Source organism: Anguilla anguilla, chromosome 12 (genome assembly GCF_013347855.1).
Source record: "Anguilla anguilla isolate fAngAng1 chromosome 12, fAngAng1.pri, whole genome shotgun sequence".
Lineage (NCBI taxonomy): Eukaryota > Metazoa > Chordata > Actinopteri > Anguilliformes > Anguillidae > Anguilla > Anguilla anguilla.
The window spans coordinates 42,180,688-42,242,593 of record NC_049212.1 but is presented as its reverse complement, the minus strand read 5'-3'; the positions used below and the strand labels follow the sequence as shown (position 1 = coordinate 42,242,593).

Below are 61,906 nucleotides of genomic sequence, written 5' to 3'. Positions count from 1 at the left end.
AGAGGGAGGGAGACTGAGAGCTGAGTTGAGTCTCTGTAAGGGAGGCCCAGCTCAGAAGCAGGTGTGGAAGCAAACCTGAATCTCCTCGGCAACAATCACACTAGAGTCACGTACACAGAAGCGCGCACACACACACACACACACACACACACACACACACACACACAGACACACAGACACACACACACACAGACACTCACACACACGCACACTCACACTCTCTCACACACACACACACACACACACACACAGACAGACACACACACACACACTCACGCACACTCACACTCACAATCACACTCTCTCTCACACACACACACACAGACACACACACACACACACACACACTCACGCACACGCACACGCTCTCACACACACACACACACACACACACGTGGTAAGAGGGCTTGGCTGTATAAACAAAAGTTACATTTTTTTAAGTGGAGTTCCGGTGCCCCTCTGATTAAGTGAGACCTGTATTTCTCATTCCTGGACATTGTTAATGAGGTCCAACCCAGTGGGAGTGAAGCATTGTGGGAGGTGAAGTTTCCTAAGGCAGGTTTTACAGACTGAATGGTCTGCGTAGCTGACGGCAAGTCTTGATGTCTTAAATCTGCAATCGGAACATGCAGAGATTTTTTTAAAAATTGCACACACATTTACACAGCATCCGCAGCAGATGTGGTGGGAAGATGTCCCTTAAAATATGTAAATATTATTTAAGCCCTTATTCAAAGCTGCATGTAGGCGGCCTGTAGGTAAATTCTGTGGTTTCAGCTCAGGGTGTGTAGGACCCTGGTACTGGTTTAGGGTCATGTTTTCGATCCCTGTTCTTGCCCGAATAACCTATTTTAAGTGACCATCAGTCCACATCGCCCCTAAAACAGTAAGGTTTGCTTATGGGATTTTTTAAACTGACGTCACCTGAGGTTCACAGTTTGGACAACGAGTCGTTTTTGCAGTGTTTGCAGGAGAGAAGCACAGCAGACCGTAGCCTTAAACCCCCAACACACACACACACACACACACAAAGCTGCAAACATCAACCATTCTTACCTGATCACCTTGGCAACACTGTGTGGGGGAATTGCACCTGTTGCCAGCAGGTAGCCAGGTAAGCAGGTGTGAATGCTAGGCGGTGTTTAGCGTCGCTGCACCGCAGAGCGGCTGGGGACGCACCTGCCGGAAAACAGGTCAGCGGTGCCTTTGAAAAAGCGATGATCAAACGACTCAAAAGGCTTCCTGTCCTTTAACGGCAAACGGCATTGTTTTATTCCTATGTTTCCTAAAGCGAAACTTTAATAGGAAAAGAAAGCCAATTAAATTTAAATGCCGAATGGAATTTTAAGAGAGATTCTAAATCTGTTCAGTCAAGCCCCTGCCAAAATATTTATTTGCTGAACTGGAACTGGACCGTGGACATGTAAAGCCGCTGCTATGCATTTCTCCTATTAGCTACTTTATCACTTATCCATCATGAAAGTTTAAAAAAAAGATTTTATTAAGCATTTTTGATTTGGCTTTCGCTTTAAACGGGACGTGAAACCTAACCAGTCACGTACAATGAGCTTCCCAGCTCGGTGGTTAAGAAGGCCCTGGCTCTCGGTTCCTTTAGTACTTTAAGCGGCGAAGGTCTCGTTTAAGGAACGCGATCTTCGCTCGCTCGGGCTGGGCAGTATACGCTCGTATTGTGTTTCAGCATCCTGGAAATAAAAGCGAGGTGCTGGTGTCGGGTTCCAGGTGACAAAACATGTAACTTTATCATCCTTCAAAATCCATAACCCTGTTTCTCTGTGAGTGAGTGCAAACATGGAACAACTTTGCCGCGTCTTTACATTTGCTATACGAGACGGACGGTTGGCTGCGCGTGGAAAAAACCCCGTTCCTTTGTAGCCTAATAAGCTCGCGTATGCTATAGTTCTGTTTATTTAGATAATGTCAACGTGTTGTTATTATTGAACCCATGTATTTGTGTGGCGCTACATAACCTTACATAACCTAGCCTGTACATACATGAATTTACCTTTTTTAAAAGCTGCACCCAGTACCAGTAAACAGCATCACGCAGTTTGGAGAAACGGTAGGTCCGGAGATGTGTCGGTACTTTGGGCCAGCTGGCCTTATCGCGCAACTGCGCGCGAGCGGACGAGGCCATAGAGAAAAGAAAGACCGCCAGTCCTATGTCTATCCGAGCGGTTGCTATAACACCCTATACGTGAATAACTCTGCATCGGGTAGGCTACTTTAGGAACAATGCCAACGCTGAATGAACCTGCGACAGCCCCTGTGATTGATTTTTGTTGTTGTTGTTATTGTAGTAGGCTATGCAGCCCCTTTTATCTCTTAACAAGCGCCCCGGGCGCTAATTCTAGTGTGGCGCTCACTAAACCGGTTCGTTTGTTACCGTTAGACTTCTGACAAGAATAGGCCTGGTTCTCTTTTTTTTTCCAGAGAACTTAAGAATCAATCCGCAACGTAAATCGTTATGTTTGTCTGTGTACTAAGAGTCATTGTTCTCAGAAAACAATGATAAATAGTTCTCATGTCCCTCCGTCGTATCCCAAGAAGATTAGTGTGCTAGGAGACCATGAAATACCGTTGAACTTGTTCAGTAGCTTTGTCGCACACTATGCCTTTTGTACTCGACAAATGTACTCGAACTGTGATGTGATCGTATTTCCCGTTTGAATTGTAAAGAATTGTACGTGCACTCGCACAAATTAGCCCCCAGCCTAGACAAATAAGCAAGATTCATGCATGCGACTGAATGCGCGTGCTTCATTTAAAAGCCCTGCGTCTCTTTAGACTGATGCACTTTCTGTTATACTGAGATTGAGGGAAAAAATTGACACTTTTTTTTTTGTTGTAAAAAGCTTCTTTATTTCAAAAGCCAAAAATTGGTGGTGCGACCAATAAAAAGCACAATTCATACACAGGGAAGACATCCATAGTGAAGGTAAAGCTACCGGGACAACGCTCAGTGGTTTTCAAATCAGTCTGCCAGAGTTTTCTGGTTTGCTGGGCTACGTTAATTTTCATAAGTATCCCTTCAGCCAAACCTTTAGAGCAATACATATATGGCAACACGAGAAAATGGTGAACACAGCATAAATAAATGCAAACAGTTTGGTAATTGGCATTGTAACCAGCCAAGCTTTACCAGAGTATATATAAAAAAATAAAAAAAAATAAACAAAGATCAAGTAAGGATAACACAATTTCCATGAACCCCATGCCCTAACTCAAGAACAATAATATTAGTGTTTAAAAAAAGCAGAAGTAGTAAAATCCAAACGGTGATGTAGTAGCGTATGCAGTGATCGGTATTGCTAGTCACTGGTTGTTTTCTCTTCACAGTTGGCTTGCCAGTTGTAGATAGAAATCTATTCACTCTGGATAATTTCAGTGCACTGCAGAATTACACCACTCGCCCCTCTTGTGAAAAAGGGGGGTGACTTAGACACTCTTCCCTCTTGTGAAAGAGGGGGCAGATGTAGAGACTTGTCCCTCTTGTGAAAACGGGGGGGGGGGGGGGGGGGGGGGGGGTTAGGGTTAGGGTTAGGGTTTGGGGGGGAGGCGCAGAACAGCTGCTTATCAAGCGTAGTGGACGGGGCCCTAAGCACAGAGTCAATATTTGTTGGCGTGCAGCAGGGCGGGTCGGGTTTCCTGGAGCAGTAGCATTCCGACCGGTAGCAGAATGACGCAGCGTCTTGCATACAGTGAGGTATGCTGAAGTGCCAGTCAATGCTAACATTAAATGAAAAAAAAAACGAATACACTGATGTGTGGTGAATGTCACTGTTCAAATGTACTGTATAAGTGCTAAATCTGATATCCTCCTCTTTATTGGCTCTTAATTATTGATATTTATTATAGACGAGATGTAACCTCCTCCCCCCGTCCCCCCCCCCCCATCCCCCCCGTCCCAATATATATTCACTTATTTATAGTGAGGGGGCAGGATAATCCACTAATTAGTTTTTTCAGGACTTGTATTCTTCAGGATGCCAGCAGTCAGGTGCCATTGCAAAAAATGTAGGCTGTGAGCTTCAAAAACCGAAATCCGTGGAAGTGTTCTGGAGTGAGAGTGAAGTCTCCTCACTGCCAGCAGCCAATGAGAGACGACCGAAAGGCTGTTTCCCCAGGAGTCTGAACGTCCCGGGAGCGATCGATGGGGGGACGGCGGTATTTTGGCGGAAGGAGTCGACGGTCTCCTTTTGGACAGATCCCATCATGCAAACCACAGAATGATCTGCAGTCATGCTGGACACAAGTCCTTCCTGACAGCTTGTGAACATCAAGCAACATCAAGCGATGATTTGAATTGATGATTGATAAACAGCAAACAAGTAAGTAGAGTGACATCACTGTGATCTCTAATGCGATTGGCTGTGACGTCCTCAAAAAAATTCTGTGTCCCCCCCCCCCTTTCTTCTTAAGCTTATCAGTATTTCTGTTGATGTAGAACCCCCCCCCCCCCCCCCCCGGGGAATCCACCCGAGGAACCCCCCCTCCTAGGGACACGCCCCCGTTAGTTCATGAGGGCCACCGTGCTCTCCTCCTGCCCCCCACACAGCCCCGAGAAGAACTCCAGCGCCAGGCGCACGTGGATGGGCACGAAGACGTAGGACGTGTAGATCACCATGGCGACCATGGTGAAGAAGACCGTGTTGAAGATGGACTGCTCCCACGGCTCCAGGACGTAGATCCCCGTGATGAGCAGGTACTGGTAGTACAGCCAGCACAGGTACTCCTTCAGGTTCTTCACATCCATTCCGGAACTTTCTGTCACACTGGTGGCGGGAGTCGCACGCACGCGCGCACACACACACACACACAGACACACACACATACACACACACACACAGAACTGAGTCAACGCAGAATCTAAACAGTGTGTAATGGTGCCAAGTGAACATGCTGTCCTAAGTCTCCTGGCTGGTGGTGCAGCTTCCAAACTCTAATTCATGTTTTGGAAGTGATATTGATATTGATTTTAGTGCTTCACAGAGAGGTGAAATTAAACTCAAGGTAAGTCCTTGTTTTCACTGAAGGCCTTGCGTTAGCCTCAGGCAGCCTCCAGTAAGACACTCAGCGCCAAAAACAGGAACTTGCCGTGTTTTGGTTGGATGGATAATGGCAAGCGTAAAGGCCTTCAGATTAAACTGGACTTTTATGTCATTTGCAAAGATAAAAAAGCTCAATATATGAGTACTTCAGCCTCACCTCACTAAATTACTGTACATGTTTACAGCTGTGGTGTGCTTTGTGTGTTAATGTGGTGTGCAGTATGTGTTAATGTGGTGTTCAGTATGTGTTGATGTGGTGTGCAGTATGTGTTAATGTGGTGTGCAGTATGTGTTAATGTGGTGTCCATTATGTGTTAATGTGGTGTGCTTTATGTGTTGATGTGGTGTGCGGTATGTGTTGATGTGGTGTGCTTTATGTGTTGATGTGGTGTGCGGTATGTGTTAATGTGGTGTTCGGTATGTGCTAATGTGGTGTTCAGTATGTGTTAATGTGGTGTTCAGTATGTATTAATGTGGTGTTCAGTATGTGTTAATGTGGTGTTCAGTATGTGTTAATGTGGTGTTCAGTATGTGTTAATGTGGTGTGCAGTATGTGTTAATGTGGTGTTCAGTATGTATTAATGTGGTGTTCAGTATGTATTAATGTGGTGTTCAGTATGTATTAATGTGGTGTTCAGTATGTGTTAATGTGGTGTTCAGTATGTGTTAATATGGTGTCATGGCCAGCTCGTAAGCCATGGCAAAAGGAGGGAGACCACACGTTGAATGTTGCCAAACATTATAGCAAATTAATTTATTAGCGAAATGTAGACATAAACAGAGTGGAGTGGGGTAGTCAGTACTGTCAGTAGTGTGTGCAGATGCATGGATACACCTGAACGTGTACATGTGAGGAGTTAAAGGTGTAAAACAAATACAACAAACCAGACAGTGAAAACATAGCCCACGGCTCCAACACAGGCACATGACAAAGGGAGGACCTCTGGGGGGGTGTGCAGTATGTGTTAATGTGGTGTGCAGTATGTGTTGCTGTGATGCTCAGTTCAGGTCAGGAGAGTGCCAATCATGTCAAACTGAGTAGTTTCAAAGTAAAACGTTTCAAGCAAAAAATAAAAGATACCCAAGAATAAAATTAAAAAAAAAATAAAAACCTGTTTAGAAAGATGTTTATTAATAAATCCTCCTCCAGAGTGCACAGCTATAATTTCCCGAGGGGGTGGGGAGGCGGGCAGTTATACACATACTGCAGGAATGTGGCCCCCCAGGGGCACTCAGACACTTACTGCAGGGCGGAGGGGAGGTGGGGAGGTGGGGGGGGGCAGGCGGACACGCACACACACTTGGTAAATAACGGCCCCTTCTCGTGAGTGTTCTTTGAGAATGAGGAAGGAAACCGAATAACACCAGCATACCGCACTTACGATCCAGCCCTACTGCTGACTGCAGCCCAACACCACCATACCGCACCTACGATCCAGCCCTACTGCTGACTGCAGCCCAACACCACCATACCGCACCTACGATCCAGCCCTACTGCTGACTGCAGCCCAACACCACCATACCGCACTTACGATCCAGCCCTACTGCTGACTGCAGCCCAACACCAGCATACCGCACTTACGATCCACACCTACTGCTGACTGCAGCCCAACACCACCATACCGCACTTACGATCCAGCCCTACTGCTGACTGCAGCCCAACACCACCATACCGCACTTACGATCCAGCCCTACTGCTGACTGCAGCCCAACACCACCATACGATCCACCCCTACTGCTGACTGCAGCCCAACACCAGCATACGATCCACACCTACTGCTGACTGCAGCCCAACACCAGCATACGATCCACCCCTACTGCTGACTGCAGCCCAACACCAGCATACGATCCAGCCCTACTGCTGACTGCAGCCCAACACCACCATACCGCACTTACGATCCACACCTACTGCTGACTGCAGCCCAACACCAGCATACCGCACTTACGATCCACCCCTACTGCTGACTGCAGCCCAACACCAGCATACCACACTTAGGATCCACCCCTACTGCTGACTGCAGCCCAACACCAGCATACCGCACTTAGGATCCAGCCCTACTGCTGACTGCAGCCCAACACCAGCATACCGCACTTAGGATCCACCCCTACTGCTGACTGCAGCCCAACACCACCATATCGCCATGAATTCACTCTGCTTTATAAGAGGGACACACGCATACACATCAACGCACGCACGAACATGCACACACACACACACGCGCATGCACACACACATGCACCCATGTGCACTCACACACTCACACACACACCCACGCTCACACACACATACCCACGCTCACATACACTCACATGCTCACACACACACCCATGATCTCTCACACACACACATACCCACGCTCACATACACTCACATGCTCACACACACACCCACACACATGCACACACCCATGCTCTCTCTCACACACACACACACACGCTCACACACACACACACCTGCAAACACCCACACACCCATGCTCAAACACACACACACACACACTCACACACACACACACACACACATAAAGCTCCCTGCATCTCGGGAGATGCTGGACTGGCTGGGCAAGTGTTGGCCAGAGGACACTATGCAGCACAGAGCGCAGTCCAGCCCTCGCCTTTATTTTCAAACACTTTCCACCACCAAAGAGTCGGTGAGTCAGCAAACTGCCCGCGAAAAGACAGGCTCACCCCACCAGCTCCAAATGCCGCTCACACCGTCCGCTCCAAATGCCGTTCAATCGATTCTAAAGTGAACCTAATTAAGTCGTCTGTACATGTGAATGTAATTTCAGGATATTTCAGAAACGTTCCTTCTGCCATACAAACAATCCCGGACGAGAGCCAAGAGACACTTAAAAATGCTCACGGATTCAACCTCCATCACTATGACTGGTTATGATCGATGGTTTCCGAGCGCAACGGTACTGTCAATCAGTCTGGCACGAGCCTGGCGCTTATGGAGCACCGCTTGGCACAACTGTTTGTGTGGAACTCCTCCACCTAGAGACAAACGGCCGTTTAAAGGTTAATATGCCAGATGGATTTGTGAAAATGATAGCGCAGTGTTTACGATGTTAGCCCACGTTATAAGTATGTTATCAAAACTGTCACCAAACGATAAAAAAGGCTCGTGACCCGTGCGAAGCCGTTAAACCGTGACCGCACCACAACGAAAACATTTCGGTTCACGCAGACGATTTCAGGTGTCATGAATATTAAACACAAGTTCCTGTCACTACAATGTCTTGTTAAAACCACCTCTGGCATGCCGTTTAATCGCATGGCTATAATAGCCTCAAAGCGATTATAGTTCCATAAAACAATTCAAATGATAATGTGAATTTAGTCTGTTTCAGCATCTCGCACCGCTGCGTTTACAATATTTACTATCCCGCCTTCTGATTCGTTTAGCCAAAAATTTAGCACAGCCCGCAGATTTAACTTCAGATGGAGAGCAGCCCTGAGGAGGATGCGCTAATGAGATATTGTAGCGGTGCAAGGATCCCTGCAGTCAAAAGCCAGCGTGGGAAGCCTTTCCGAAGCGGCGGTCGCGATGAAAAGCAGTACTCACCTCGAGAACAGCCAGCGACAGCGCGCGCACTGCGGTGCCGCAGTTATGTTGGTCAAAGTTTATTACGGGACCCTGGAGACAATGGACTGCGTCCCAGTGGCGGCCCGCTGCTTTATGTAAACGAAAAGTAGTCCGACCAGTTCGCTCAACGCCAGGTCATATTCGCTTTCTCCCTTTTCTCGCATTATACCACACCCACCACTCCTGTTTACACTCACCTGTACCACGGACGGATAGTCCAGCGCGAGAGCTAATGGGAACAGCAGGCTGAGCGCAACATTCTGCCGCTATAGCATTATACTGCGCACACAGTATCTAAAACCGTGCATTTATTCAGTCGACACCCGACAAAACACCACTGGCGTTTGCCGCAGAGAAAGAACGCTGACGAATTAGATGCTTTCCAGAAACTTTTGCTCGCTGTAACATCTATCTAGACTTACATCTTCGTGATGCCTTGTCGTGGAACAGGTCGTGACGTCCTGTCCCCTACCCTATATAAACAGACAAAAATGCCTTACTTGTTGAAATACCTCCACGCGAGCTCGGTGGTGACGGGCTGCTCAGCTCATAAGATACCTTACTGAAACGGAGGAAAGCCACAGATTCTCCGTCATCCGTGTGCCGTGCCCAGCAATGGTGTGGAAGACATTAATTGTAACGGCGACCGAAGGTGGATCACATCTTAAAGCAAACACATTATATTTTATTTACAGCAGGACGACTGTTTATTTAGGGATGCCATAAGCTAACTGAATGTGATTGGATACTGCTGGTGAAAAATACGCATGGGAACAGGACGTGTTTAGAACACTGTGGGAAAATAATTATTGCAGTTTTTTTACACGTTTTCATAGATTATGTAGAAATAAAAAGTCGCCCATTCATCTATTGTGTGAATGTCTGTTACGCTATCCCGAAGCTATCGCAGCGTAGCGATGTCATTTAACACTGTGGGTTTGCCGCATTGGGCATTTTGTATGGCTGTGATTGGGTTCCACGTGCGCGTCTCATAATAAGTCTGGTAAAGGTACACACTGGCCTGCCAAAAACCCGTGTGTAAACGTATGACGACCCCGAATTGTTCGTAATGCCCCACGAATTTCGTACAGAACAGGATAGACGAGGGGCAGAGATCGTGATGTCTTTTACAATGTGACGCATGGCGGGATTCGCCCGGGTGTGTAGGCTTTGCAAACGCTGTCGAAGGGCTGTGCGGATGTGCAGCGGTGCAGGTGCCGCGCGACGGCAGTTCCGTTGTATGCGTCAGTATTTCAGCAGTTCGTTACACGGTACACTGGTCAGCAGCTCCAGCGTCAAAAACAGCACCGACGGCTCTGCCAGGCGAGCGGCTTCTGCACGTTGATACTCATGTACACACACACACGCATTCATAACACAGTATTACATTCTCACTCTTTAGAGCATGCTGGTCGAGCAGCACAGCCACACTTGTTTACGGGAATGGCGGTGGTACAGGGCGATCCACTGCGACTGCGCTGACTGCAGCAGCATCATATAATCCATAATGTATGATGCAGATTATTATCGATGGGTATTATAGGTTATTATTTGTAGGAGTACGATGATGAATGTGGTGGTGGTTGGTGTTGCGTTCTCTATCCACTTCAGCTCACGTGTCACGTACAGTATTATGGTATGAAATACCTGCTGTGCATCACCAAGCTGGGTTCTACAGATATAATAATAATAATAATAACAATAATAATAATAATAATGTATGGGTGTATAACCAAATGTCACACAAGTTTGTGTTTCCTTGCATGTTTGGGCCATGCAGGAAAGTCAGCCCATGTGTGTCTTTTTTTATTTTCTTTTTCCACTGGATGAAACTGGTCGAATTACTACATACCTGTATATGTGCTCTAATGTTGTACGGCCTATAAGAATGCAGCACCTATCTGTGGGTGCGTGGCAGTTTAGTACGGCCAATGAGAATTCAGCGCATATCTACTGTAAAACAGAGAATGTTGACGAAAGGGGTTCAGGTTGAATATTACAGCTCGTATGAGCAAATAAATCTGGCCCTGTCTGATAAGGCAAAGGGCGTTTTACCTATTTCTGTGATATCCAGCGATAGCCTGTGATATTCACGTCGATTAGATAGACTGAACGCGTTTGATGTTTGGATACTTGCCAACGACAACACGGAGAGATATAGCCGGGAGGGCTGAGGCACTGACGCTGTTGCTATGGCGCTGTAAGCCCCCCCCCCCCCCCCGTTTCCTTGGGTTTATCTGCGTATCGGTATGTATGTATGTATGTTAGAAAAAAAATGCTGCCCACACACTGCAAAATAAGTAAACGAGTAAATGAACCAAGGGCAAATAGCAGGTATCCTTATTCATCTCATGCTGTTTTCAGTGCGTGTAGGCCTGTGTTTGTCGCCTTTTAATAAGAAGAACAAAGATTTTAAAAAACATTTTTATTAATGTTTGTTGATTATGAATTAGAGTTCAAATGGAATCAATTGCATCATATTTGTATTGCGCTCTTTATTGACATTTGTCACAAAGATGCTTTACAGAGTAACAGAACGAGAGGAGCAAAAACCAGGCCTGAACCCCCAAAAAGCGAGCAGTGAGGTAAAACAACCCCCCACTGGGAAGAAACCTCAGGAGGAACCCGGCTGTAGAGGGATATAATGCAATAAGGGATCTATCATAGGTAATAATCAAATGGGTTGAGTAGGTTGCAGGTGACAGTTAAATTGCAGGCAAAATTGTTGCACACAAAAAATAAAACTTTTTTCTTTTTCAGGTCAGGAAGGATATGAGTCATGCAGTGACCCTTCTGTTCCTCCCCCTGCTGGGGAGGGACCCGTATGACATTAAGGCTAAGCCTAAGTGCACCGTATGACATTAAGGCAAAGCCTAAGTGCACCGTATGACATTAAGGCAAAGCCTAAGTGCACCGTATGACATTAAGGCAAAGCCTAAGCACCACAGGTACTGGAACCTTTTTGTTTTTATATCACAATTCTTTATTTTTAATTACATATAGCTGATATTGATCAGGCTTACCACATTTGCCCGGCTTGTTTGGAAGGCTGAGTCTTGATTCAGTTAAAATATGACACAGTTTAGCCACACGATGGCACTGTAGTGCACACAACAAAATTTTGACACTAGGAAGCCCAGCCCTCTGCCTAATGCCATTTTGGAATAAGATGTGATATGCAGGTCCCTGTAACATTGCCTCTAGGACCCATAATTGCTGCTGTATTGGATTCTGCGTTTCCTTAAAAGCACTTTAAATGTTTATTCTCCTACAAATGTTAACCAGTTCACAGGAAATTCTGTGTGGTGCATCTATGACCAACTGTAGCGTTACCTTTCCGCAAGGGACAGCTTAATGAAGAGCCAATTAACTTTCAGTGGGCATGCTTATCACAAAAATGCCAGTAAATCCATAATGGTTTAACCTAAAACGATGAAATCTGACATCTATATTCACTATCAGAGCAATAATCTGTTTTAGGTACCAGTCCTACCCCAATGTGGTGGTGCTGGAGAGCTCCATATTAATCACAGAATGCTTAAATATCCATAATGGTTTGGCCTCAAGTGACAGAATTTATTAAATGTGTTTTACTTCTCATGAAACCTCCAACCTTATGGTATTTGCCCAACGAACACACATGGGTGCTACTGAATGCTTTTACTAAATAAAAATATTTTAAAATCACTGCCGTGAACGGTCTTTAATTGTCTTTGCATTTCAAACAATTGAGTTTAGTACTTTGACTGCTCAATTCGTAAAAATGATCGAGAGATTAGAGGCCAGGGTAATTTATTGCGCCAGTCTGCCATCTAGTGGTGTGCTAATGTTAGTGCCGTGTGACCACACCAGTCAATTCGATTCAATTCAAAATGCTTTATTGCCATGACTTATTTCAGTACGTGTTGCCAAATCTTTACAAAACACATTACAATGTACATAACGTACAATGCAATGCCAACAATTATTTAAAAAAACACCTAACAAGTACATGCAAATACACAAACTTAAGAACAACATTAATAAAACAACAAATGACAATTCATTATAATTTCTTAATGATTAGGGTCACACCAGTCTCTCACTGCCCCATTCTGAGGGGTTACAGTATGCCCCCACACAGGTGTCCTTTTGCCTCGTGTGACACTGATGGCTCACCTGAGAGGAAAAACAGGGAAGTTCTCTTCAAAGCTGCAAGGTTTCAACGGACTGAATCAAAGGACCACAGGTAAACAAATGATGGCATTTAAAGCAGAGGTAGACAGGGAGAAAGAGAGGAAGAGTGGCACAGAGAGATTTTTATAACATGACATTACACTGTACTTTATGCACATTGTGTGTTTTGTAAAGCTTTTTACTGAAGTAAGTCATGCCAATAAAGTGTTTTTTAATTGAATTGAGAGAGAGAGAGCAATAGAGAAGGGCACTGAGAGTGAGCAGGAGGGGGAGAGAGAGAGAGTGAGGGAGATAGCAAGAGAGAGAGGCACTGAGAGTGAGTGAGAGGGGCGAGAGAGAGAGGGAGGGGGAGAGTGAGGGGGAGAGGCACTGAAAGTGAGTGAGAGGGGGGAGAGAGAGAGGGAGGGGGAGAGTGAGGGGGAGAGGCACTGAGAGTGAGTGAGAGGGGAGAGAGAGAGAGGGAGGGGGAGAGTGAGGGGGGTATAGAGAGAGGGTGAGGGGGAGAGCGAGGGGGGTATAGAGGGAAGGAGACTCAGCAGGGTAAATGGAGAACGAGCATTACAATGCTCACAGGACTGTGTCAGGTTTCGGGGTGTGGGGGTGGGGTTCGCCCTCATGCCGCTTGAGACCTCCTTATCGATGACCCCGGGACGCTTGAGAGGGAACAGGGTGGTCCCGCCTCCCGCTTGCAGCTTCTTTAATGCCACACATCGACCAATCAGCAGCAGCCGCTGTCTTATCGGTGCGCTGATCACCCGAAGCATTTCCTCCCGGAGCAGGGGACCTACCGCACCGGGACGCGGGGCGACTCACCTGCCGAAACCCCTGCAGGTAAATGAGTGACTCTCAGTCTGCTGCTGATGGGACCCGTGGGATTTGGGCTAGAATGCTTTTATGTCTGTTGACCCAAACATTGACACATTTCAACTGAGCAGTTAAAACGTGACTTACAAAGTAATTTTCAAAATTAATGTTACATATAATCCGCTGAGCTGGTGCCTTTTCCTAAACTGTGTAGATCATTATATCATTTGTATGTAATGTGCACGGTTTTACATATAACATAACATAACACAACACAACACAACATAACACAACACAACACAACACAACACAACACAACACAACACAACACAACACAACACAACACAACACAACACAACACAACACAACACAACACAACACAACACAACACAACACAACACAACACAACACAACACAACACAACACAACACAACACAACACAACACAAACAACACAACACAACACAACACAAACAACACAACACAACACAAAACAAACCAACACAACACAAACAACACAACACAACACAACACAACACACACAACACAACACAAAAAACACAACACAACACAACACAACACAACACAACACAACACAACACAACACAACACAACACAACACAACAGAACCAGCTTTCCTATGTATGTATTTCTGTTGTGTTGTGTTGTGTTGTGTTAAATTTAAGTAAGAAACCTCATTGATCTGCTTCTCGTTGTCAGTATACAAATAGCTCCTTATTTCACTCTGGGTCTTGTGTTTTCTTGCTTTCAATGATGGGTAAAGTAGTTCAAGAAATTATGGCTGGGAAATGGAGTCATTATATTCTATAGTACGCTCTTCTGGGAGCAGAGAGAGAGAGAGGGTGAACAGGAGGGAGGGAGGGAGAGAGAGGGAAAGAGAGAAATATGTGCTGCGAGTGTTGTCCATCATTTTCTGTGTGATGCGTTGGAGGTTCAAAGCGCACACTTCATGCTGGACCTTCAGATTGCTGCTCTGCTTCAGATCAGACCTGCAGAGTGCTGCTCTGCTTCAGATCAGACCTTCAGAGTGCTGCTCTGCTTCAGATCAGACCTTCAGACCGCTGCTCTGCTTCAGATCAGACCTTCAGAATGCTGCTCTGCTTCAGATCAGACCTGCAGAGTGCTGCTCTGCTTCAGATCAGACCTTCAGAATGCTGCTCTGCTTCAGATCAGACCTTCAGAATGCTGCTCTGCTTCAGATCAGACCTTCAGAATGCTGCTCTGCTTCAGATCAGACCTGCAGAGTGCTGCTCTGCTTCAGATCAGACCTTCAGAATGCTGCTCTGCTTCAGATCAGACCTGCAGAGTGCTGCTCTGCTTCAGATCAGACCTTCAGAATGCTGCTCTGCTTCAGATCAGACCTTCAGAATGCTGCTCTGCTTCAGATCAGACCTTCAGACCGCTGCTCTGCTTCAGATCAGACCTTCAGAATGCTGCTCTGCTTCAGATCAGACCTTCAGAATGCTGCTCTGCTTCAGATCAGACCTTCAGAGTGCTGCTCTGCTTCAGATCAGACCTTCAGAGTGCTGCTCTGCTTCAGATCAGACCTTCAGACCGCTGCTCTGCTTCAGATGAAACCGCGGCCGCTCGGTGAGGATGGAGTTTCTGCTTCTTTGACCCCGTGCGATTAGGGAGAATTAGGGAGCGCACTTAGGGGATCGAGTGACACCCTTGATTGTTCAGGCGTAGACAAAGCTCCCTCTCTCTTTCTCTCTATCCCTTACGCTCCTTCTCTCTCTCTCCCTTACTCTCCATCATTCCCCTGTTGCTCTGTCCCTCTCATGTCTTCCCGCTTTCCTTTTTTTCTCTCCCCTCTTTCTCTAGACTTGTTTCTCCTTTTTATTTTTGGCTGTTCTTCACTGTGATTGGCTGTTTGACATTTCCAATGTTTCGCAATGCCGGATTAATCTCATCTCTGTTTTCCTTCAGTGGCATAATGCTGCTTCAGATGGAATTCTGTGCGTGCATTCATTCTGGCTGATCTGATAATTTTAGTGAGAAAAAAAAATTAGAAAAAGGTTCCAAACAAATAATATGATGCCTTGAATGTTACCCCTGGATACCTGGAACCTTGCATATTAACACGTTTTTGCATTGCTTGGCATGTTGGGGAGCATGCTGGTGTTGAGTATTTGTCATTGGCTGTGATGAGTAGCTCAGTGTGGAAGGCTGCATGTCATTGGTTGTGATGAGTAGCTCAGTGTAGAAGGCTGAATGTCATTGGCTGTGATGGTATGTTGAGTAGCTGAGTGTGGAAGGCTGGATGTCATTGGCTGTGATGAGTAGCTGAGTGTGGAAGGCTGGATGTCATTGACTGTGATGAGTAGCTCAATGTGTAAGGCTGGATGTCATTGGCTGTGATGAGTAGCTCAGTGTGGAAGGCTGGATATAATTGGCTGTGATGAGTAGCTCAGTGTGGAAGGCTGGATATCATTGGCTGTGATGAGTAGCTCAGTGTGGAAGGCTGGATATCATTGGCTGTGATGAGTAGCCCAGTGTGGAAGGCTGGATGTCATTGGCTGTGATGAGTAGCTCAGTGTGGAAGGCTGGATGTCATTGGCTGAGATGAGTAGCTCAGTGTGGAAGGCTGGATGTCATTGGCTGTGATGAGTAGCTCAGTGTGGAAGGCTGGATGTCATTGGCTGTGATGGTATGTTGAGTAGCTCAGTGGGAGGGCATTTTCTCCTTCTCCGTTGCATGGATTACCTACAGCACACGCTGATTGAGTGATATTTTCATTGCTCTTTAGGCAAAAGCTTTCTTGGATAAAAGCCAAGTAGAGGGCAATGATAGCATCTGAAAAGCATGGTCACTGTAGGGCAGGAAGAGGAGCTTAGAGTTACACCTGGTATACCTGCAGGGTACACCTGCGACAGGGTACACCTGGTATACCTGCAGAGTACACCTGCGACTGGGTACACCTGGTATACCTGCAGGGTATACCTGCTACAGGCTACATCTACACCTGCTCCAGAGTACACCTGCTTCAGTTTATACCTGCTACAGAGTATACCTGCGCCTGGATGTACACAGTATGTAGGAAGCTATGTTGATGTTAATACCATGCTTTTATCAGTCCACACTTTATTGCACACAGTATTGTGTGCAGTTTCACTCTGCAAAAATGATCTATTAGCTCTTGAATATGTACAAAGGATGAATAAATTGGTTCCTGATGAACATTATGTAAGGAAAGACATATAAAGCATGATATTTTCAGGCTGTATGATTTGACATTTCAAACGGAAGTTTCAAATTAATGGAAAAACCTGAATAAATGAGTTGAGAAACATAACAAATGCAGATGCTTCCATAGAGATGTACTGCATGCTACAATTAAGAAATTAACATCCTATCATGTTCTGTGGCATGTATAAAAATGCTGAGCAGGCCCAGTTGACCTCGATTTTGGATCAAGATGGCAAGAGGAAACGATCTAAGTGACTTTGAAAGAGGATTCATTATTGGGGCTTCAGAGCTGCTCAAATTGTGTTTCAATAGGAACAGGGACTAAAGTGACATCTGCATTTAGATCTATGAGAAAGACTTCAGTAAATAGGGTCAGAAATTGTGATTAAAAGTGCACATTGAATGACTGTGATGCCTGTGCATTAGTGCAATATGTAAGGAAAAACAGAAGAGTGACTCTTCCTCTGGTGACTGAGCATCTCACTGCAGGATGTGATCAGACTCTTATCCAGAGTGACTTACACAACTTTTACATAGCATTTCACATTGTATCCATTTATACAGCTGGATATTTACTGAAACAATGCAGATTAAGTACCTTGCTCAAGGGTACAACGGCAGTGTCTTACCCAGGAATCGAACCTATGACCTTTCAGTTACAAGCCCAGTTTCTAACCCACTGTGCTACACTGCTGCCCATGATGAATCATCATAATCATCATAATGAAGATTACTGTGTGATAATAATAATAATAATAATAATAATAGGTGTCCTGGCTAAATCCCAGATCTGGCTCTCACAAACTTGCCACCAAAATCATCCCCTGATTGAATTGGCTAAAAAATGTTCTCTCCCTCTCCACCTTCGCTAATGTGTGGTGAGCGTTCTGGTGCAAAATGGCTCCCGTGCATCACCCAGGTGGGTGCTACACACTGGTGGGGGGTGAGGTGAGTTCCCCCTCATCACTCTAAAGCACTTTGAGCGTTCGGAAAGTCGAAAAAGTGCTATATAAATGCAATTAATGAATGAATAATTTAAAGTGCTTAATGAAGGGCTGTCCATAGGGGATGGAGGTGCAGGTCTTGTGAGAGGATTTTGGGGCGCAGCAGGTGAAACCCCTCCTCTCTGAGGAGGGTTGTCTGCACTCGCTCACCTGTGGCAGGTAGACTGTGGTCTGGCTCCATATCCCAGCATGCATTACACCCTGCTGACCCCCCCGCCCCTCCCCCCCCCTCCTGGGACTGCCTTTAATCCCCCTGCCCAACTGCAGCGTGGGTAAAGCAGGAATTCCTCCCGTATCAGGTGACCGGCCGGTATCGCCCCCCCCTGCCGGGCCCTTTTATGGAGGGGAACAGTCGGGAGGCCGGTGTCCTGTGTCACAAAGGCCCCCAGCACAAGGGGGGTAAAGATACGGGCCCCCTTCCTCCCAAAATCTGCGGCCCGCGCCCCCCCAAACTCCCACCACCAAACATTTGCATTTCCTCGGGTTTATAAAAAGCACCCCTGTGTGCCTGCTGCGCTGTGATTGGCCGGGGCTCTGCTGCAGTGGGGTGATGGGGCAAACTCAGAGGGATGGATCTGGAAGCTTCTGAGCTCTCCAAGGTACCATTTGGGCATGGGTGCATGATCGCTCATGAACTGTTCCTTCACAGGGTAAGTACTGAGAGTCTTCAATCTGTTTAGGGTCTAGTGTTCGGTTGCATTTTCTTTGACTGTATTGAATTTGAGAAGTTGAAAGCTGAGAAATGGCGTTGAGACCGATCCGATTAATTCATCAAGCCTTTCTGGCCAACGTAAGCCCTCTTACACCAGAGACCGACTTTAAAGCCGGGAGGTTTGGACCCATCAAACCGCAAAGAGCTTTCCTCTCTCACTGCGGATGACTTGGAAATTAATGTTTTTTTTTTAAAGCAAACTGCCAGGAAGGATGAATTTAAATTGGGAAGAAAGACTGTTTTTTTCTGGAGTGGTCATCGTGTTTGAGAACCGCCTGTCTCTTGTTCTGAATGTCTGTACGGCACGATCAGCCTTGAGCTTTAGGTGAGGACATCTCAGAGGAGAAGTGTAGAAGTATGAAATAACTCCGTTAAAATCAAATAACTATTTGCCCGAGATATGCAGAGAGAAGTATCTCTGGTAAATATTACTCTTTTGACCATAGAGATTTAGATGGTTTCCTCAATATTTTATAAGTATGTGATAGTATTTCATAGCAGCTTCATAATGTCCGCCCTGCAGTCTTGAAGTTAGAAGGCTTCTGCAGCTCTACACACAGCAGGCATTGGTGAACCTTACTAGTAATGCTTGTTTCATCTATGTGCTCATCTTAGTGTCCTAACTAAACTACAACACCCTCTTGTTTGGATTGGTTTCACAGTTCATTTCCTCTTTGGTTTCTACAGATGCTCAAGTTGTCTTTTAGAGGTATTATAATTATAATTATTATAATTCATACATTTCAGCCCCCACCCTGCCCAACAAAACATTTTTCTTTTTTTGGGGACAGAACTGACATTGGCCAAGTAATTATTTAAAATAATTTTACCCTTTAGACACCTGTAAATCTGTTGCAGATTACTAACAATTTTAAAGGAAACTTATTTCAACCAATATTCAGTACAGTGTTCTTCTTTAAAATGGTTATGATTGTATGTCTTTGACAGCGTGGCGTTTGAGTGACAGCCTCTGGGTGAAGCCTCGCTCTCTCTTCTCTCTGACAGTAAGATGAAGACGGCCTCTCTTCGCCCGGTGCTCCTGGTAGCTGCGGTTTTGGCCGTCCTGTCCATGGCGGCTCAGGTGTCGGCTAAAACCACGCAGAAACCAAAGTACAAGTTCACCAAAAAGCCCGCTGGTCCGCCGGCCCCGCCCCCGCCCGCCGTCACCACGACGCGCCCCGTCACCCAGCCAGCGGACTTCCTGTCCACCACAGAGAGCACCTATCCCAGTGACTTCCTACCAGAGTACCACACAGACAGCACGGCGCCCCCTGGTGCCGGGCATGAGAACTACACCCTGGACTACAACGAGTGCTACTTCAACTTCTGCGAATGCTGCCCCCCAGAGCGGGGCCCCCACGGCCCATCGGGCGACAGAGGACCCCCAGGTAGAGAGAGAGTGAGAGTGACCCCCCCCCCCCCCGGGACCCCTCTGATGGGGATCCCAAAAATTACTCTGTCCATTCCTCCTGTGAACAGATGAAAGCTTTACCCCACAAAGTGTGATGTTAATGAGACCCCTGCAGACTGTGTGTAACAGTGTTGAACCTGACTGAGCCTGGCTGAGCTCCACTGCTGAAGCTGACTGAGCTCTGCTGCTGAACCTGACTGAACTCTGCTACTGAGCCTGACTGAGCCTGACTGAGCACTGCTACTGAGCCTGACTGAGCCTGACTGAGCCTGACTGAGCACTGCTGCTGAACCTGACTGAACCTGACTGAGCTCTGCTGCTGAACCTGACTGAACCTGACTGAGCTCTGCTGCTGAACCTGACTGAGCCTGACTGAGCACTGCTGCTGAGCCTGACTGAGCCTGACTGAGCTCTGCTACTGAACCTGACTGAACCTGACTGAGCTCTGCTGCTGAACCTGACTGAGCCTGACTGAGCACTGCTGCTGAGCCTGACTGAGCCTGACTGAGCTCTGCTACTGAACCTGACTGAACCTGACTGAGCTCTGCTGCTGAACCTGACTGAGCCTGACTGAGCACTGCTGCTGAGCCTGACTGAGCCTGACTGAGCTCTGTTACTGAACCTGACTGAGTGTGTAACAGGTGTGTGCTGGGTGTGTAACAGGTGTGGTGGGTGTGTAACAGGTGTGTGCTGGGTGTGTAACAGGTGTGCTGGGTGTGTAACATGTGTGCTCTGGGTGTGTAACAGGTGTGTGATGGGTGTGTAACAGGTGTGCTCTGTGTAACAGGTGTGTGCTGAGTGTGTAACAGGTGTGCTCTGGGTGTGTAACAGGTGTGTGCTGAGTGTGTAACAGGTGTGCTCTGGGTGTGTAACAGGTGTGTGCTGAGTGTGTAACAGGTGTGTGCTGGGTGTGTAACAGGTGTGTGCTGAGTGTGTAACAGGTGTGTTCTGGGTATGTAACAGGTGTGTTCTGTGTAACAGGTGTGTCCTGGGTGTGTAACAGGTGTGCTCTGTGTAACAGATGTGCGCTGAGTGTGTAACAGGTGTGTGCTGGGTGTGTAACAGGTGTGCTGTGTGTAACATGTGTGTGCTGGGTGTGTAACAGGTGTGCTGTGTGTAACATGTGTGTGCTGGGTGTGTAACAGGTGTGCTGTGTGTAACATGTGTGTGCTGGGTGTGTAACAGGTGTGTGCTGGGTGTGTAATAGGTGTGCTGTGTGTAACAGTTGTGTGCTTGGTGTGTAACAGGTGTGCTGTGTGTAACAGGTGTGTGCTGAGTGTGTAAAAGGTGTGTGCTGGGTGTGTAACAGGTGTGCTCTGGGTGTGTAACAGGTGTGCTGTGTGTAACAGGTGTGTGCTGGGTGTGTAACAGGTGTGCTGTGTGTAACAGGTGTGTGCTGGGTGTGTAACGGGTGTGTGCTCTGTGTAACAGGTGTGCCTGGTGTGAAAGGGGAGATGGGCCCCACAGGGTTCCCTGGAAAACCTGCCCCCGCAGGAGTCCCAGGAGAGAGAGGAGCCAAAGGTGCAAAATCTAACAGCTCATCACCCCAGAGTGCATGAGCGTCACGCAAAGGACTACAGTCTTATGTCATTCAGATGGATACGCAATGATCTTTATCCAATGAACGTGGTTAAATAAATAAATAAATAAATAAATAAATAAAAATTGTTATACCCAAAAACAGCAATGTACATAAGACTATAATCTTATGTACACAAATATTCAAAATATTAATATACTAGTTTTTTTTATTCAGATGGAGGGCAAATCAAATTTATTCAAGCACCAAAGTTTTAAAACATTAATGATGAAAAATATCTGAAACACAGCAAAGTGCTTAAGATGACAGTCTTCTGTACAAAAAGGGAAATGATGTTAAAATTGTCAAATATTTTCTATTCAGAGATAATATTTTCAATAAAATGCAAAAAAATGTCATTTCCGTTTTCTGCTCACATGGCAGATAAAATATCTTTATTATAAAACAACAGTAGAATAAATGAACAAAAATGTGCTTGAAAATGAATATTTTTTTGCTGTAAAGCCTCAAAACAAACAATAGTGTAGTGTAGTGTACAGTGTGGGGTAATGTCCAAAAAAGTAAAAAATGCAGAAATATTGAAAAAGCTTTTTTCCATTCAGATGGATATAAAATCATATTAGATTAAGAACCACAGGGGAAATAAAATAACTGAAATGTGTATGAAGAGATTCATGAATGAAAATATATTTCCGTGGAAAAACAGTAAAATACATAAGCCTATAGTCTTTTGTCCAAAAGGAGAAAATGTTTCAAAAATTTTAAAAAGCTCTTATTCCATTTTTTTGACTATAAATCATATTAGATTCATGATGACAGTGAAGTAAATTAATAGAGAAGACATCTAATGAGATTCATGAATAAAAATATATACTTCAATGGAAAACAATAAAATACATAAGACTATAGTCTATAGTCCAAAAAGTGAAAATAAAGCATTTTTACATTTTTAAACTACAGGTTTTTATTCAAATGGATGAGAAATCATGTTAGTTTAACAACTACAGTGAAGGAAATGAACAGAAATATTTCTGATAAGATTCATGAATAAAAATATATTTCAGTGGAAAACAGTAAAATACATAGACTTTTAGTATAGTCTTTTATTTAAAGTATTATATAGTATTTTATTTAAAAGAAGAAAGATATTCTGAATTTTAAAAAATCATATTTCCATTTATTTGGACTATAAAAAATATTAGGTTAATGACTACCGTGAAATAAACGAATAGAAACATGCCTGATGAGATTCATGAGATTCATGAATACAAGTATATTTCACTGGAAAACAGTGAAACACAGAAGCCTAGAGTGTTTTTCTACATTTTAAAAAATATTTTATTTCAGTATATTTGAAGTTTAAAGTTTTCCATTTTCCATGAAAACACTTTATTGATCATAAAAATCATGAAACACATTATAATTAATTTATTACACCACAGCTGTATTATAAACATGATTTCGAATCCATCAGTACCAAAAAAATTGCATTTTGGCAAAGGTGCCACTTTTGACTCATTTTGGACATAAGACTATAGTCTTATGTATTTTGCCATTTTCCATGAAAACACTTTATTGATCATAAAAATCATGAAACACATTATAATTAATTTATTACACCACAGCTGTATTATAAACATGATTTCGAATCCATCAGTACCAAAAAAATTGCATTTTGGAAAAGGTGCCACTTTTTACCCATTTTGGACATAAGACTATAGTCTTATGTATTTTGCCATTTTCCATGAAAACACTTTATTGATCATAAAAATCATGAAACACATTATAATTCATTTATTACACCACAGCTGTATTATAAACATGATTTCGAATCCATGGGTACAAAAAAATAGCATTTTGGCAAAGGTGCCACTTTTGACTCGTTTTGGACATAAGACTATATAGTCTTATGTATTTTGCCATTTTCCATGAAAACACTTTATTGATCATAAAAATCATGAAACACATTATAATTCATTTATTACACCACAGCTGTATTATAAACATGATTTCGAATCCATGGGTACAAAAAAATAGCATTTTGGCAAAGGTGCCACTTTTGACTCGTTTTGGACATAAGACTATATAGTCTTATGTATTTTGCCATTTTCCATGAAAACACTTTATTGATCATAAAAATCATGAAACACATTATAATTCATTTATTACACCACAGCTGTATTATAAACATGATTTCGAATCCATCGGTACCAAAATAAGGCATTTTGGGAAAGGTGCCACTTTTGACCCATTTTGGACATAAAACTATAGTCTTATTTATTTTGCTATTTTCCATGAAAACACTTTATTGATCATAAAAATCATGATACACATTATAATTCATTTATTACACCACAGCTGTATTATAAACATTATTTCGAATCCATCAGTACAAAAAAATTGCATTTTGGAAAAGGTGCCACTTTTTACCCATTTTGGACATAAGACTATAGTCTTATGTATTTTGCCATTTTCCATGAAAGTACTTTATTGATCATAAAAATCATGAAACACATTATAATTCATTTATTACACCACAGCTGTATTATAAACATGATTTCGAATCCATGGGTACAAAAAAATAGCATTTTGGCAAAGGTGCCACTTTTGACTCGTTTTGGACATAAGACTATATAGTCTTATGTATTTTGCCATTTTCCATGAAAACACTTTATTGATCATAAAAATCATGAAACACATTATAATTCATTTATTACACCACAGCTGTATTATAAACATGATTTCGAATCCATGGGTACAAAAAAATAGCATTTTGGCAAAGGTGCCACTTTTGACTCGTTTTGGACATAAGACTATATAGTCTTATGTATTTTGCCATTTTCCATGAAAACACTTTATTGATCATAAAAATCATGAAACACATTATAATTCATTTATTACACCACAGCTGTATTATAAACATGATTTCGAATCCATCGGTACCAAAATAAGGCATTTTGGGAAAGGTGCCACTTTTGACCCATTTTGGACATAAAACTATAGTCTTATTTATTTTGCTATTTTCCATGAAAACACTTTATTGATCATAAAAATCATGATACACATTATAATTCATTTATTACACCACAGCTGTATTATAAACATTATTTCGAATCCATCAGTACAAAAAAATTGCATTTTGGAAAAGGTGCCACTTTTTACCCATTTTGGACATAAGACTATAGTCTTATGTATTTTGCCATTTTCCATGAAAGTACTTTATTGATCATAAAAATCATGAAACACATTATAATTCATTTATTACACCACAGCTGTATTGTAAACATGATTTCGAATCCATCGGTACCAAAATAAGGCATTTTGGCAAAGGTGCCACTTTTGACCCATTTTGGACATAAGACTATAGTCTTATTTATTTTGCTATTTTCCATGAAAACACTTTATTGATCATAAAAATCATGATACACATTATAATTCATTTATTACACCACAGCTGTATTATAAACATGATTTCGAATCCATCAGTACAAAAAAAATTGCATTTTGGAAAAGGTGCCACTTTTTACCCATTTTGGACATAAGACTATAGTCTTATTTATATTGCTATTTTCCATGAAAACACTTTATTGATCATAAAAATCATGATACACATTATAATTCATTTATTACACCACAGCTGTATTATAAACATTATTTCGAATCCATCAGTACAAAAAAATTGCATTTTGGAAAAGGTGCCACTTTTTACCCATTTTGGACATAAGACTATAGTCTTATGTATTTTGCCATTTTCCATGAAAACACTTTATTGATCATAAAAATCATGAAACACATTATAATTCATTTATTACACCACAGCTGTATTATAAACATGATTTCGAATCCATCGGTACCAAAATAAGGCATTTTGGGAAAGGTGCCACTTTTGACCCATTTTGGACATAAGACTATAGTCTTATTTATTTTGCTATTTTCCATGAAAACACTTTATTGATCATAAAAATCATGATACACATTATAATTCATTTATTACACCACAGCTGTATTATAAACATGATTTCGAATCCATCAGTACAAAAAAATAGCATTTTGGCAAAGGTGCCACTTTTTACCCATTTTGGACATAAGACTATAGTCTTATTTATATTGCTATTTTCCATGAAAACACTTTATTGATCATAAAAATCATGATACACATTATAATTCATTTATTACACCACAGCTGTATTATAAACATTATTTCGAATCCATCAGTACAAAAAAATTGCATTTTGGAAAAGGTGCCACTTTTTACCCATTTTGGACATAAGACTATAGTCTTATTTATTTTGCTATTTTCCATGAAAACACTTTATTGATCATAAAAATCATGATACACATTATAATTCATTTATTACACCACAGCTGTATTATAAACATTATTTCGAATCCATCAGTACAAAAAAATTGCATTTTGGAAAAGGTGCCACTTTTTACCCATTTTGGACATAAGACTATAGTCTTATGTATTTTGCCATTTTCCATGAAAACACTTTATTGATCATAAAAATCATGAAACACATTATAATTCATTTATTACACCACAGCTGTATTATAAACATGATTTCGAATCCATGGGTACAAAAAAATAGCATTTTGGCAAAGGTGCCACTTTTGACTCATTTTGGACATAAGACTATAGTCTTATTTATATTGCTATTTTCCATGAAAACACTTTATTGATCATAAAAATCATGATACAGCTGTGGTGTAATAAATGAATTATAATGTGTATTATAAACATTATTTCGAATCCATCAGTACAAAAAAATTGCATTTTGGAAAAGGTGCCACTTTTTACCCATTTTGGACATAAGACTATAGTCTTATTTATTTTGCTATTTTCCATGAAAACACTTTATTGATCATAAAAATCATGATACACATTATAATTCATTTATTACACCACAGCTGTATTATAAACATGATTTCAAATCCAACGGACACATACATTTATTTTTAGACTTTTATTTTGCAAAACTGCAAACTAGCATGCATCTTTTATTTGGATGTTGTTACTTTCAGGAGGCAAAGGAGATCAAGGAAATGCTGGAATACCGGGAACTCCTGGAATTTCAGGAAAACCAGGAGAGAGAGGTTTGGTGCTAGTTTTAATAAAACATGTAAAAAGTATAAACCAGTGACATGGCTGCAGCGGGGGGACTGGTAATGCCAGTTTGAAACACTTTATTCCCCTAGACCCCCGAAAACATCCAGATAACCAACACACAGAGTTATCATGGCCTCCATGGAGTCTAATCGAATGAACTGAATTCAAATTTATTTTCTGGATTCATGTAAATAGAACTGACCCAGACTCTGTCTTGTATAAATTCCCTTTGTGGCTCACTGTGTCAGATGAGGTAAGACTCCCTCCCTGCTTCTGAACTTTCCACAGTATTCCCGGCTGCTGGACATCCCATTCCTTATCATCCAGTTTAGAGCTGGAAAGAGATAAAGAGAAGAGACTCATATGGACACGGAGCTAATAAAATAATTATAAACCCAAAACCCTTCGCTTGTGTCTACAACAATCATTTGTACAAACAATACTGTTGTAGACACAGAAGCAATGATTGGCTGGATGTTGTCTCTGGGAATGTGTTTTCTAAAGATTGCAATGAGAGCAATTCTGATGATATCCATCATTACACCTGCAGCTGATTTGCATGAGAGTAGTTGCAGTGTAGAAATATATTTTTTGAAACTCTTAATTTTATCATCTTGTTAAAGACAGACCCTCGCCACATGCTCCCTGTAACGCCACCATCTTCCCGCAGGGGGCCAGGGCGCCAAGGGACAGAAAGGAGACCTTGGATTTCCGGGGTTCAAAGGCGACCCGGGTTCGAAGGGGGACCCGTGTGTGAACGGGACGAAGGGAGAGAAGGGGGCGGCGGGGCAAGACGGGGTGGCGGGACCCCCGGGCCTGCCTGGAGAAAAAGGGGCGCAGGGAGAGTCTGGGAATAAGGGGGACTGCGGGACTTTCGGGCAGAGGGGGGAGAGGGGGGACCCCGGCCCCCAGGGTCTGAGGGGAGAGGGGGGCCCCCCTGGGGTGACTGGAGCTCCAGGAGCCCCCGGGATGGCGGGGGATCCGGGTAAACCTGGGGCCCCGGGGCCAAAGGGGGAGCCAGGGGTGCGGGGTCCCGTCGGGCCCCCCGGGGGTAGGGGGAGGAACGGCCCAAAGGGGGACAGGGGCCCCCCAGGGATGAGGGGGGACAGGGGCCCCCGCGGCATGAAGGGGGCGCAGGGGGCGGGGCAGGCGCAGGGCCGCTCGGGGTTCAGCGTGGGGCTGTACCCCAGCAAGTCCTTCCCCCCGCCGGGGTTCCCCATCCGGTTCGACAAGGTCTTCTACAACGGGCAGGAGCACTACAACGCCACGCTCAGCAAGTTCAACTGCTCGCTCCCGGGCGTCTACGTGTTCGCCTACCACCTGACGGTGCGGAACCGGCCGCTGCGCGCCGCCCTGGTGGTGAACGGCGTGCGGCGGCTGCGCACGCGCGACTCGCTGTACGGCCAGGACATCGACCAGGCCTCAGGCCTGGTGCTGCTGCGCCTGGCCGCCGGCGACCTGGTGTGGCTGGAGACGCTGCGCGACTGGAACGGGGCCTACTCCAGCAGCGAGGACGACAGCACCTTCTCCGGCTTCCTGCTGTACGCCGACCTGGCCTGACCCCGCCCCCTGGCCCCACCCCCTGCCAGGCCTCGCACCGCCCCCTGGCCTGACCCCGCCCCCTGGCCCCACCCCCTGCCAGGCCTCGCACCGCCCCCTGGCCTGACCCCACCCGCTGCAAGGCCTGACCCCGCCCCAAGGCCTGACTCCACCCCTAATCCCCCGTCTAACCAATCGCTATCGCCCAGCTTATGAGGGGCGCCATTCTGCACCAGACCATTTTCGTTTCAGTTTAGGGAAGAATGAAGCGCCACGTTATTGGTCTGTTGTCAATAAAAATGCAGTACAGCGGATGTATTTTCTAACTTTAATGTTCAATTTTTGTAACATCCTAACACCCAAAGTTATATTCTACCAAAGCCTGACATGGAGCTAGGAGCTGCTGGCAGGAACATGAGCATGTATTAGTATTGTATAATCTTAAAATCATAAAATCTAAACACTCACAAATGTAGATGACTGGAAAGCAATGCTGATACATTAATGACCATGTCATGTTTATAAACATTTGTACACTTTTGAAATAAAATCTTGCAAAAATCAACTAACCTGATTAGCAGAATGAATTCCGTATAAGAAACTGAAGACTGAAAATGTGCAGGACACACTGGACCCTGATGTAAGCCTGACCCTGACCCTGAGAAAACTCTTAATCAAACCACAATCACAGCCACAAGCCAAACATCAGAATGGGGTCACTTGGGGCAGCAGAAACTCAAACTTAGTGGAAGATAAACTCAGATTTAGCAATAAAAAAAGAGAAGTTTGTGTGTCTAGTTGTGAAAGAATCTGCTGTTAGTTCCACAAGGGGCTCACCAGCCACAGATATGCACCCCGGAGCGGGGGGCTGGTGGGGTGGAGGGCGGGTGGAGCGGGTGGAGGGCGGGTGGAGCAGGGGGCTGAGCAGGGTGTGCTGCTCCTGGGCCCGGAGCTCGTCGTGATGCTGTCCCCCACAGACCTCTGCGCCCCTCCCTGAGTGATGCCCAGCTCCTGCTCCAGCGTGCTTTTTCATTTTATGCCACTGGAAATAAATGATTAACAGGTCTACAGCATTCATGGTTACTGCTGAGCAGCTGATTCAGCCTCACGGCTCGACTACACCTCCATCACAGCAGTGACAAACTGCACAGGAAACAGTGACAAATATTCAGGGGTTTTTTAATTTAAATTTGGTTAAATGAACACATTCCACACTATAAACACTAAAAAGCACTATCCCCATAAGTTACATTTACATAAATACACCATAACATATTAATAATTCAGTTAAGGAATACAACTTCCAGGGCAGAAATGTACAATTTTTACAGAGAGATGCAAACCCGTTAATCTCTGGACATCCAGTACAGTACCGCGCATTAAATACACCAAAGGAAGGCTCAAACAGTCGTTTACGCCCAGAGGTCGATACATCAAACACCAAATGATTCACAATCATAATAAAAACAAAATAAAAAAGGCAAATCATTTATGGCACAAAACTGATATTTCAGAAATGAAGGAGACAGTAACTTTATTTTTTCCCCAAACCAAGAAGACTGATAATGCCATTTTTATAATAATTATTTTAGCCTGGCCCATCGGCTCAGGCACCAAAAGGGGGCCGATTTCTGAGGAAGTGACAGAAAAACAGCAGAACCGACCCAGGGTCATGGGCAGGGGCAGGGGCAGGGGCAGGGGCAGAATGGACGGACCCAGGTTCAGGGGCAGGGTCAGGGGCAGAATGGACAGACCCAGGTTCAGGGTCGGGGGCAGAATGGATGGACCCAGGTTCAGGGTCGGGGGCAGAATGGATGGACCCAGGGTCAGGGTCGGGGCAGAATGGACGGACCCAGGGTCAGGGGCAGGGGCAGAATGGACGGACCCAGGTTCAGGGTCAGGGGCAGAATGGACAGACCCAGGTTCAGGTTCAGGGTCAGGGGCAGGGGCAGAATGGATGGACCCAGGTTCAGGGTCAGGGGCAGAATGGACGGACCCAGGTTCAGGGTCAGGGGCAGAATGGATGGACCCAGGTTCAGGGTCAGGGGCAGAATGGACGGACCCAGGTTCAGGGTCAGGGGCAGAATGGACGGACCCAGGTTACATCCCGCTGCCTCGGGCAGGAACTGGCCCTGAAGCTCACTCATAATGATTACACCACACAAACACTACACAGATCAACCTTAATCATGCCGCAAGATACATCTGATATTACCACGGTAACAAAACGTGATTGTTCCTTCATACAAGCGCCGGTAATTCACCTATACAAACATCAGGTGACAGCATATATTCTGAGACCATTCTGAAAATACAGAATATAAAAAGGACTAAGCCGGAATCACTGGATTAAATAGTTCTTCTAAGTTTGACTTTTCTTTAAGGTCAGTTTCGTTGTAGTACCAGACTGCATAGCTATGCGAGTCCTGCAGGAACAGGCAGCTCACACAACCTGCAAAGTCAGGAACGACACAGCGAGGTAGAGGACAAAAACAAACTTTGGTTCCGTTTCTCCCACATTACACTGAAGATACTAAAGCATGAACACAAGGCATCCCCAGGGCCTAGCATTAACTAACTACGGTAACAACCAGAGACAGACTAGCAGGCTTGCATGCACACACAGACGCACAGTGTGTGTGCGTGTGTAGAGTGTGTGTGTGTGTGTGTGCGTGTGTAGAGTGTGTGTGTGTGTGTGTGTGTGTGTGTGTGTGTGTGTGTGTGTACGCGTGTAGTGTGTGTGCGAGTGTGATTGTGCGTGTGTAGTGTGTGTGTGTGCACACACGTGTAGTGTGTGTGTGTGTGATTGTGCGTGTGTAGTGTGCATGTGTGTGCGTTAGAGGGTAAAGGGACTGAACTTGGGGGGGGGGGGATCACAGACAGAAACACTGAGTGGCTTAAGAGACTTGTTTATGTCCCCCTGGCGAGAGGGGTCAAGGGTCACGGGGTGCTGGCGGTGCCGAACCCAGAAAAAGAGGGGAGGGCGGAGGAGGGGTGGGGGGGTCAGAGGGGAAGGGGTCAGCCAGCAAAGACCTGTGGCTGCAGAGGGGGGGGCAGTCTCTCGGTGTCCACATTGTCCGAGTCGATGGCAGAGCTGGAGTTGGTGCCGCTGGAGGCGGGGCCGGGGGCGGGGCTGGAGGTGGTGGGCGGGGTTTCCAGAGGGCGCTGGTCCAGGAAATCGTGGACCTGGTGCTCCACGCTGGACTGCCAGTCGATCAGGTCGGCCTCCATCTTACGGGCCCCGTCCAGCAGCCGGTCCTGCTGCAGGCTCAGCCCCCCCAGCAGGTCCAGCTCGCCGCTGGCCTGCCCCCCCGGCTCCGGCCCCGGGGCGGGGGCTGGGGCCGACCTGCCAGGAGACGGCTGCCCTGACATGTGCCACTCAAACTCCTCCGCGCTCATGTTCAGGGACTGGGCGTCCATCTTCTCAATGAAGGTCACAGCGCAACACTGCAAGGTGGAGAGGGAATACCAATCACTGGCCTGGACACACATGGGTCCCACACAGTTCAGCCAATCACTGGCCAGGATACAGAGAAGTCACGAAAAGCTCAGGCAATCACAGGCCTGGGCACAGAGGGGTCATACATAGCTCAGCTAATTATTACTTCTTCATTTATTCAACTGGCAAGTTTGTTTTGGACTCACAAAAACAATAAAAATAATTGTTTCTAACTGTCAAAGTTGGACAAATATTGGTTGTGTGTGTGTAGTATTTGCGGGTGTGTGTTTCTCTCACCAGGTAAGTAAAATAGTATTTGCGCATGTGTTTCTCTCAGCAGGTAAGTAAAGTAGTATCTGTGTATGTCTCTCTCACCAGGTAAGTAAAGTAGTATCTGTGTATGTTTCTCTCACCAGGTAAGTAAAGTAGTATCTGTGTATGTCTCTCTCACCAGGTAAGTAAAGTAGTATCTGTGTATGTCTCTCTCACCAGGTAAGTAAAGTAGTATATGTGTATGTTTCTCTCACCAGGTAAGTAAAGTAGTATTTGCGTGTGTTACTCTCACCAGGTAAGTAAAGTAGTATTTTTGTGTTTCTCTCACCAGGTTAGTGCAGTAGTATTTGCGCATATGTTTCTCTCACCAGGTAAGTAAAGTAGTATCTGCGTATGTTTCTCTCACCAGGTAAGTAAAGTAGTATTTGCGTGTGTTACTCTCACCAGGCAAGTAAAGTAGTATTTGCGTGTGTTACTCTCACCAGGTAAGTAAAGTAGTATTTTTGTGTTACTCTCACCAGGCAAGTAGTATTTGCGTGTGTTACTCTCACCAGGTAAGTAAAGCAGTATTTTTGTGTTACTCTCACCAGGCAAGTAGTATTTGCGTGTGTTACTCTCACCAGGTAAGTAAAGCAGTATTTTTGTGTTACTCTCACCAGGTAAGTAAAGTAGTATTTGTGTGTTTATGTTTCTCTCACCAGGTAAGTAAAGTAGTATTTATGTGTTCATGTTACTCTCACCAGGTAAGTAAAGTAGTATTTGCGTGTTTATGTTTCTCTCACCAGGTTAGTGAAGTAGTACCCGTCCTCCCCCTTCATGAGGCGGCTGGGGTGGCAGAAGCGGGTGATGTGCTGGATGTTGGACTGCAGTCTGGGGGGGTTGGAGCGCAGCACTGTGTAGATGAGGGCCGGCAGGAAGTCGTCGGCTGAGGCCGGCTGCCGCTTGGTCACCTTGACGGCGTGGATGATGCGTTTGCTGCAGCGCGTCACGCAGGTCAGCTTCTCCGACGGAACACACCTGGAGTCCATCTCCATTAGATCTACAAAAAGCCACACCCCCATCTACCTGGAGTCCATCTCCATCAGATCTACCACAGCCACACCCCCATCTACCTGGAGTCCATCTCCATCAGATCTACAACAGCCACACCCCCATCTACCTGGAGTCCATCTCCATCAGATCTACAACAGCCACACCCCCATCTACCTGGAGTCCATCTCCATCAGATCTACAACAGCCACACCCCCATCTACCTGGAGTCCATCTCCATCAGATCTACAACAGCCACACCCCCATCTACCTGGAGTCCATCTCCATCAGATCTACAACAGCCACACCCCCATCTACCTGGAGTCCATCTCCATCAGATCTACAACAGCCACACCCCCATCTACCTGGAGTCCCTCTCCAGCAGACCTATGGCAGTAGAGTGTAATCCTGCAGTGTTCTCTCAGACTCACCTGTGATGGCTTTCACCACACAGTCAGACACCTCAGCAACCTCCTCATCCACCGGAGCACACAGCATCTCAACAGAGACCCAGTGCAGATCCCTGAAACACACGTACCAATAGACACACACACACACACACACACACACACACACACGCGCACACACGCGCACACACACGTACACACACAGACACACACACGCACACACACGTACACACACAGACACACACACGTACACACACACACACACACACGCGCACACACACGCGCACACACACGCGCACACACACACACGCGCACACACACGTACACACACAGACACACACACGTACACACACACACACAGGAAGAGCCAGACCAGGTTATTAACACAGTGACACTATTACGTAACGCTGAAGTGAACGTGCAGGTTTGACTAAGTGCAGGAGGGTTGGGGTTAGGGTGTGCTCACTGAATCCTCCTGCGCAGAGCCAGGTCCTTGCGCTTGTCCTCCGCAGTCACTGGACACAAGGCAGCCTTGTGCAGACGAGTCATCACATACTTCTCCACCTGCTCCATCACCCGCTCCACGCTGTCTGTGGACCCTGTGCATGCAGAAACAGCGCCAAGGAAGAGAGCTCTCAGCGTTCTGTCCTCTGCGCCACGCAGAGTGCAGAGCAAGCTATGGGCCTGGCCCATAAACACAGGCTACCCGCCTGGCCCATAAACACAGGCTACCCGCCGGGCCCATAAACACAGGCTACCCGCCGGGCCCATAAACACAGGCTATCCGCCTGGCCCATAAACACAGGCTATCCGCCTGGCCCATAAACACAGGCTATCCGCCGGGCCCATAAACACAGGCTATCCGCCTGGCCCATAAACACAGGCTACCCGCCTGGCCCATAAACACAGGATACCCGCCTGGCCCATAAACACAGGATACCCGCCTGGCCCATAAACACAGGATACCCGCCAGGCCCATAAACACAGGCTACCCGCCTGGCCCATAAACACAGGCTACCCGCCTGGCCCATAAACACAGGCTACCCGCCTGGCCCATAAACACAGGCTATCTGCCTGGGAAATAAACACCTGGTATTTTAGAAGAATGACATCGACACGGTTGTCTGTCTCGCTCCCTCAGAATGCTCATATCTGCAGAGTCTTCAGTTCATGTCAGCTACCCATAATTCCCCAGTCCTTTTTCTGCAGTTTACCCAAAATTCCCCTCAACTACCCATGATTCTCCTGTTCTTCTCCACAGACTACCCATGAGTCCCCTGTTCTTCTCCACAGAATACCCATGAGTCCCCTGTTCTTCTCTACAGAATACCCATGATTCCCGTTTTTCTCCACAGAATACCCATGATTCCCCTGTTCTTCTCCACAGACTACCCATGATTCCCCTGTTCTTCTCCACAGAATACCCATGAGTCCCCTGTTCTTCTTCACAGAATACCCATGATTCTCCTGTTCTTCTCCACAGAATACCCATGATTCCCCTGTTCTTCTCTACAGAATACCCATGATCCCCCTGTTCTTCTCCACAGAATACCCATGATTCCCCTGTTCTTCTCCACAGACTACCCATGATTCCCCTGTTCTTCTCCACAGAATACTCATGATTCCCCTGTTCTTCTCTACAGAATACCCATGATTCCCCTGTTCTTCTCCACAGAATACCCATGATTCCCCTGTTCTTCTCTACAGAATACTCATGATTCCCCTGTTCTTCTCCACAGAATACCCATGATTCCCCTGTTCTTCTCTACAGAATACTCATGATTCCCCTGTTCTTCTCTACAGAATACCCATGATATCCCTGTTCTTTCTCTGCAGGCGTACCTTTAAAGTGTGAGAGCAGTCGGTCAGACAGGCTCTGGTAGAAATCCTGCACACCCTCTGAGAGCTCCTCTGGGCTCCGGGTCTGCAGGTCAGAGAGAATGTTACAGAGAGCACGTTACAGAGAGAATGTTACACAGAGCACGTTACAGAGAGCACGTTACAGAGAGAACGTTACACAGAGCACGTTACAGAGAGAACGTTACAGAGAGCAGGTTACAGAGAGCACGTTACACAGGGCACGTTACAGAGAGCAGGTTACACAGAGCACGTTACAGAGAGAATGTTACAGAGAGCACGTTACACAGGGCACGTTACACAGAGCACGTTACACAGAGCACGTTACAGAGAGAATGTTACACAGAGCACGTTACACAGAGCACGTTACACAGAGCACGTTACAGAGAGCACGTTACAGAGAGAACGTTACACAGAGCACGTTACACAGAGCACGTTACACAGAGCACGTTACAGAGAGAATGTTACACAGAGCATGTTACACAGAGCACGTTACAGAGAGAATGTTACACAGAGCACGTTACAGAGAGCACGTTACAGGGACTGCATGTTGCCTGTCTCTGAGGTAAGTTCACCTGGGGGCGTGGCTCTGAGGTAAGTTCACCTGGGGGCGTGGCTCTGAGGTAAGCTCACCTGTTTGCGTGCGGCGCTCTCAGTGAAAGTCTGGCTCTGCTGGTAGACCTCCTGGCCGAGCTTCTGCAGCGGCCGGAGGAAGTCGATGAAGTCACGCGTGGCGCGGTCGGTGGCTGAGCCGGGCGGTCTGCTGCTGCTGGGGGTGGGGGTGCGCCCCCCCAGGCTCTCTGTGAGGGGGAGGGGGGGGGGGGGACAGACAGACAGGCAGAGAGACAGACAGACGTAAGGGATGAGCAGAGCAGCGAGGCAGACAGTAACCCTGCCCCTCCGGCCATTAGCACACTAGCGTAGCTCAGTCTGGCCAATCAGCAGCACCAACTGTTCAGTTCATTACCAGGGAGGAAGAAAAGCCAGGCCCTCCAGCCTAGAGTACACTGCCCCCCAAGAGCACTGCTACAACTTAAAAAGCACAGTGCAGCCATACTGAAAAAAAGCTAAAAGCCATTTTAATTCCACATTTAAACAAACGTCAGGGTACATTTTAGGATTAGCAGAGTCACAGAAAGCGTGTACACTCATTAATTAGTTTATGGGCTCACAAAGAGTGGGAAAGATTTAGATCAGCTCATCAGCACCCTCTACAGGCCGGCCAGGTCATTACTCTTTAATGAGGTTAACCAAAGAAGTCTCTTTCCTGACCCAACTCGGGTTTCCAAGGAAACGTGCCACACCATACAGACTGCATCGAAGGCGACCAAATACGTACAGCAAGACAAACAGGGAAGCTAAAACTGAACCAATCCATTATGAAAAATTACAAGACGTTACTTCAACCAAAGGGCCCTCACATCCTGACCAGGGCCACACAATTACTGAAGTAGAATTCCTACGATTTGAAACACTTTCGACGCTAATAAAATTCCTGCAAATTACACAGTATGAAATGACAATCCTCCATGTGCCTGTATGGTCTGGGTAGTAATATTCTAACATGCTATAAGCAGGGAGAGACAGCTCCCAATGGACCCGCCCCCCCTGGCCTCACCCCCACCCACCCCAGGCCCTGTTCCCCCTCACCCACGCCCAACCACCCCCCGCCTCTACCTTTCCTGGGTGGGGTTGTCCGTAGCGATGGGCTGAAGAACTTCTTGACTGTGGTGACGGTGCTGGACTTCCTGTCCTCGGGCTGGGGGAGGGGGGCGAGAGAGGGCCTGGGGGATGCAGTCTTACTGCTGGCGTAGGCCGCTTCCTCCTCCCTCTGCAGCCTGAAAAAGCCCCAGAGCACACCTGTAACCCCCCAACCTGCAGCACACCTGTAACCCCCCCCAACCTGCAGCACACCTGTAACCCCCCCCAAACTGCAGCACACCTGTAACCCCCCCCAACCTGCAGCACACCTGTAACCCCCCCAACCTGCATCACACCTGTAACCCCCCAACCTGCAGCACACCTGTAACCCCCCCCAATCTGCAGCACACCTGTAACCCCCCCCAACCTGCATCACACCTGTAACCGCCCCCAACCTGCAGTACACCTGTAACCCCCCAACCTGCAGCACACCTGTAACCCCCCCCAACCTGCATCACACCTGTAATCCCCCCAAACCTGCATCACACCTGTAACCCCCCCCAACCTGCAGCACACCTGTAACCCCCCAACCTACAGCAAACCTGTAACCCCCCAACCTGCAGCACACCTGTAACCCCGCCCCCCAAACTACAGCACACTTTAATTGAAAAATTATCAGCTAATGAGTCCACATCACAAAAACCTGAAGACGCTGTGGCCCTTTCAGAATTGGAGTTAAACCTGCAGCCACTGCAGCCCTCCCGGACTGGAGTTAAACCTGCAGCCACTGCAGCCCTCCAGGACTGGACTTAAACCTGCAGCCACTGCAGCCCTCCAGATCTGGAGCTAAACCCGTAGCCACTGCAGCCCTCTAGGACTGGAGTTAAACCCGCAGCCGCTGTGGGTAAAAGGCTGTGGTTCCCTCCTCACCTCTCTGCCAGCGCCCAGTCCTCCTCTATCTGTCTCTGCCGGGCCTGCTGGTGCTCCTCTCTGTAGCACTTGGAGCAGAGGCCCTGCCAGGCCGCGTTGCCGTAGTAACCGCATCCTTTCCTGCACTGGAGTTCCGACCGGTCCACACGGATGCCCCGGTGCTCCCGCTGGCGGCTCATCCCCCTGCCAGGAGAACACGGCGTGTGAGTGACAGGTCCCAGCGCAGATTCCGGAGCAGTAAATACATTTAGTTCACCAGTTACATTAACCCTAACCCCAACCCTAACCCCAACCTTTACCTGCATTGAAATGTCTCAGGCGGGCCGCCTGAGTCGCCTGTAGGATAAATCGCGCCAAAAACACCCGTAAAACAATCAGAAACGGTCCCTGCATGTATTGATGCAGCACAGTTTTGAGTGCTTCCGGGCGCCCTTAGGCGAGCTAAAGTAACGGCAGCAGAGCGAGGCAGAGCGCCAATGACCTCGCGCGCCACTAAGGCACCCGCCACTCAGGCACCCGCCACTCAGGCACCCGCCACTCAGGCACCCGCCATCCACGCGCTTTTCCACAGAACCCCCGACGCTCAAAGTTTGCCGGTGTTGTGTCTTTATCGGGCGACTGTCGGTTTATGCTGCATCTGCCGACTTTTAACGTTTATTTATAGACCACTATGCAAAGTTATTGGACGTAATTTCATGCAAATATCCAAAATTTGCGATAAAAATATGCAATAAATATGCAAATATACGAACCCTTTACAATGAAATTAATGGAAAATGCATTGGGATTGGGCAATTCCATGCAAATTATTACGCGATAATCCGTTAAGCAATTAAGTGGATTCTGCTGTATTATCCTTAACCTACACTGTTTTGCCTACACCAGCAGACTGAACTGAGAAAAAAAATTCTGAAAACATTTTTTCACTGAATGTCTAAAAATAATTAAAATACATTAGGATGGCATTTGTGGAGGTTCATTAAGTTACAATCTTAATTAATATTGTACCCTAAAATGAATTTCAAGACACTGCAATTCCAAATACCATCATTCCTGTAGAATGACCCCTTACAACGTTTTAATTATTCAAAAGCTATAGATATTGAACATGACATTGAACATGAACATGAACAGGTAATAAACACATGAGAACACCAGTGTAAAATGGGGCCAGTACAACCTGTGTGCACCATGGAACAGAGTCTAAGTGTCTACAATTCTGCAGGAGGAATATCACAGCACTCCTCTCTTCCATCAGAAAGTTAATAAAATCATGCTTAGTTTTCAGAGGGGGAATGGAGCAAGACCAGTAGTTTGAGCTTAATGGGTGAGCAAGAATGCAGAGCATGGAAAAGTTGTAATGCATGAGTCCGTTCAACACAAACGGCCATTTAATCAGATACATTGTGCACGCCTAAAATACTATCACCAAAAAAAAAACAATCTGTCAAGCCACCACATAGCTGACCTCATCACACGTCATCCCCAGGGTCTATCCCATTAGTTACTGTAACCGGGTAACCTGATGGTCATGTACCATCACAAAACTGACCTGCTGTCCATACAGGAGTTTGACTGAAAACAATTAGGCTAATAATTTCAAAATGCCTGGCTTGTTCAGGAATGTACAACAGCAAATGGAAAATGTCATGTTGCAACAAGGTCAAATCACAGCCTATAAGTGTTGCTTCTCTGGAGACACAAGTGTCAGTCAAAAACAGCTGTGTATTGCGCATTTTTGCAGAGTGGGTTGGAGACGGTGTTTATAGTGTACACCTGGATGCTACAGGTAGAGACCTTTTCAGCGTATGTCCTAAACAAGGACACAAGGACCTTACAAGCAGGACGACACAGCAGACATATCGCACCCGTCCGGACTTACTGGCAGTTTGCTTTTGGAACTGTAAGATGCTCATGTGAGCAAACTCAAAAGAAAATTTTCCTTGTTGCCAATTATATTATTTACAGCAATGGTCCAGCACAACAAATCACATGGTGAAAAAGATACCAAACCTTTGAACAGAGTTATTGTTTATAGTTCGACATTCGACACAAGCATTTATATCTATATTAGCAACGCTACTCCCCAGCTAACTCAAATACAGCTGGACATACTGGGCAGAGCACCTATTTTAGGTTAATAATGTAATTTATAGCTGTTAACCTGAGTAGTAACTATCTTTAACTTGTGTAGCTTTGTAATTCACTACAGAGGACAGCTGAACAGCAACATCTGACAAACAGCTAGCTAGCATGTAGCTTGCGTTTTCAAAGTCAGCTAACGTTAGCTACGCTACCTTCAAAACCTCCGCAACAATATTAGCTAGCTAGCTCTAAGTTATATTAGCCAGGACGGTAGCCAAACTGAGCTACTTACATAGCGAGGCGAACAGTGGAAGAAAACAATCCCAGATGATATTTGCTAAGTGGCTAACATTAGCAGTCAAAAACAGGGCAGCATAACATTTCCACAAGCAGACATAACCTCATTCTAAAACACACAGCTTGGAACATGTTGATATTGTAATTTGTTTGGTCACGCCGGTCACAGCAGATACAGACTAGACTAAGATACCTAACGTTAGATAGCTTGAAAGCTAACACTCAGTTTGTCTGCATTTGTCAATTTAGCGGCTGGCTAAAGATGTGGGACAGAACGTTAAACTTCTTGCTTTTATCGAATTAGTAACTCATTCTTACCGTTGTAGTTCAATTTTATTTTAGTGTCAGCGTTTGTTCCTCGGTGTGGCTAACGCTAGCTGAACTTTCTGTCCTCCACAAAGCAACGACCCGCACCAGCCAAACCGTTTCTTCATCCTGGAACTCACCAGTCGCGTCAACGTCATTACGCAGAGATGACACACCGATGACATCATTTTCCCACGGGTGTGGTACGAAACACCACCCGTACTCCTTTTGTGTAGCCTAACTGTATGCTTTTCCGGCAATACCTCCTCCGTGCTCCCCCAATCTTCACCAACATTTCATGTTTTACTCTGTGTTTTTCATCGAACGTCATTGATGTCCTACAACTAGGTGTGACCCCGGCTCCGAACTCCTAGCCCAAGATCAAATGCATCAGCCGTCCCCAATGCAGTACAAGAAGGCTTAACAAAGCGCTTTTTTATTGCATATCCATTTCATGAAAATGTTATTCTACTGAATTATTGTAGAGATTGGAATTGATAGCATATGGACTGTTTAGCTAGATGTGATTCAATCAAAATGTATAAAAAAATAAGCAGATACTAGCCGTCCAGGACTGGAGTTTGAGATCCCCATGGCAGTAAGCCATTTTATATTATATGACAATTGGCAATGTAATTGGCTAGAACCAGGGTGTGCAGTTTGATATTAGCTTTGAACAGAAGTTGGTGGAGTGGGCAACTGTTAGAGTTTGAAGAGCAGTTAAGCAGCAGTGTTCTGGGCGATCTCAAGCAGACTGGTAGAGCACAGAGTACAAAGGATAGTCTAGATCAGGGATCAGCAACTCACGGTCCTTGAGGGCCGAGAACTGTTGGTTTTCCACCCTCCCTTTGCCTGAGAGTCAGGTGTGAAGACAGTCTGGCCAATCAGTAGCACTAATTACCCGGGAGAAAAGAAAATCTATCTAAAATGGACCGGTGTGCGTACAGGTTTTTGTTATAGCCCATCACTAAAACACCTGATTCTACTTATCATTGTCTTGATTGAAGACCGCGATGAGTTAATTATGTGAATTGTGCGTCATAGTGCTGACCTAAACAAAAATCTACACGCACACCGGTTCGTTTCGGATAAAATTGGGCACCCCTGGTCTAGCTGTTTGGACCTGGAAATGGGGTGAGGGAGTGAGTGTTGAGAGAAAACCTGTATTCCCGAGAGTAACGTAACTTACGTTCTCCACTTCCGTACCTTGTTCTAGATAAGAATGTCTGCCAAGTGACTGTAATCTAATGTAATGTAATGTACTGTGCTGTAATCTAGTGTGATGTGATGATGTAGCTCATATGCAAAACAGTGCAGCATGTCAGTTAGACAGGGAGTATGGAGATGACGTCCTGAACTTGGTTGAAGAAACAGACAGGACACCTAATCAACAAATACTGAAAAATTTGAATAATGGACAGTATTACATTACATCTACATAATATTGCATATTTTATTATTAAAACCAATAATAAATATTCGGTTGTATCATTTGCTCAGCATGGAGAATCCCATGTGCTTCAAAAAACTTTTAAGAAAAGCAAAAAAATAAAATGATTATTCGTGGTGAATACATTTCATATTTCAAACAACAATGTCAACTCAGCGAACCTTACGTCCAACCTCATAGTGACGCATGTCCTATTTCATCCAATCATCACAGACTCGAGAAATCAGAGCCAATGAAAGCTTAAACACAAGCGTTTCCTAAAATGTACAGTTGCGATCATATTACAAGCCCGGGCGCCGAGATATAACTTTTGAGTTTGATACTTCGCATAAATATTGGCCTACTTCCCTATTGTTTGAACTGAACTTTTATTAAATGAACCACAAATTCACGTCAAGTTCTTCTTCTCATCTACTGTAGAGAATGGCAGGTAAGAATACTTAAACGTAAACCCATACTCAGGACATTGTCACGTTTAACTTATACAGAAAACTTGTAAAGTTCAAACCTTCCTGGAAACAAAACGATTGATAAATAGATGAAAAAGAGTAGATATGCGACCTAAGTATCGTACCGGGACTTGAAGCTATTCGTCTTTAATACCGATTTTTACTTTACTTAAAGTGACTTATAACGTATCGCGAATCACTGTTTTTCTACTTTGCCGAGTGCTTTCACTTTCACTGTTCTTGTCAGTGTTCTGCATTTGAGAAAGCGCATGGTCCTAAAAAACCTTCCAAAATCTTGTCTTTTTTCATTATCATAATCCTGGGGTATGTTCATAAATATGTCATAGGGCTTAACAATTGGAATTTTCAGAGGGAGAAAGCCCTAATATAAAAACAAAGAAACCCGTTGCCAATAGTAGAAATACTTTGGCCGAATATTGGGCCTCATTCACCAATATCTTCGTAAATTTGTTCTTAAGAAAGAGCCTAAGAAAAGTCTACGTCAAAATGATGAATGCCATTGTCCTCGTAAATGTAAAGCCCGTGCCACTTGTTTCTAATTACCATAGGTAAACGCTCCGCCAATCCCAATAAAAGGGCATGAGACCGCAGGGCCGTGTGCACACACAGAAATCGAAAAGAAAAGTTGAGGGCGAACGAAGCCCGCTCAAACGGCCAATCAGCCAGATCCCTCCGTTCTGCTACCTCAGGACGCCTGGCACCTCCCCCTCTTCGCACCTGCGCTTCCAGAACACGTCTCCTGTCTGTTCTGGCCCCACGATGGTGGAATGACCTCCCCGTGGATGTCAGAACAGCTGAGACACTGACCCATTTCAAGCGACGATTGAAGACTCACCTCTCCCCATCCCTCCCTACCTCCCTGTAATCTATTAAATGACTGTAAGCTTAGGGTTGTAACTTGGTAGCTGTTTCGTAGGTGACTTAGCCTAGTTAATGCACCTGTCTTAACTACTGCTTGTATTTTTCCATAGTCTGCGTTGTTGCTGTTCTCGTTTGTGTTAGTGTTAATCAGTTTAACCTTCAGGGTCCAAGTTGAACTATGCGGTTGTTCCCTGCACTTGGACCGGTACTTCTCTCTAGGGCTTTCGTCAGACTTGTTCGTGGTTATGGCTATACACTTTGTTGTACGTCGCTCTGGATAAGAGCGTCTGCCAAATGCATGTAATGTAATAATGTAATGTAAAACGAAAATCTAAAGACGGTGGAGCACCGGACTCCAAATGTAAGAAAAACGTCAGTAGTTCTGAAGTGGAGATATTGCTGTGGGAAGTGAACGGCAAACGACCTGTCATATTTAGTAGCGTAGCGTCAGTAGTGGATATAAAATAACACAAAGAAAGATGCATGGGATGCTATTACTCGTTCAGTGAACGCTGGATCCGGAGAAGGGCGCACAACTGATGAAGTAAAAAAAATGGTTTGATGTCAAATCTGAGACAAAAATAAAAAAATTAAAAATAAAATGCTGGTGGGCGTGGGCGCAAGGAATTGCGTGTTATGCATTCAAACGGCAAAGCGCTTCTCGTCATATTAATACCGCTAATTATATCAACCGGCAGCAAACTGCATCGGAGTAAACCCGTCGCTGCACAAAACACTGCACAAAAAATGTATTGCCGGTCATTTTGGCGTCACCCCCTCAGTGACGACCCTGAATAAGTGTTCTCTTCTTCAGCATGTCCATGTTTTTAAAAAGTGTTACCTAAGTGCTTAGTTTGTACTCAAAATGTAAGCATTTGCTTTTGTAGTATAGACCAAACATTGCATAATTGAAACCCCCAAAAATAAAAGGTCACTACAATGGTTTGATTTTTATCATTTATTTACAGATGAACTCCCGCTGAGGCAACCACCCTCTGAGGCGGAACCTGGCACCTTAATGCTAATGCACCTTAAAATAATGAAAATAATAATTAAAAAATATTAGAAATGATAAAAATATTATTGTAATTTAAATCCTATAATATTATACAACTGTAGAATTGGAGAAAATGCAATAACCAATTATTTTGCATAAACATGTCAGCACTCAAATGTGCGTAAGTGTGCTCTTGAGTGTGCGTAGATTCTGTTCTTACCTAAGAACAAATCCCAAATAAGAAAACATTGGTGAATGTCAGAATCTTCGTGAAAACTGTGTAAGTGGGTTTTAAGAAGAAAATTCTTCTTAAGAACGGTTGGTGAATGAGGCCCATTATTCTTGGATCTCGTTAGCGGTGATCAAGCCGTAGGCCTACTGAAGAGAACATTTAGAATGTTTATTCAATTTCTAAATTAAACGGAACATATTTGTCTGATAATTTGCGCTTTAACAGATAAACAGCTCTTCCGTGCGAGGAGGGAGTTTGTGGCACGAGTATCGAGCGATGTCGTCGTGCAGTTGCTGGATGACCTTCTGGAGGACGGGGTTATAAACGATGGAGAAAATGAAGCCGTGATCAAGAAGAACAGCTGCACAGCTGATAAGGCGCGCCATCTCATTGATACTGTGCGAATGAAAGGCCCAAAGGCCAGTGGGAAACTCATTTCTCGGCTGTCGGAACGAGACCCCAACCTGTGCGAGCTCCTGAACCTGGCACCACCTGAGTCCCCAGGTGGGTGTGGGGAACAGCCGATCCCCCAGTTGTGCCCGATAGTTTCAGCAAACACTTCATAATTATCGACAACATAAGCATGATGAACAGAGATTATTCAGCAACAGACTCATTTTAAAAGATTCCCTTCAGTAATGGTTTTAACCCCAAAGAACATCTCTATATTATTATTATTATTATTATTATTATTATTATTATTATTATTATTATATTTTTTGTGTTGTTGTAGCTGCTGTTAAAATGAAGATTGTAGATAATACTGTATTGTATTTCTGACGTGCTCTATCTAGGGCTGACTTTTTAAAAGGCAGTTACAGTAGTGGGCAAACTCTGAAAGCAGAAGGATGTGAATCAGTAAAGAGTATACTACACTGATATATTATATATGTATTATATATGTATTCACACACGGCTGCAATCACAGTGTCAGCAGTCTCCGACTGGTCCAGAGTGGGACCAAATGTGATCTGTTAAGAGTTGAATTAACACTGGCCGTTGTGCTGTGCACCTGGGAAATGAAGCTGGTACCCTTGGAAGCCCAGCTTCCTGCTGGTTGCGGTTCCGTGGAGCGCAGGAGCAGTGGGTGCCAGAGAGTCTGAGTGTCGCTGTTTGTGTCCCTCGGCAGCCCCGGCCGCCAAGCTGCCCCAGCAGGAGACCACCGCGGTGTCCCCGGTGCTGGTCCCCTGCACCGAACGGTTCAAGAGGGCCCTGCTGGAGAAGGAAGCGAATTCGGTATGACCTTAAAGCGCCCACCGCACTTCACCTGAGGAATCGAGCACACTTGGGGACTCCTGCTCTGGCTCACAGACCACCTTAACAATCCAGTGCAGACTCTTCACTTACCTGCAGGATCTGTCTTGTGTATAGCAGGGATAAGGAACGTCAATTCCTGGAGCCTGCTTGTGAGTCAGTTACCCTGGCTTGTTGAGCTAACTAGCCGGTTCACCAGACCAGAGGAAATGTTTTGCACAGGGACACACTCACACTTTAGCCATCACACATGAGCTTAAAAGCCAATTAATGCTAATGGTCAAATTTCTAATCACGAAAAAAAATATTCTGCATATTGATACTTATTGCCGTCAAATCCAGTAGTACATGGGAAAACAACAGTGCGCCACCAGGTGCCGGCATTCAGGGTTCTGGCTGGTGATCAGGTGGTCATGACACGGTGTGAGGATGATGATGTGCGGTCACTCTGTCAGTATGTTTGTTCTTCTTTCACTTAACCGTGGTTCTGATTCCCTGTCCTGCCAGATTTATGTCCCGAAGCCAAAGGGTCAGCGCAGGCGCCTGGCTCTGCTCATCAACAACGTCCAGTTCGACCACCCACCCTTGCTGAGACGCGGGGCGGAGAGAGACAAGGAGAATATGGAGAAGCTCCTCAATGGCCTGGACTACACCGTGGATGAACACAGCAACCTGTCTGCTCAGGTACACACAGAGACCTGTTTCCCCAGGTACACACAGAGGAGAGACACACACAGACCTGTCTGCTCAGGTACACACAGGGACCTGTCTCCCCAGGTACATACAGGGACCTGTCTCCCCAGGTACACACAGGGACCTGTTTCCCCAGGTACACACAGAGGATAGACACACACAGACCTGTCTGACCAGGTACACACAGAGGAGAGACACACAGGGACCTGTCTGACCAGGTACACACAGGGACCTGTCTGCTCAGGTACACACAGGGACCTGTCTGACCAGGTACACACAGAGGAGAGACACACAGGGACCTGTCTGACCAGGTACACACAGGGACCTGTCTCCCCAGGTACACACAGAGGAGAGACACACACAGACCTGTCTCCCCAGGTGCACACAGGGACCTGTCTCCCCAGGTACACACAGGGACCTGTCTGCTCAGGTACACACAGGGACCTGTCTGCTCAGGTACACACAGGGACCTGTCTGACCAGGTACACACAGAGGAGAGACACACACGGACCTGTCTGACCAGGTACACACAGAGGAGAGACAAACACGGACCTGTCTGACCAGATACACACAGGGACCTGTCTCCCCAGGTACACACAGGGACCTGTCTGACCAGGTACACACAGGGACCTGTCTCCCCAGTTACACACAGGGACCTGTCTGACCAGGTACACACAGAGGAGAGACACACAGGGACCTGTCTCCCCAGGTACACACAGGGACCTGTCTGACCAGGTACACACAGAGGAGAGACACACAGGGACCTGTTTCCCCAGGTACACACAGGGACCTGTCTCCCCAGGTACACACAGGGACCTGTCTCCCCAGGTACACACAGGGACCTGTCTCCTCAGGTGCACACAGGGACCTGTTTCCCCAGGTACACACAGGGACCTGTTTCCCCAGGTACACACAGGGACCTGTCTCCCCAGGTACACACAGGGACCTGTCTCCCCAGGTACACACAGGGACCTGTCTGACCAGGTACACACAGGGACCTGTTTCCCCAGGTACACACAGAGGAGAGACACACACGGACCTTTCTGACCAGGTATACACAGGGACCTGTCTCCCCAGGTACACACAGGGACCTGTTTCCCCAGGTACACACAGAGGAGAGACACACAGAGACTGTTCGTTGGACAGCAGTGTTTTTATCAGCAAGCTCAACCCTTTTGGACAAGAACTGCGACAGTTCACTTCAGGTCCCCAACTAGAGTCCCTAAAAAACTACAGTCTTATTGCTTCTGCAGGGGTGAGGTCACCGGCTGCTGCACATGCTAGCTCCTGACTGTGGTCCCTGCTATACCAGAGTATGTGTGTAATACGCTGAATTTCTGTGTTTTCCAGGACATAGATGAAGCTGTGAAAAAGTTCTCTCAGCGTGAGGAGCACTCGCAGTCGGACAGCGCGTTCGTGGTGATCATGTCTCACGGAAAGAGGGATGTCATCTGCGGCGTGCACTACAACCCCAACGAGCCTGAGAAGGACCTCTTCAGCATCGACAACATCTTCAGACACCTCAACAACCAGAACTGCCCAGCACTGCGTGATAAACCCAAAGTCATCGTGATACAGGCCTGCAGGGGGGGTGAGTGTGACTCTGCGGCTCTGCCCAGTACAGTGTGTACTGTCTGAATACTCACATCCACATCTACAGCATCAACACTCCACATACTGCTACTGTCTGAATACTCACATCCACATCTACAGCATCAATACTCCACACACCTCTACTGTCTGAATACTCACACCCACATCTACAGCATCAATACTCCACACACTTCTACTGTCTGAATACTCACACCCACATCTACAGCATCAATACTCCACACACTTCTACTGTCTGAATACTCACATCCACAACTGCAGCATCAATACTCCACACACACCTCTACTGTCTGAATACTTACACCCACATCTACAACATCAATACTCCACACACCTCTACTGTCTGAATACTCACATCCACATCTACAGCATCAATACTCCAAACACTGCTACTGTCTGAATACTCACACCCACATCTACAGCATCAATACTCCACACACTTCTACTGTCTGAATACTCACACCCACATCTACAACATCAGTACTCCAAACACTTCTACTGTCTGAATACTCACACCCACATCTACAACATCAGTACTCCAAACACTTCTACTGTCTGAATACTCACATCCACATCTACAGCATCAATACTCCACACACTTCTACTGTCTGAATACTCACACCCACATCTACAGCATCAATACTCCACACACTTCTACTGTCTGAATACTCACACCCACATCTACAGCATCAATATTCCACACACCTCTACTGTCTGAATACTCACATCCACATTTACAGTGTTCTAGAGTAAGGCCTGTGTAAATGTGTGTCATTCTAGAGTAAAGCATGTGTGAATGTGTGTTCTAGAGTAAAGCCTGTGTAAATGTGTGTGTGTTGTTCTAGAGTAAAGCCTGTGTGTGTGTGTTGTTCTAGAGTAAAGCCTGTGTAAATGTGTGTTGTTCTAGACGAAAGCCAGTGTAAATGTGTGTTATTCTAGAGTAACGTCTGTAACTATGTGCTGTTCTAGAGTAAAGCCTGTGTAAATGTGTGTTGTTCTAGAGTAAAGGCTCTGTAAATGTGTGTTGTTCTAGAGTAAAGCCTGTGTAAATGTGTGTTGTTCTAGAGTAAAGGCTCTGTAAATGTGTGTTGTTCTAGAGTAAAGCCTTTGTAAATGTGTGTTGTTCTAGAGTAAAGCCTGTGTAAATGTGTGTTGTTTTAGAGTAAAGGCTGTGTAAATGCGTGTTGTTCTAGAGTAAAGGCTCTGTAAATGTGTGTTGTTCTAGAGTAAAGCCTGTGTAAATGTGTGTTGTTCTAGAGTAAAGGCTCTGTAAATGTATGTTGTTCTAGAGTAAAGCCTTTGTAAATGTGTGTTGTTCTAGAGTAAAGCCTGTGTAAATGTGTGTTGTTTTAGAGTAAAGGCTGTGTAAATGCGTGTTGTTCTAGAGTAAAGCCTGTGTAAATGTGTGTTGTTCTAGAGTAAAGCCTGTGTAAATGTGTGTTGTTCTAGAGTAACACCTGTGTAAATGTGTGTTTTTCTAGATGAAAGCGGGTCCATGTGGGCATGTGACAGTGTGCCCAACCCCTCAGGTCTGGAGGACGATGGGATGAGGATGCTACCCAAGGAAAGAGATTTCATCTGTCTTATGTCCTGCACCCCCGGTAGGAATGGACTGCGCCCATTTCACAGACGCCCCAATTCCCCCTGAATATCTGGGGGGTTCCCCAAGTTTAAGCCTCAGACCCAGCAGTCCAGAAAACAACAGTAAAATATTAAATCTCCTGGAAAAGGTTTCCTCTTCTATTCCTTATATGAATGGAACATACTGAAATATATTTTAAATGTGTGAACATTTGTAAAATATAACAATCCGTCTCATACCAATTTGTCAAAAAATACATTTCAATATCTGAAAGCTCCCCATGTATTTTTAAGTGTTGATACTGTCTTGATATTTTATTTTAATATATTCTATTCCCATAAAGAGGAACGTGTCTATTTTTCTGAGATTTTTGGAAAGATCAACCAGTTCACCCCCCCCCCCCCCCACCACACATAAAATTATACAATTACCAAAATGATTATTGTTGAATAATTGCTTAATATATTTGTGATAATGTATTTATACACAAAAGCGTAAGCGGGGACACAGGTTAGCTTTTACCCTTATATATAGCGCAACTGTTTCTCATTTTTAATTTGTAACAAACAAATAAAAATCAATACATTTCCACCGTGATCATAATTAGCTTTTAGTAACCTGCATTGTTCCCACCCAGACACAAAATCCTACAGAAGCCCTGAGACGGGAACTCTGTTCATCCAGAAGCTTGTGGAGACCATCAATACACACGCCCACAAGGACCACATTGTGGAACTTTTCCGGAAGGCCAGTATTTACACCTCACAGAGTTCAGCCTTGCCCAGCCTGGCCCTTACACCTGATTAAGTTCTTTCAGTTTAAAGAACCTGTTGCTGTTTGTGTTATACAGTCTAACGCTTGTCAGGGTAGATTTGGTCTTATTTAATATGCAATGGCGTATCTGACAAGATGCCAATTGAGGAGGCACTTCTTGCACTTGCTGTCTCTCCTGAGACTATACTCAGTGCACTTTGACCCCTGACCTTTGCACTTGCGTTTGCCTCGGAAGTTACTCTAGCTAAGAGAATCTGCTAAATGCCAGTAAAGGAATTATTAAATGATTGTTCTGTTCAGTGAAAGATCGTACCTTTAGGAGGACATTAACCTTTAGATGGACTAAAATTCTGTGCAAAGGTGCACAGTTAATCAGTTTTCAGGGGACAAAGTGTTATTGTGGCATAATGTGACGCACTCCTGTTTATTCTTCCAATAGGTTATGAAACAATTTAAAGATTCCAAATGGCAAATGCCATCCGGAGACCGATGGACTCTGATCAATAACTTCTACCTGTTCCCTGGACAGTGAGCCTCGGGTCCCTGCCTCCTCCTGCTAATCATGTCTTAATCAGATGAAGTGATTAGTTGTTACAGTGGGCTTCTGAGTCCTGCGTCTAGGTCTGGTGTTCTACATTTAATCTCTGGTTCTTTTGGAATATTTTGCTGTCTTTTGGTTTCTGCATTTTTTGACTACATTGGGACAAATAAACTGTGGGTTGATGCCTTCTCTCATTCATTTCTTGTGTGCCTGTCCATGTCTGTAGCCTTTGTTAATTGTTTTAAGGTAGTTGAACCTCGTATTTAGATTAGACGTAAATATTTTTTGTAACTTAATAAACTTCTTAATTTTAATATGGTTTCGAGTTGTACATTTTGATAAAGGTTGATCCAAACAGTTTGCTCTACCTATCAACAACAAATCTGACGATTTTATTGATAATTGATACCAAATTAAATCAAATAAATATATTCTACATGTTAGATAAGTGAGGTGTTCTCACTGTCGATGCACTTGTGTTCGGTATTCAGAGTGCCGGACGTCAAACGAATGTGTTAATGGTTAAAACTGCTGGATTCAGAAAATAAAACATTTCAGTTAAACCTCCCCTTGCTGACAGTATTTTTGTATGCTCAGCAACAAGCAGCACACTTTTGCAGTGACCATCGTAGGTACTGGCGGCCCTGGGTTGAAAAAGCCTCGCTAAAGTGCCCTCTAGAGTGGCGAAAACGAGAGGAAGTGCCCTATTGGCTGCCCTTCACATGGGAAAAAAATGATTGAGTGCCCTCTAGGGTGCCCCTTCATACAATAAATTATGATGATGTGCCCTCTAGAGCAAGAAAATTTGATAACGTGTCTTAATGTGGAGAAAACGTGATGCAGTGGCCCTATAAGGTGCCCTTACAATGGTCTAAACTTGTCGTTCCCTATGGGTGCCCTTCCAATGGAAAAGGGTGCCATTATGAAGTGCCCTCTATGCCGCCCCTACATGACAGTGTCCCAAAGGGTTCCCTTTCCAGTAGAGAAAATGGGATTCAGTGCTGTATATGGTACTCCTACAGGTGAGAAAACATCATGAAGTGTCCAATTAGGTGCTCCTCTAATGGAGAAGTGCCCCTCCAGTGGATAAAATGTTATGCAGTGCTGTAAAGGGTGTCCCTACATGCGTGAGAATGTGGGGAAGTTTCCTAATGGATGCCCCTCCAGTGGAGAAAATGTGATGTGGTGCCATATAGGTGCCCTTACAATGGGATAAACTTGAGGTTCCCTACAGGTGCCTTTCTGATGAAAAAAACTCATGAAGTGCCCTCTTAGATGCCCTTCCAAGTGAGAAACCACGATGCATCATAGCTTTTTGCGCACTGGTGGGGCCCCATGTCGTGCAGTAGGTGCCCCTTTTTATTTTATCGCCCCTGCCCTTCAAACAGCCTGAGTCCACCACTGATTGTAGGCACATGGGCACCTGAGAGTTGAAGATGCTGACATGGTCGTGTACCTGGCAAGATAAACCGGGCATTATCTCAACTGGGAAGGAGACAATGGATATTTTCACACATATTATATTATAACCGATTATAAATATTTATTTTGTATCAGGTGCTCTGAATGGAAGAGGCCAGTGTGCTCTGAAAAAGCAAACAGACCCACAAGCTGGACAGCGTGGTTTTGGCACAACTGCGATGCGATTCCTAAGTATTCCGCTGGTTTTGCGATTCATAAGCCCTTAGCTGGACATGGTCTTTTCAGCATGGTTCCTATCTCAACCATCTACGAGACGTTTCCTATTTTATGCAACGAGCACAGACTCTGGACGTCAGAGCCAATCACAGCTCGAACACGTGAGCTTCCTTCAACGTACTAGCGATCATGTTAAATGCGCGGGAAGCACCGCAATAAAAGTTGAGTGAACTGGTCGCTCTTCCTGGTTATTGTTTGAGCTGCGAATTTGGAAAATACATCGACCGTTCACATCTTCTGAATTATCGACTGTAGGGAATGGCAGGTAAGAATACCTTAAACGTCGGTCGATATGCTTCTTATGCTGTTGTTACGTTTCGGATTAGAAATAAGATTCGGGACTTACCTATTCGTTTTTTATACCGGGTTTTAGTTAGAGTGCATTGTTTTTCACCGTTGGTAAGCACTTTTACTTTCAGTTTTGGTTAGTTTAGTGTTCTTCATTTAAAACGTTCATGTTCCAAAAAACCTATAAAACAGGGCCTTTCTTTGCATTATAACATAATGAGGTCAGTTTATAAATATGTCATAGGGCTTCACAATGGACATTTTCCAGAGGGATGAATATAAAAACCAAGAAACCCCGTCATGCCAATCGTAGAAATACTATACGCTTAATGTTATTGTCGAACCTGTGAACGATGAACAACCCGTACTGAAAATAACATTTCGAATGTTTATTTAGTAAATTAAACGCAACACGTTTGTCGGATAATTTGCGCTTTAACAGATACACAGCTGTTCAATGCGAGGAGGGAGTTTGTGGTTCGAGTATCGAAGGATGTCATCGTGCAGTTGCTGGATGACCTTCTGGAGGACGGGGTTATAAACGATGGAGAAAAGGAGGCCGTGATCGAGGAGAACAGAAGCACAGCTGATAAGGCACGCTATCTCATTGATACTGTGCGAAAGAAAGGGCCAATGACCAGTGAGAAACTAATTTCTCGGCTGCGGGAACGAGACCCCAACCTGTACGAGCTCCTGAACCTGGACTAGCAGCCGGGTGAGTATGGGGAACAGGTGATCCCTCTGTTGCGTCCGGTAGCTCAGGAAACACATCCCACTTCATAATTATCGACAACATAACTATGAACACAATTCAGATTACTGAACAAAAGATCTAAAGATGCCCTTCAGTAATGTTTCAAATCCTAAAGAACATCTGAATGGTATTTATTATTATTATTATTATTATTATTATTATTATTATTATTATTATATTATTATTATTATTATTACTATAAAATGGCATGCATTGAAAAGATCTGCTAAACAGGAAATAAGGTAACAGAGTACACATTTTTGCGGCTTAATGTGAGGCACCCATGCTTGTTTTTCCGATAGGTTATGAACCGATTTGAAGATTTCCCCGGGTAACTATCCAAACAGAGAGGAACGCTGTGCAACAACTTCTTCCTTATCTTTCACATTCCACTACTGGCATTTGGCAGACCCTTTATCCACAGAAGACAAGTGCATAGATTGCGGCTGGAGCAACAGCCAGTGCGCCAGGACTCGGCTCAGTGAGCGATCGCTCCTCATCGGTCCACTCGATTGAACTGCCGGCAGTTACGTTAGCAGTTCATTAAAGAGTTTGTGTAGTAATTGTGCGATACTGGAGCTGACCTCACAAACAGTGCATTACATACCTGCAGGAACCTCAGCGACATGACTGTCTCTAATAAGGGTTACCCTGGCGACCACAGGGAGACACCACAGAGTCTATAAACTCACCAGATATGCAGCTCCGGCATTCCTTCTGTCCTCTGCTTCCTAACTGCTGGAGATTCCTGTGTTTGAGTGCAGAACAGAACACTCCCTGCCTCTGTAAACCACTCCACCCGGTCCTCCAGAAACATTCAGACGCGTGAAACTGAGATGCTTCAGCTTCAGTGGTGGGGAGGCCGAACTTTCAATATTAAGAGCATGGAGCTGAATATCTGGTGAGACTAGAATCTGTGCAGATAACTTGCACATTATATAGGGGCATGGATTAAGCCTAATCCTAGACTAAAACCTTTTTTTCCAATGGAGCTCTTCATTGAATTTTTGTTTTTTGTCTGGGACTAGACTTAATCCATGCCTGGACAATCCGGCCATAGTTTAAATGTAAGTTTGAGTGGCAGTAATTTTCCCAAGCTTCAGAATGAACAAAGGTCCAGGTATGAAAAAAAAAACATTTTTCTCAAAATTTTAACATTTAAAAAAAATTTTATCATACAATTTTTTAAACATTTTTAATTCTTTTTTTACATTTAAAATTACACAAGTGTATTTCTGTTAATGTTAATACTCAATATATAAAAAAATGAAATGTCTTAACGACAATAAAAAAGGAATTCCTAGGTCCAAGACTGCTGTGTTTCAATGCATGTTTAAAATGATGAATGTAACAGTCTGGCACTTCCTTTATCATGTTTAAATTAAATACATAAAACATATGCATGTTTAATTTCAGACAGTGTCTTGAGTTTTCTTTTGGCCTACAGTACACACACTATATATGAGCTCACAACTTGGTGATGGACAACTTACCTCTTCTGAATAATATACCCACCAGACCCCTGGTTTAAATCAGCCAATCAGCTTTGGCTTGTGTGACACATCAGATAAAAACGGCCGGCCAATCAGTGGCACCGGCGACAGGACACGATGACCTCAGGCCTGGAGTTAAAGAAAAGGGGGCTCTAGACATGCATTTCTGGTTTAAAATGTTTTGTGTTGAATTGGTCTGAAGAGAGGCTGGTCCCAGGGACACGATGGGACAGTTATTCACTTGTGTGGGAAGCTCATTTTTAGGGGAGGGGATAAAGCTCCCATCCTCTGGATCTAAAATTTATTTTGTGAGGACTTTGCGTGAATAAAAGAAAGATGGTTGGTCCCGTGTAATAAGATATCCCAGTCTATGGAATATCAGGTATGTGTTTACTTTAATCTTCTCTAGTATGTTTTTTAGGCACCCTTGACCTTTAAATTATAGATAAGCGACAGGAAGCAGGTCCCCTCATGTGTAGCGACATGGCTGTTGTGTGCATTTATTTTATATAAACTTATGGGATGTATTAAAGTCACTGGCTGAAATAAGCAACCGTTTAGACACATCATTGGCTGGAATTGTTGAGCACACACACGCACACAAACATACACACACACACTCACACGCACACGCACACAAACATACACACACATCCACATCTACACACACACACCTGAATAAAACTATCCCGTTTGTGTTGTCTCACCCAGCTTCTCAAACAGAACAGAAGTGTCACATCACTGCAGAAAAGTGTCACTACCTTTACAGGATCCATCATTATGGCATATTTTAATAACGTTCCTCTTGCAGAGTGTGAGGCAAGCTTAATAAACTGTACTGAACACCAGGGGCCATTCATACAGACACAGACACAAGGGGCGTCTTGCAGGCATTTTAAGGTCCGTACCCTACGCAGAAGTACACATGAATGAATGAATGAGGGTCCGTACCGTACGCAGAAGTACACATGAATGAATGAGGCGGGGAGAAATGCACGGCAAGTCACCTGACTGGGTCACATGACCAGCTGCGGGAGTGTGAGATTTAAGCAGTAATACTGGCTGGGAAACTGTGACCTGCCCACACAGTGTTACAGGCAACAGGAAGTGGTTAAATCTATCTCACGAGCAAGAGCTCACGCAACCAGAGCTTTCTGTTCTGCTCTAGGCGTTGGCCTGCAGTGCCGTCCCACAGAGTTTGGGGGTGCCCTGCGTGTCGGGGTGTGGAGGACGGGGTGCCCGAGCCCCGCACGGGGAGATGTTTCACCATCCATGGGCTGCCTTCAACCCCCCCAAATGATCTACTGCACAAATCCCCCCAAAGAGCTCTCAAAGTCCAGGCCAAATATACTCTTACTTGGGAGTGGTTAGTTTAAAGTTTAATACATATCCTTTCTGAATCTTTGCTGATTAAAATAATTTAAGGAGTAGCAGCATACATTAATGATAAAACCTGCTTTTGAAAGGTCTGAAAGAGAGAATATTTATTTTGCAAGAGTTAAGTTGAAATGCAACTGTAAAGCATACATTTTTTTTAGAACACCCAACCCCCATAAAAATAAAACTCTGAAAACATTTTCAAAGCTGTCATATTACAACGTTCAACACTCAGGCAAACACACTTGTGGAATCACACGTTTACAGAACAGGATCTCATGCGTAACACAGACTCCTCACTTCCTCTCTGTAACAGACCTCATTCTGCGTAACACACTTTGTGCTTAAGTACATTATGCTGCATATGCGCAATTGTGTGTGTGTGTGTGTGGGAGAGAGAGAGAGAGAGAGAGTATGTGATTGTGTGTGTGAGTGTGTGTGTGAGTAGTGTGTGTATGTGTGAGTGTGTGTGTGCGTGTGTGTGTGTGCGTGAGAGAGAGAGTATGTGATTGTGTGTGTGAGTGTGTGTGTGAGTGTGTGTGTGCGTGTGCGTGTGCGTGTGTGTGTGTGCGTGAGAGAGAGAGTATGTGATTGTGTGAGAGTCTGTATGTGTGTATGTGTATCTGCATGTATGTATGTGTGTGTGTGTGTGTAAAAAGTGTGTGCGCACGCATGGGTGCATACGTGTGCGTGAATGTACATGTATGTTCATGTGTACATGTTTGTACAGTATGTTTGTGTGTGCGCTCAAGCAAAAGTTCCACCAACACTAGATGCAATAACAATTCCCAACACCACACAGCATAGAATAATCATAATTTTCTTCTGTATAACAGAAATATAAAAGATCCAATTAAATAAACAGAAAAATAAAAATTAACAAAAATATCCAGGCAGCATGAGAAGCAGAGAGAAAAGGCACATTTTAACACATTATTAACAAATATTAATGGACTTTTATACTCATACTGAAATTCATATTCTGAGTGTGAGAAAAAAAACCAGCCTAAGACCCATTGTTTTATCAGCTGGTATTTGATGGACTGATTATTTGAAAGGATGCGAATGTGTATTAGGTGTGGTTCTTTACACATTTTGGTGTGTGTACTTAAGCATGCACAATGGGACAGTCATGTGCAATTTGTTAACTTGCAATCTCAGCAAACAGCAGCAAGGCCAACAACTGCTCCACAGTAGAGGACACAAAAGCATGCACACACACACACACACACACACACACACACACACACGCACACGCAGAGGAAAATCACATGCTTCTCTGCACAAACGCGGACTGAAAACGAGCACAATTCTTCCAAAATCCTCACAGAATTCCTCCTGCAAAAATGTACACTTGGGCAGAATTCCTCCTGCAATCCTTTGCACTTAGTCAGGACATCTTCCTGCAGTAGTGCACACTGGGTAAGGATTTCTTCTGCATGCCATTAACACTGACCTCCTATATCCATAATCACTGTAGACCACAGATTACAATGTGGGATAGATATCTCAACATGCGGCATTTCAATGTGCAATCACCATCTGGAGGCCTTGAGAACAGCAGCCATGTCTATAAGCATGGTACAGACATCTCGAGTCTCTTCCCAAAGACACACGTGCAGTACATTGAGACTGAGAGAGTCTCTTCAGCCCTTCTGTGTGGTGACCTCATCACCAAAGCTCCTCCCACATTCCGTCCAGTTCCAAAGCTCCTCCCACATTCCGTGGGGTTTTGGGTTAAACCTCTTTAGCAGCAGCGTTGCGTTGACTGAGCGAGAGCAGGATGGGTGGACACATGTCATGATGTCATTGCCTCCGAAGACCAATCAAGGGCAGGGGGGAGGGGCAAAGGGACCCAGGCAGGATCCACCCGTCGGATCGATTTGCCTTTTCCACATTTCTGTGGTCTTGCAGGCTGGCCCGTGGCCGGCTAGCTGAGTCCGGCAGCGAGGGCAATGATGAGAATGGCTAACGCCACAGCCAGGCAGATCCCAACGCAGATCATCTTCTGCGGGGTGGAAATCCAGCAGACAGAGACAGTGACCGGCAGCCCCACTGCAGAGCTGAATCTGAGAAAGCACTGCCGCTGAGACATGGCCACACAGTTCTATCTATTCTATCTAACATTAGTTAAAACTAGAATTGAAATTAATTTCCCAAGATGACCAAATTAAACCGAACTCACCCTAAAACTCTAAGGGGTCAGGTATGTCTGGAGCAGGTACTGGGCTTTGGCCTGTTAGAGCGCTCCATTTGGCTCAGAGAAATCTTACCCAGACAGACGACTCAACACAGTGCATTTAGGAGAAGCCATTGTGCTTTTCAGGTGGTGGAATTCATTCTGATCACCTTTTCACAGATCCATCCTTAATCTATCTTTGTATTATGTAATTCTGTCTAGCAAACGGTGCACTGCTGAAAAGATGCTGTGAATCTGGAAACTATTCCATTATCTGAAGAACGTGTCATTCCTGGCAAGAACTGTTCCTGTATATTAACATTCTATTTTTGACAATCAGCGATTTCTCATTAATTGCTGTAGGTGGGTAAAACCCGTCATTGCCTGAGCTCATTGTTCTGCGCAGTAATTCATATGCCAACCAGAAGGTGGCAGCATTGCCTAGTCTACGCTGGCTGGGTGATGTCTGGGTGATGGTGGGTGAGTGGGTGAGTGAGGGGGTGGGGGCATGGCATGGGGGTTGCTCTCTTCAATAATTCATGTGGCCCAGAAGACAGATGAGGTCATCTGCGAATCTTGTGCCTTTTCCAGCATGAGGGAGATGGGTAATGGAACCTTCCGGGTCTCTGAGAACAGGGCCTGGTTACAGATGGACGGGCAGCCAATGCGACCCGGAGGCCACACACAAGTCTGAGGGGGTAAAAATAATCCTGTAATGCAAGATAGCTTTTAAAAAATAAAAATAAAAATAATTTTTAAAGGTTAAAAGTTATTTAATAAAGCGGCATAAGAAAGTGGCCAGTTGACTTCCGGTTGCAGCAGAATCCTCTCTTCATCTGACGTCCAGAATCACATCTGCTGCCCAATGCTCCAGAATCCTGACAGTGGCTGATGTTCCGGAATCCTGGCAGCGCCCGACGTTCCAGAATCCTAGCAGCGCCCGGCGTTCCAGAATCCTGGCAGCGCCCGACGTTCCAGAATCCTGGCAGTGCCTGATGTTCCGGAATTCTAGCAGCGCCCGACGTTCCAGAATCCTGACAGCGCCCGACATTCCGGAATTCTAGCAGCGCCCGACGTTCCAGAATCCTGGCAGCGCCCGATGTTCCAGAATCCTGGCAGCGAGGCAGAACTGTGGCATTTTCTCAATGTTCTGTAACGGTGCCAGAGGTCACTAAGGAGGGACAGCTAAACTTGCGCTCTGGCCTGAGAGAAACTCAGCGTCCTCAGACCGTCTTGGAGGGAGGGGAGGGGGGGTTTGGCGGGTAAAGCAGGAAAGAGCATGCCATTCCGCATCAGGCCACGAGCACAGGGACACGCAGAGGCACACGGACCATGCAGAACGGCCACGCCCACCTGACCCCACTCACCCTCCGCGCTTTGCTCTGGTACTTTACCGCCTTCTTAGTGTCGGACACCGCCCGCTCCACGTAATCCACGGAGTGCTCCACATTGTACTCAATACGATCGATCATCTCCCCCTGCCACCCATCCACAGAGAGAGGGAGGGAGGGAGAGAGGGAGAGAGGGAGGGAGAGAGAGAGAGAGGGAGGGAGGGAGAGAGAGGGAACAGTGAGAGGGAGGGAGGGAGAGAGAGAACGGAGAGAGAGGGAGGGAGAGAGGGAGGGAAGGAAGGAGGGAGGGAGAGAGGGAGAGACAGGGGACATTTGAGTGTGCTCACAGACTGTCTGCTCGGTGACTTACCCGGCGGCTAACCCTCCGTACGCTAATGGCAGCCTTAGTCTCCTCTTTGGCCTTCTCCACATACTCCTCAGCGCTGCGCACGTTCTTCTCGATGTTGTTCACCAGGTCCCCCTGCAGGTGCGGAGGGGAAACGAAGGGGCAGGTTGGACAGGTGGGCTCATCTGGAGGACGCTCTGGCAGTGCAGCCACTAGTAAAATGGTCAGAATAAATCTGTGGTCCTGGCAAAAATCTACAGATTTGATACAGACTCAGAACTACAACCCCCAGAACTAAGGTATCGAGCCACATGAAACAGAGAATTCAACCACAGACCCACTTATCTGACCCCTCATATAGCAGCTAGTGTTGCTATGGGAATCCACACACACCTCGGCCAAACACTTTAATAACTCTTTAGACATCCTGTCAATCACACGCAGACCACTGACACGTTCTGGCACCAAAAGCATTTTAAATACAGACACACCCCAGGCCTGAACCACAACAGTCCATTAGGATGCTCTCATCCTCCCACTATGCTGATGGTCATCCTCACAGATAGGGGGCGCTACTCACTCAGACTCCCTTCTGGTCTGAGGGCGGAGTTCTTTCAGACATTACTAATCACATATGTGTGCATTTGTTATCACTGTTGAAAGTCATGTACAACGTTAATACAAAGAGGTCAGGATAGTGTTCAAGGTTTAATAAGTACAGTATTTGTAATCTGTGGTCACCTTGTGGTCAGATAAGTATTTCTCTAGGAATTATATTTGTGTAAATATACCCAGACGTACGAGAGGCGTGCACACACAGGGGGAAATGTGAGTGAATTACCTTGGCCTGTTAGTGTGGATCCTAGACTGGCTGCACTGTGCTGTGCTAAGAGCCTGTTAGAGTGAGGGCAAAAACAGGCGAAGGAGAAGAGGAACAAGGGAAAAGGAAGAGAGGAGAGAGAGAAGGGAAAGAAAAAGAGGGAAAGAGCAAGACAGAAAGAAAGAGCAAACAAGCACAGCGCAAGTACAGTGCAAACAAACTCAATAAAAGTATGTTAGTCCATCGATCGCCGAATCAAGCACATGCATGTTCATTGACTTTTACATTGAAAGCAGTTTTCCAAATGAAGGCATTTGAGCAATTTACATGCAATATTCATGGCAAGAAGAGCATCGATCCAAACACAGCCCACAGAGTAAATTAATACAACAAACATCCCTAGACCCCTGGTCTCCAGCACAAACAGACTCATTCGGTCTCTGGCTCTCTGCCTCTGATTCTATCTGTCTCTGACTCTATATGCCTCTGACTCTCTGTCTCTGACTCTATCTGACTCTGATTCTATCTGTCTCTGACTCTATATGCCTCTGACTCTCTGTCTCTGACTCTATCTGACTCTGATTCTATCTGTCTCTGATTCTATCTGTCTCTGACTCTGTCTCTGATTCTATCTGTCTCTGACTCTATATGCCTCTGACTCTGTCTCTGATTCTATCTGTCTCTGACTCTCTGTCTCTGACTCTCTGTCTCTGACTCTATATGTC

General features: G+C 45.3%; 5 protein-coding genes across 14 annotated transcripts in view; 2 read left to right on the top strand and 3 right to left on the bottom strand.

The window, feature by feature from the left end:
• Positions 1 to 4,494: 4,494 nt before the first annotated feature.
• Positions 4,495 to 9,360, bottom strand: sptssb (serine palmitoyltransferase, small subunit B). 3 transcript variants are annotated; one of them, XM_035384113.1, is made up of 2 exons: positions 9,220 to 9,360; positions 4,495 to 4,793 (listed from the first exon to the last, which is right to left on the bottom strand). In XM_035384113.1, the coding sequence occupies exons 1-2, from the start codon at positions 9,255 to 9,257 to the stop codon at positions 4,532 to 4,534; spliced, it is 300 nt and encodes a 99-aa protein (XP_035240004.1). In that variant the 5' UTR covers positions 9,258 to 9,360; the 3' UTR covers positions 4,495 to 4,531. The 3 variants fall into 3 exon arrangements, with proteins under 3 accessions (XP_035240004.1, XP_035240006.1, XP_035240005.1); XM_035384115.1 differs by lacking the exon at positions 9,220 to 9,360 and adding an exon at positions 8,859 to 9,157; XM_035384114.1 differs by lacking the exon at positions 9,220 to 9,360 and adding an exon at positions 8,641 to 8,821.
• A 4,130-nt stretch (positions 9,361 to 13,490) lies between these two features.
• otol1b (otolin 1b) lies at positions 13,491 to 28,187 on the top strand. The gene is made up of 5 exons (XM_035386475.1): positions 13,491 to 13,668; positions 19,572 to 19,954; positions 21,409 to 21,498; positions 26,543 to 26,614; positions 27,298 to 28,187. The coding sequence occupies exons 2-5, from the start codon at positions 19,576 to 19,578 to the stop codon at positions 28,185 to 28,187; spliced, it is 1,431 nt and encodes a 476-aa protein (XP_035242366.1). The 5' UTR covers positions 13,491 to 13,668; positions 19,572 to 19,575.
• Positions 28,188 to 30,959: 2,772 nt separating this feature from the next.
• Positions 30,960 to 40,591, bottom strand: rabgef1l (RAB guanine nucleotide exchange factor (GEF) 1, like). The gene is made up of 9 exons (XM_035386474.1): positions 40,443 to 40,591; positions 37,743 to 37,925; positions 36,849 to 37,009; positions 35,805 to 35,971; positions 35,157 to 35,238; positions 33,781 to 33,913; positions 33,339 to 33,430; positions 32,661 to 32,917; positions 30,960 to 31,613 (listed from the first exon to the last, which is right to left on the bottom strand). Exons 2-9 carry the CDS (start codon positions 37,919 to 37,921, stop codon positions 31,185 to 31,187), a joined length of 1,500 nt encoding a protein of 499 aa, XP_035242365.1. The 5' UTR covers positions 37,922 to 37,925; positions 40,443 to 40,591; the 3' UTR covers positions 30,960 to 31,184.
• Positions 40,592 to 42,132: 1,541 nt separating this feature from the next.
• Positions 42,133 to 51,450, top strand: LOC118210370 (caspase-1-like). Its single transcript, XM_035386497.1, has 8 exons — positions 42,133 to 42,310; positions 44,666 to 44,944; positions 45,570 to 45,676; positions 46,202 to 46,378; positions 47,738 to 47,978; positions 49,480 to 49,599; positions 50,218 to 50,327; positions 50,794 to 51,450. Exons 1-8 carry the CDS (start codon positions 42,304 to 42,306, stop codon positions 50,884 to 50,886), a joined length of 1,134 nt encoding a protein of 377 aa, XP_035242388.1. The 5' UTR covers positions 42,133 to 42,303; the 3' UTR covers positions 50,887 to 51,450.
• Positions 51,451 to 57,129: 5,679 nt separating this feature from the next.
• Positions 57,130 to 61,906, bottom strand: part of stx1a (syntaxin 1A (brain)) — a 37,373-nt gene continuing 32,596 nt past the window's right edge. The window contains exons 9-11 of one of the 8 annotated variants that reach the window (XR_004761762.1): positions 61,203 to 61,255; positions 60,386 to 60,496; positions 57,196 to 58,513 (exon numbers count right to left, since the gene is read on the bottom strand). Coding sequence is in view for 7 of the 8 variants with exons in the window: in XM_035385342.1 (XP_035241233.1) it covers positions 59,458 to 59,796; positions 60,386 to 60,496 (450 nt within the window). In the remaining variant the exon portion in view is untranslated. Of the gene's footprint in view, positions 59,797 to 60,051; positions 60,163 to 60,346; positions 60,497 to 60,530; positions 60,574 to 61,202; positions 61,256 to 61,906 lie in introns of those variants that run through there. The other 7 variants (XM_035385349.1, XM_035385343.1, XM_035385342.1 and 4 more) reach the window with 7 other exon arrangements.

Bases quoted from the DNA above. Each gene is read 5' to 3' on its own strand.
- sptssb (XM_035384113.1), bottom strand. From the start codon at position 9,257: ATGACGGAGAATCTGTGGCTTTCCTCCGTTTCAGTAAG. The intron at 4,794-9,219 runs GTATCTTATGAG...TCCCGCCACCAG, and splicing joins CTTTCCTCCGTTTCAGTAAG to TGTGACAGAAAGTTCCGGAA.
- otol1b (XM_035386475.1), top strand. From the start codon at position 19,576: ATGAAGACGGCCTCTCTTCGCCCGGTGCTCCTGGTAGCTGCGGTTTTG. The intron at 19,955-21,408 runs GTAGAGAGAGAG...TCTGTGTAACAG, and splicing joins GGGCGACAGAGGACCCCCAG to GTGTGCCTGGTGTGAAAGGG. The intron at 26,615-27,297 runs GTTTGGTGCTAG...ATCTTCCCGCAG, and splicing joins AGGAAAACCAGGAGAGAGAG to GGGGCCAGGGCGCCAAGGGA.
- rabgef1l (XM_035386474.1), bottom strand. From the start codon at position 37,921: ATGAGCCGCCAGCGGGAGCACCGGGGCATCCGTGTGGACCGGTCGGAA. The intron at 37,010-37,742 runs GTGAGGAGGGAA...GGGCTTTTTCAG, and splicing joins GACTGGGCGCTGGCAGAGAG to GCTGCAGAGGGAGGAGGAAG. The intron at 35,972-36,848 runs GTAGAGGCGGGG...TCCCCCTCACAG, and splicing joins GACAACCCCACCCAGGAAAG to AGAGCCTGGGGGGGCGCACC.
- LOC118210370 (XM_035386497.1), top strand. The intron at 45,677-46,201 runs GTATGACCTTAA...CTGTCCTGCCAG, and splicing joins TGGAGAAGGAAGCGAATTCG to ATTTATGTCCCGAAGCCAAA. The intron at 50,328-50,793 runs GCCAGTATTTAC...TTCTTCCAATAG, and splicing joins TTGTGGAACTTTTCCGGAAG to GTTATGAAACAATTTAAAGA.